Source organism: Clarias gariepinus, chromosome 25 (genome assembly GCF_024256425.1).
Source record: "Clarias gariepinus isolate MV-2021 ecotype Netherlands chromosome 25, CGAR_prim_01v2, whole genome shotgun sequence".
Lineage (NCBI taxonomy): Eukaryota > Metazoa > Chordata > Actinopteri > Siluriformes > Clariidae > Clarias > Clarias gariepinus.
In genome coordinates this window covers 20,648,271-20,719,768 of record NC_071124.1, presented here as the reverse complement: position 1 = coordinate 20,719,768, position 71,498 = coordinate 20,648,271, and the positions used below count along the sequence as shown (strand labels likewise).

General features: G+C 39.0%; 6 protein-coding genes across 8 annotated transcripts; 1 reads left to right on the top strand and 5 right to left on the bottom strand.

Annotated features, from left to right (window-relative positions):
- Window positions 1–938: 938 nt before the first annotated feature.
- On the bottom strand, window positions 939–4,637 carry LOC128512938 (transmembrane domain-containing protein TMIGD3-like). The gene is given in 6 exon segments (XM_053486481.1): window positions 939–1,578; window positions 2,655–2,706; window positions 3,671–3,973; window positions 4,064–4,220; window positions 4,222–4,379; window positions 4,548–4,637. Coding segments are annotated over 6 exon segments (750 nt in total). The 5' UTR covers window positions 4,585–4,637; the 3' UTR covers window positions 939–1,535.
- Window positions 4,638–17,119: 12,482 nt separating this feature from the next.
- LOC128512939 (polymeric immunoglobulin receptor-like) lies at window positions 17,120–20,503 on the bottom strand. The gene is made up of 5 exons (XM_053486482.1): window positions 20,372–20,503; window positions 19,876–20,196; window positions 19,481–19,792; window positions 17,745–17,769; window positions 17,120–17,254 (listed from the first exon to the last, which is right to left on the bottom strand). Exons 1-5 carry the CDS (start codon window positions 20,406–20,408, stop codon window positions 17,212–17,214), a joined length of 738 nt encoding a protein of 245 aa, XP_053342457.1. The 5' UTR covers window positions 20,409–20,503; the 3' UTR covers window positions 17,120–17,211.
- Window positions 20,504–25,077: 4,574 nt separating this feature from the next.
- pigr (polymeric immunoglobulin receptor) lies at window positions 25,078–35,432 on the bottom strand. Of its 3 annotated transcripts, none has more exons than XM_053486470.1 (8): window positions 35,277–35,432; window positions 33,105–33,449; window positions 31,541–31,622; window positions 31,161–31,381; window positions 29,007–29,070; window positions 28,394–28,476; window positions 26,560–26,609; window positions 25,078–26,117 (listed from the first exon to the last, which is right to left on the bottom strand). In XM_053486470.1, exons 1-8 carry the CDS (start codon window positions 35,320–35,322, stop codon window positions 26,067–26,069), a joined length of 942 nt encoding a protein of 313 aa, XP_053342445.1. In that variant the 5' UTR covers window positions 35,323–35,432; the 3' UTR covers window positions 25,078–26,066. The 3 variants fall into 3 exon arrangements, with proteins under 3 accessions (XP_053342445.1, XP_053342446.1, XP_053342447.1); XM_053486472.1 differs by lacking the exon at window positions 25,078–26,117 and adding an exon at window positions 26,139–26,417 and having other exon boundaries at window positions 26,514–26,609; XM_053486471.1 differs by lacking the exon at window positions 26,560–26,609.
- A 787-nt stretch (window positions 35,433–36,219) lies between these two features.
- Window positions 36,220–38,696, bottom strand: LOC128513162 (dolichyl-diphosphooligosaccharide--protein glycosyltransferase subunit dad1-like). The gene is made up of 3 exons (XM_053486825.1): window positions 38,292–38,696; window positions 38,020–38,188; window positions 36,220–36,402 (listed from the first exon to the last, which is right to left on the bottom strand). The coding sequence occupies exons 1-2, from the start codon at window positions 38,500–38,502 to the stop codon at window positions 38,058–38,060; spliced, it is 342 nt and encodes a 113-aa protein (XP_053342800.1). The 5' UTR covers window positions 38,503–38,696; the 3' UTR covers window positions 36,220–36,402; window positions 38,020–38,057.
- Window positions 38,697–38,943: 247 nt separating this feature from the next.
- Window positions 38,944–45,615, top strand: abhd4 (abhydrolase domain containing 4, N-acyl phospholipase B). Its single transcript, XM_053486458.1, has 8 exons — window positions 38,944–39,172; window positions 40,671–40,759; window positions 41,098–41,202; window positions 41,348–41,636; window positions 42,086–42,270; window positions 42,382–42,493; window positions 44,704–44,890; window positions 45,042–45,615. The coding sequence occupies exons 1-8, from the start codon at window positions 39,150–39,152 to the stop codon at window positions 45,129–45,131; spliced, it is 1,080 nt and encodes a 359-aa protein (XP_053342433.1). The 5' UTR covers window positions 38,944–39,149; the 3' UTR covers window positions 45,132–45,615.
- Window positions 45,616–46,033: 418 nt separating this feature from the next.
- Window positions 46,034–70,845, bottom strand: tgm1l1 (transglutaminase 1 like 1). Its single transcript, XM_053486457.1, has 14 exons — window positions 70,628–70,845; window positions 59,348–59,619; window positions 59,060–59,251; window positions 56,884–57,135; window positions 55,123–55,241; window positions 54,103–54,210; window positions 53,521–53,698; window positions 52,624–52,762; window positions 51,655–51,847; window positions 51,365–51,518; window positions 49,250–49,534; window positions 48,749–48,909; window positions 48,532–48,668; window positions 46,034–47,183 (listed from the first exon to the last, which is right to left on the bottom strand). The coding sequence occupies exons 2-14, from the start codon at window positions 59,601–59,603 to the stop codon at window positions 47,036–47,038; spliced, it is 2,322 nt and encodes a 773-aa protein (XP_053342432.1). The 5' UTR covers window positions 59,604–59,619; window positions 70,628–70,845; the 3' UTR covers window positions 46,034–47,035.
- Window positions 70,846–71,498: the final 653 nt, after the last annotated feature.

The following is a 71,498-nucleotide window of genomic DNA, read 5'->3' as shown; positions in this document are numbered from 1 at the left end:
GAAAAAATAGTTCATGCTTTTATCATCTCTAGGTTGGATTATTGTACCGCCTTACTGTCTGGTTGTTCAGCTAGGTGCATAAACAAGCCTCAAGTCAGTTCAGAATGCAGCAGCGAGAGTCCTCACTAAACCAGAAGATACAAGCACATCACCTCTATCTTATCTTTACTTCATTGGCTCCCTGTGAAATTCCGCATTGATTTTAAAATACTTCTTTTAACATATGAAGCATTAAACGGTCTCATACTGGAATAGCCTTCCAAATAGTGTTCCGGACTCACACACAGTCTCAGTGTTTAAGTCTAGGCTAAAAATCTATTTAGTTAGCCAAGCATTTTTGTAGATAGATTTGCCTAAGGTAAAGGAGCAGATCTGGGAACTCGTGGACTTAGAGTATTATTAGATGCTGTCTTCCCCACTCTCATTGATTACTCAGGTTTGTTGATGGTGAGGTGATTGGTTGCTTTACATCTTATGCATGCTTTGCATACCCTCATGCCTGTGATTCCTTCTGGCTCTCCCTTTTAGTTATGCTGTTATAGTTAGTCCTGCCAGAGTCTCCGCTTGCACTGTACACTAAATATACATTTACATTATACATTATGTGACTGTGACCATACCTAACTGTTATCTCTCCTGTTCTCTTTTCCCTCTCCTGTTTTCTCTCTCCCCCTCTCTCTCTTTCCCTCTCTTGAGATAAACATGTTGTTCCTGAGCTGCCAGTGATTCAGACATCTGCCCTCTGAACCTGTCTGACTCATCCTAGTGCCCCGCTTCTGGGTGGAGATCTCGTCACATGGATGCCCAGTGTGTCTGGGGACGGTTTCACTCTACCATGAAGACGGTTCTGGCCTTGACTGATGTTGACAGTTGTTTCTCTGAGAACTTGACTTGGCTGCAGTCGCTCGATAGTTCAGGACTAGAATTTCCTACAAGTCTACCTTAGCCTCCAATAACTACCTGGACCCCATATTAACATCAATTAACATCAACTGTTATGCTGAACTGCCTGCCACCTAACACACAGTATAAATGCAGATCAATTCCTGCTCTCTGTTTCACCCAAATAAGGATGGGTTCCCTGTTGAGTCTGGTTCCTCTCAAGGTTTCTTCCTATTGCCATCTCAGGGAGTTTTTCCTTGACCTCGGCTTGCTCATCAGCGACTATCTGACCATTTTGATTCACACAAATTCACATTTCATACAAACTTAAAAAATTGTTCGGATTATATAAAGCTGCTTTGCGACAATAACAATTGTTTAAAGCGCTATACAAATAAAATTGAATTGAATTGAATTAAATGTAAATGTATTGTAATACATAGATCATCTTAAACATAAGACATTAAAACACACAATTTTATGGTTTAAGAACTCTATTTGAAAAATTTATTTTCACACAACACGAGTTACTATAAGTGTATTTACCGTCAAAAGTTCAAATAAATAAATTCCATTGCAGGTGAATGTCCTTTTTCACAGATTATAAATGCTAATTTATGGTTCAGTTTTATAAATTCTCAATGTCATCAGGATCATGTCCTTTTACTGTCTGCAATGCAGAATGTCACTGGGTTCCTAAAACATAAAACACACCAGGATATATTATCACATTTTATACTGTACATTTCAATCTGAACTGCTAAAATCTATTCTTGTACACTCTTAGATAACTTAACAGCATTTAACTGTTGATTGATTTTCTCTCAGGGAAGCTGAGAATGAACTCTTAAGTTGAGTGAAATCAGTGATGATGATAATTCAATCAATTATCAGTCAAATTAATGATATCTTATGAATTCCCTCTATGGGATGTATTCAGGGATGGCAACTGGAGTTCAAACTCTATGTCTGTATTTGCATAGAGAAAGTTAATTATATTTAGAGATCTTTTGTTAAATCAATTTTTGTTTAATGTAGATGTTAAGTAAAAGTAACCAGTGTGGCTCTGGATGTTGAGCTCAGCTTGTTTTTCTTGAGTAAACTGTCCTGAGAGAAGGGACACTGCTGTGAAGCATGTGAACTAGGCTTTTAATGCCCCCAACATTTTTGTAAAAAAAAAAAAAAGGGGGGGGGGAGGCATTTGGTTATGTGTACAGTAGATGCAAAAAATGGGAAACTTGAGTGTGAGCTTTGAATACACACTAAAATTGGCTCCTGAACTGACAGACAGAGCAACTCATATTTTATCTCATTACACATCTGAGCAGTTCATGATTCGAAGCGAAGGGCCTTCCTTAAGAGCCCAAAAGCTGGGGTTTAAACCTGCGATCTTTTGAGCACTAGGCTAATGCCTTAAATAATAAGCTATCCCTGAACAGGAACGTGCAGATCTCCTGCAACGAACCAGTACAAATCAGCATCTACTCATCTGCATACTAAAGGATCCTTTTCCATCATCCCTACCCCTTCCCCACAAGATGCAGCATGGCCTGCAAGCCTGGTCACCATGAACTAGCAACACATATGCAGCAGTTCACCTGATTGATTAGCAACACATGGACTCAAATACACTCACCCACTCACTTTTTGATGATAGTCTAGTTTATTGAGATGTGACCAGTATGTATATATAAAAGCAAATGTACAGCTTTATTTTGGGCTCTGTGAAATTTCTGGTCAAACTGATATACTATTGCACTCACAGAACTTACTCTGACTTGCTTTTCCTTTCAGCTGGAGCATCGTTTGCCTTATTTGTTGAAGCTGGAACGACACAACAATGTGATTAATTCTTTAGTGTCACCAGAAGCCAGGAGTCTATTTAGTCTATAGCAGGACACACCAGCTCACACTCACACAGTCACTCACACACTACTGGTAATTTGAAAAGCCCTATCTCTACTCTGCATGTCATTTGACTGGAGGAGACCAGAGTACCTGGAGGAAACCTGCCAAGCACTCGGATAACATGCAAGTTTCACACACAGACCAAAGAAGGGACTCAAACCCTTGACTCTGGAGGGGTGAGGCCACACTACTTGACTAAACTCAGTCCTGATGTAATGCCTTACAAACAGTCCACCCATCTACAGTATATTGCTTTTCCTGTATGGGGTTATAGAAACCTTGGAGCCTATCCCAGGGAACTCAGGGTACACCCTGGATAGAAACCATCACAGGGCACAAGCCAACACATGCAAATATTAACTACATGCTATTTGAAATCAGCATATTCTATTTGTCTTTAGAGTACCCTGAGGAATCCCACCAGGCATGGGGAGAACATGTAAACTCCACACACACAGACGTGAGGCAAGATTAATGGTGTCTTAACCACTGTTCTACTACAGTATGCTGCTTTCTTACAGTAAAATAAATACAGTAAAATAAAGTCAACTTACTAGTGAGAGAGTGAGTTATAATTACAATGTTAATTTAAAAAAAAGTAAAAAAATTATTAAATAATGCTTTCTCTTTGGTGTTTTCTTGCATCTCATGTGATTCGTAGAGCACATAAAAAGGTGAGCTTAAGCATTTATTATCCAGCCGTGCTCTCAGGATTGACACACCAATGATGACCTCCTGTATTAAATCAGCCAGGCTCACCAATAAGTCAACGACTGGTTTAGTGTTAATACTCAGTGAACAAAACTATAATTAGAATCTGTTTCTTAGACACTAAAGATGTTAAATGTTGCACTCATAAAATAAGATCAGATTTGTTTACCCGCTGAATTATTAACTTCAATGAGAACAGGAACCTGCAGATCTCCTGCACTGCACCAGTACCAGCCAGCATCACTCTTCTTCAGTCTACTCATATTCACACTGAGGAATCTTCTCCCATCATCACTGAGCTGTATTCTTGAGTCCCAGAATGTTTCTGTTTTAAATGTGATGCAGTGCCTGTCTTTGAATCTGCACCACTGCTTCTGTGTATTCCGATATGCAGTGCTGTAGAGACACTGGACTGTGATGCTGCCTCCTTCTTTACCGATCACGCTGCTCTTATCCACAGACAGATCAGGATCTGAGCACAAATACAGTATATAGTCAATAGTCAATAAAAGCAGTCCTAAAGACACTGATTATTATTTGTAGTTTGTAACCTAATACATACCTTGTTTTACTGTGATATGAAGGTATTCACTAATATCAGTCCCTCTATCAATCTCTACAGCACACCAGTACCATCCAGTGTCTCCTGTATTCAGATTATGTATAGTTACAGTAAAGAGACTCTCAGCTGGGTTATCAGTTACTGTCACTTTTTTCCGTTGTTTGATTGGTATACGCCTGAATTTCACAGGAGTTGAAGTATTTCCCAGAGCACCAGTATTTCTTATGCTGTATATATTTCTTATCATAACCACATGGGATAGTGACAGATGCTCCAGTTTTAACATTAAAATGCCTATACGCCTGACTGGCAACACCTGCACACAGAACAGAAAAAAATGCTATTGTTACTTAATTCAGAGAAAATGATTCCTTAGTTCTGCTACTGATATAACAAATTACTGATGGTTGGCACACATTCTGCACTTTACATTTTGGTGACATTTTAAATATGATTGATTTAAATCCATAAAATATCTACTTACTTGAAGTAAAAAGAATGAAAATAAAAAGGCAGCGCATGGCACTTTTTTTTCAGTGGTGAATTAAAATTAGTTTTTGACGTCCTCTTCTCGGTGTAGTTTGTTCTGTATTTGTAGAATGTCATAAACTTCCTGTTACTTTAAACAACATGACTGTGCGTGTGCGTATGTGCATAAATGTGTGTGTGTGTGTGTGTGTCTTACTTACTGCCTGGTTGAAATGTATTGTAAGTGGAAAATGTAACGTGTCAAATTTATTTTCCTCACAATTATAGAAGCAGGGTGTTACAATTCCATGACACTACAGTAAATAAATGTATTATATTAATATTTATAAGCTACAATTTTAAAAGAACTACAGCTAAAAACACCCTGCAGGAAAAGAAATAGTAATAAATACATTCAAAACCCAATGAAATGAAAAAATTATGTTTATTTTAACTGCTGTCATCTCATATTTAGAAAATACTTTTTCAAGACTGGTGAAAGACTTTCTGTAATTTCCTGTTTCTTACCCACCCTTACATAGACGTGCGGCTTTTACAACCTTTTTACAAGTTTTTACAATTACTGGAGTGAACTGTTTATGCAGTACCTAAGAACGTTAAAATGATCCGCGTCATTGTATAGATCCTTACACTGGTTAATAGGATGCTAACTAAGTACCATCAGTCAAACACTGTTGGGGGGTAGATTAACCCAAATATGTAAGAAACCGTTAGGTGACTCGGCTATACAGCTAGAGTAAGTTCATTCCACAACCTCGGAGATTGAGTGATGTGGTGCGGGTTATGATTACTTTTTATTATAATGGTGTGAATAAAATAGAGGAAATAGAAACAGGATCTTACATAACGCAAACTATATCAAAATCAATGACGTAGTAATACTGAAAAAGTTCTTAATCTAGTGTTGAGATGAGAGGTGTTCAAGTCAAATTGAGACTTGTGAGGGATTATTTATAATTTTCCTTAACATTTGATATGAATATGGCACAATTATTGAGAATGGATTTATGTCAGCATGATCTTTAGAAGTGTCTTTGTTTACTTAGTTTTCACATGATGTGAAATAGTTTGTATTGTTTGCACACGAACATTGCAAATGTTTTAAAGAAGGCTGTACATTATAACCCCAATATTATCATCCCTGCACTGGTTTCCTGTTCAGTTTAGAATTTATTACAAAATAGCATTACTTACGTACAAGCCTCTAAATGGTTTACTGTAGCTCCCTTGTACTCCAGTAGGCTATATGTAAACGCACACTCCCATCTAGTGCCGCTGATATTCTGAACGGCATCTACACTAATTCTTTTCTTTTCCACCTGTTTTTCCTTTCTCTACCCATCCTGAGGCAACTGGAGATTATGCCAGCTCTGGTAGGCAGAGGTCAGCCTGCGAAGATCTTGAAGCATTCAGAGAATGGCCATTGTTCTAAAAGTGCTATATAAATAAAACTGAACTGAATTAAATTGAACAATCATTCATGAACTCTATTCTTGCACATTAGGGAACTCAGCTGAGAGTTATTGCTACATCCCCTGTGCAAGACTGACCTCAGGAGGCCAGTGCAATACAAACATAGCTCTAGTGTACTGTACCTAAAAAACTTTGTACCTTGATGGTATCCTAGCACAAATGAAGTGCTGGGATAACTGTATTAGTGTCGTGGGATAATTCATACCTGTGCTTTGTTATTCAAATTCACAGTAGCATATGCAGTAAAATGCTTACATGACTGTTTGTAACTCAAAAAAGGAGAGATAAAATGGAAATAAAATTAATTGGTATTTTCATTTCATCATTTTATATTCTGCACGATTAAAAGTCCCAGTTTGACTTGATTGCACCTCTTATATTATATTATATCATATCTGATGCCATATGACAGAATCAATATTGATTAAGATATTAAATGCTATATTGTCTATACTTATTGTATAAGTTTTGACCAATAAAATGTTTTACAGTTTAATACAGCTGTTTTTCCTCTACAGGTTGAACCTGACTTACAATCGAGTTTTTTTCCATTCTTAAGTCAAACAAAGTGAGTCCTTTGACAAGAATATACAGTACAATGTAAAGTATGGAGCGATATCCCAGACAATATTCAAAAAGAATTGCAAATTACATTTATAAATTACATTTGCAATTGCGTTTCCCATATGTGGACGCACAAAGTGTGCCATAATTCAAATGAAAAAGAAAAGTCCATTTGCATTTGTATTTCCCATGTCTTACAAGTCATGAACCTGCCATATTTAAATAGCAAAATCAATGACCACGTTTGCTTTTTCACTTTCTCTGCGTCGCGTGTCAAGCCGGCCACAATTCAAATGCAATCGATAATACATTTGCAATTGCATTTCCAACACGTTACACAGAAACCTGTCAATCAGCGTCAGGGGCGGGTCTATACTGTGGGGCGGGATTGTGTGGGGAGTGACGTCACTCGCAGTCGCCGACCATTTGAGCAATGGAGGTGAACTGAGATTATCTCATTTGTTTATCCAGAAATAAACACACAAAAATGACAAATCGCATATTTTTTTACTTTGAAGTGGACATAGAAGCTATTACAAATATTTTTAGATCTTCTCATGTTAACAGCCTGCTGGAGCTAGATCTGTAAGAAACGCTGCTTAGCGGAGCTTTATGACGATGGAGTCACTAAGGGACCGTCTAACAAGTGCATAACCAAGACTCAACCGTCTGTTTACAGAAGAATACACAAGATTACAGAGAAATACGTCACAGGACATTAAACATATTACACTGTTAGGCTACAGTATGGATTATTTGTTTATTCATTTGTTTGTATAATTGATTAATAATTATTTTAATGTACATTTTAAAATAAATAATTACACAGACAATTCTTGTGGCAATAAAACAGATAATTTGTTAAATAAGAGTTAGGGTGTTTTTTTATTAAAATAATAATTGTAAAGATATGTATGAAAATGAATGCACTTTGTTACAGTCAATTATGAGTTGCAAAGATGACAATTAAATCAACAAAATTCAATAACTTTTTTGCAATAGACATTTAGTATTTATAAAATGTAAAACCAACTGTACTATAATGCACTCTATCCTTGCTAATAACTACAACCCTTCCCTTTGCAATGTTAAGTTTAATATTAACTCAGTTAATCTTTTTTATTCATTTTTTGAATTTTTTTTAAAATAAAAATGAAATCTAACTGAAACTGATAGAGTGGATTATAGTACAACTGGTTTTACATGTGTAATCTACATAACGAAAAAGCTATTAAACTTTATTTTTGTAATGTTATGCGCTAAAATGCCTTCATGGATTGCCCCTCCCCCTACATAACCTCTATCAAATATTATATTAGAACATAAATTAATAGGTTTATGATTTACAAATTGCACCAAACGAATTTGATTATAAAATAAGCAATATAAAAAAGACGTGTTGCATTGGGAAAAATGATATAAATTATATATTTTTCCCTATATACTGTATGTATATTTTTATATTGCTTATTTATAATAAAAATCATGTCGTGTAATTTTTCATCATAAACAATATTTATTTAGTGCAAACATTTTTGTATTACATGTCAAACCCCTGCAAAATAAATGTTCCACAAAATAAACATTATATGAGAATTTGTATTACGTGTCTTAATTTTCGTGTATTAATTTGTCACGTGCCTAAGGTTAATTATAATAGTAATAACGTATTTGATGATAATAATAATAATAATATTGTAGCGTTTTTACCGCTAAACAGAACTTGGAGAGACAAGTGAGCTTATTTGCTACCCAATGCAATGGCTGGGAGTACTTTATTTAGCACACAGCCGGTAATGGCATGAGCAGCACCTTCACTCAGGAGCCTACCTCTAATTCAGCGTCAGCCTGAACTAGAGCACATTTCACACGTCACACCCCCCTCACACACAACAGGGCCGAAGCCACTAGCCAAAACACCTTTCCCCAATATGGTGAACACACCGACATCCCCGCAAGGCATGCTGGTTGTCAGCCGCCGCCCCGCCCACGCCACACTGCCCCCACCCGAGCTGTGACCGTCCCTGGTCACCATGAAGAACTTTGTTTCGGAGGCGTGGCGGCGGTCGGCGCTGGGAACGCCGGCGTCCTTTGGCAGGTGAGGGATAAACGCGAACATAGTCCTGAGGCGGTCCGGCCTCCACAGAGTTCGATGTTTCATCGGCGTGCGGCTGGTAAGGCGCAAGACGGTCCCGGTGGAGCAAAACTCGTACCCGCCCCGCCAACCGCACCCGGTAGATGACATCGGAGAGCCAGTGAGACACACGCCCGGCCGGGGGCCCCCTCCTTCTCCTTCCGGAGGAACACACCCACACCTGCTCGCCAGCAGCAAAATCTCGCCCCTGGCTGTGAGTGTCCACGCCCATTCGCTCCAGCTTCTCGGCCCTTCTGCCTGGCGATGAGCGGTTCACAGTTCTGTGAGACCGGCGGAGCGACTGCGGGTGACGCAGTAACGCGGCTGCATGCTGGCTCGGACGGCTGATCACCACATGAGGGCCTGGAGGACTGCACGGGGGGAACGTCCTGCGTCGAGGGTTCTACGTCGCGCCGGCGCTCCACTTGCTCGCAGTACCGGCCACGCGCTTTGCTGCCCGGCCGGCGAGGTAAAGCGCCGGTGTTAGCGCGCAGATTTCCCGCTCGGTCTGCTTTTGGAAGTTCCGCCCCCAGGGTGTGTGCTGCTAACCTGTGCGGCTGTGGTTTGGGTCCAAGCAACCTGGCTACCCCGAAGTTACCACGAAGAGTTCCGCTGGACAAGTTCAGCACCGCACCCCATCTACCCAAAATGTCCAACCCCAAAATGCAGTCCTCCTCGACATTCCCCACAACGAACCCGTGGGAATAAGTCCGTCCACCCACCTGGACTCGCGCTGTGCGACACGCCTTTACGTAGCCCCCAGCAACGGTGCAGATGTTGAAGGCAGGATCAGGCCATCCGCAAACACGCCCGCCTCGCCCCAGTACTCCAGAGCGCAGCAGCGAAACAGTGGAGCCGGTGTCCACGAGCGCCCGCAGTAAGACGCCATCCAGCACACAGTCGATGTAGAGCCCATCGCGGCTTACCACGCGTCCTCCCGGCGCTAGTCTAGCGGCTGCTGGTGTACGCTGTCCCGTGCCTCGGCGCGAAACGTCGGAGAGTTGCTCGTTGCCTAGCCGCGACGGGTAGCCCTGTCCCCGGCTAGGTTCACGAACCGAGCGCCACTGAGCTGCGGGCGGTCGCTCGGCTCTTCCGCCGTGATGTACCGCCGATATGGGCTCAGCGCGCTCGGCCTCACGCAGCAGCAGGCTGCTTTGCCGGCTAACGGCACGCGGAGCTGTCTCTTGCTCTGGCGCTTGCGCAGCGCCAGCCTCCGCCCCGAGATCCAGCGCCGGGATTTTCACCTCGCCGCTCCGCGTTGGTTGCCGTGGTGTGCTCACTTTAGCGCCGTCGGGAAAGCGCTTCTTCTTCGCGAGTAGTCGCTCCGCTACTCGGCGGCCCGCTTGGATTTTCAGAAGGTCCTCCTTTGTGCGCTCGAACCCGTTATTCACCATCCCACTTCTGACACCAATGTAGCGTTTTTACCGCTAAACAGAACTTGGAGAGACAAGTGAGCTTATTTGCTACCCAATGCAATGGCTGGGAGTACTTTATTTAGCACACAGCCGGTAATGGCATGAGCAGCACCTTCACTCAGGAGCCTACCTCTAATTCAGCGTCAGCCTGAACTAGAGCACATTTCACACGTCACACCCCCCTCACACACAACAGGGCCGAAGCCACTAGCCAAAACACCTTTCCCCAATATGGTGAACACACCGACATCCCCGCAAGGCATGCTGGTCGTCAGCCGCCGCCCCGCCCACGCCACAATATGAATTTTTGATTATGATGTCCTAATATATTTTATAGAGATTTTGTGTGTGTGTGTTTGTTTGGGGGGTGCAATCTGTTACAGGGGGCATTTTAGCGCATAAGACAACTTTACTGCTGTTCACCTCCATTCCTCAAACTCCCCCCTCTTGGTCGACTGCGAGTGACGTCACTCCCCACACAATCCCGCCCCACAGTATAGACCCGCCCCAGACGCTGATTGACAGGTTTCTGTGTAACGTGTTGGAAATGCAATTGCAAATGGATTAGCGATTGCATTTGAATTGTGGCCGGCTTGACGCGCGACGCAGAGAAAGTGAAAAAGCAAACGTGGTCATTGATTTTGCTATTTAAATATGGCAGGTTTATGACTTGTAAGACATGGGAAATACAAATGCAAATGGACTTTTCTTTTTCATTTAAAATTTGGCAGTCAGTGTGCGTTCACGAAGGCAGCAAACGATAATGCAGCAAACGATAATGCAAAGTCCACATATGGGAAACGCAATTGCAAATGTAATTTGCAATTCCTTTTGAATATTGTCCGGGATATCGCTCCATAGTAAAGCATACCAATCCACCTTGAATTGAATTTGTCCCCTTCCCCCACACTGCCATCATGTGGCCAAAAAATTTAATTGGGCCTAAGGAAATGAATCTCGTGAAATGTTACAGTGTTGTCTCTGCACCTTTAAATCTCGAGGAGAATCCTATTTTGTCTAAGAAATGTTTTCCCCTATACGTATGGGACTGTGAACTCTCTTGTGTTGAGGATTTTCTGAAATTATCATTATTTACCATCAGAACAGCTTTACCAGACAGCCATTTTCTATCAATCATCGTGCTTCTGGACTGATTCACCGACACCAATGAGGCCGACTTATTTCTTCTGCATTCCCAGATTACTTTCTGTGATCGAACCAGAAGTAGAACTGTGGTCCGTTTGACTGATAATTAATCAGCAGAATTTTGTACCTTGGATGTTGGTAAGTCGGGGATTAATTGTACTCTGCTGAAATATTAACAGAATTGGCAAATTTTACTGTATCTAAAGCTTTAATGTACAGATACTAAAAAGAATTGCCATAATTATATTGTGCAGAACTGCAGAGAAAAGATCACAGCTTGATGCAGATTTTGTCGCTTACAGGACACCTTTCTACAAATTCTCATGTGACGTGACTTCTGCCAAAACTGCCTTCAACAGGAAAAAAAAGCTGAGAGCCACAGTACATGATTTTGGCAAATTCCACAATATCTTCTCCATACTATTCAACCCACCGGCTCCTCCTGCCCCATCCTTTCTGACTGCTGATGACTTTGCCACATTCTATGATGGGAAAATTGCAGCAATCCGCCAGTCCTTTGCTCCCAACCCAACTCCAGGACTTCCCTCCCCTCCTTTATCAGATTTTTCCAACCTGCCATCTGATGAGATTCAGCAGATCATATCGTCATCCAACCCCATTACCTGTTCATTAGACCCAATCCATTCCACAATGCTCCAGGCCATCTTACGAGACCTCCTTTCCTTCACCACAACCATCATCAACTATTCCATATAATCTGGTCATTTTCCTGCTGCTTTTAAAAGGGCAAGGGTTACTCCCATCGTTAAGAAACCATGCCTGTATCCAGCAGAAGTCAGCAACTATCGCCTGGTATCGCTTATCTCTTTTATTTCCAAAATTCCTAAAAGGACTGTTAATAACCAAATGTCTCTTTATCTCTCACAGAACAACCTTAATGATCCCAACCAATCTGGATTCAAAGTGGCACATTCCACAGAGACTGCTCTTCTGTGAGTCACTGAGAAACTCCAAGGTGCTAGATCAACTAAACTATTGTCTGTCCTGGACCTGCCAGCTGCATTTGAATAAACAAGATTTTATTGTCTTTTCTTACAATCCTTGGAATGTGTGGAACAGCGTGGCAATTATTTACTTCTTACCTAGAAAATAGGTCATATGAGGTGACATGGAGGAGATCCACATCTGCCCCATGCAGACTCTCTACTGGTGTCCCACAGGGCTCAGAACTTGGTCCTCTTCTGTTTTCCCTCTATACCTGTCTCTTGGTAAGGTCATATAATCGCATGAATTTTCATCCAGTGAGTGATTTTGCATTCGGGTTTCCAGCCGGATCTTAGCATGTGTGGCAGACATCTCATTCTGGATGGCGGCTCATCAGCTGAAGCTTAATCTGGGTAAAAACAATCTGCTATTCATCCCTGGTGATTTATCCCCCGGTCAAGACCTTGTGCTATCCCTGGACAACAATCAGATCACTCCTTCAGCCACTACCCGAAATCTTGGGGTATCTGTGGACAATCATCTGTCATTTTTCCCACACATCGCTAACCTTACTCTTGTCGATTTCTTGTTTACAACATCAGAAGAATCCACCCATCTCTTTCTTTACAGGCTATTCAGGTGCTTGTTCAGTGCCTTGTTATTTTAAGACTACTACAACTCACTCCTGGCAGGTCAGCCTCTGTCCACCATTCGTCCTCTGCAATTCTGATTCAGAATTCAGCGGCATGTCTCGTTTTCAACCTTTCCAAGTTCTTCCACACCACCTCACTTCTCCGCTACCTGTACTGGCTTCCTGTAGCTGCACATCAAATTTAAAACCCTGATGCTCGCCTACAAAGCTAAAAAGGGCCCAGCACCCACTTACCTCTCTGCTCTAAACACACCACGCACTGCACCATGTTCCCTCTAATCCTCCAGCACTGCTCACCTTGTTTCCAAGATTCCAAGATGGCGCCGGTGAGGTCGGCTGCCGTCACGACTGCTCCGACCAGATTTTCTTTGTTTTTGTTATTTAAGTTAGTTTTTACCGTCTTAAAACCAGTCAAATTACCACCATGGAGTACATTAGTTATGATAGAGACACTCTTGTTTCTATTGGTATACAATGTACTCACAATTCGACGTTTTTAACTCCGGATCCGAGCTGGCCGAGTGAGATCCTGAGGGACAACAAAGGACGCGACGCAAAGCGGCGGCCCCGAGGGAAACGAGCCGGCGTCAGGAACAGGCTGAGAGCCCGTGCACACCGCACACCTCTGCCTAGCATCCTGCTCGCCAACGTCCAGTCACTGGAGAACAAGCTCGATGACCTCAGGGCCAGGATAAAGTTCCAGAGAGACATTCGGGACTGCAATCTCCTCTGCTTCACCGAGACATGGCTGAACCCAGCGGTGCCGGACCACGCCATCCAGCCGGCCGAGTTCTTCTCGGTTCACCGCATGGACAGGACGCGAGACTCGGGGAAGTCAAGGGGAGGCGGTGTGTGTTTAATGGTGAACAGCAGCTGGTGCAACAGCGCGAGCGTTGTTCCTCTCACACGCTCCTGCACACCAAACCTGGAACTACTGTCCATCATGTGTCGTCCTTTTTACCTTCCTCGGGAGTTCACATCGGTCATAATCAGCGCCGTTTATATTCCACCACAAGCGGACACGGACACTGCCTTATGCGAGCTGCATGAGGCACTCACACAACAACAAACACAACACCGGGACGCTGCGCTTATTGTGGCGGGGGACTTTAATAGTGCCAACCTCAAACGCGCAGCGCCAAACTTTTATCAGCATATCACCTGCCCCACCAGGGGCGAAAGGACACTGGATCATTGTTACACTACGGTCAAGGACGGCTACAAGGCACAATCTCGCCCTCCGTTTGGCAAATCCGACCACGCCGCCATCTTCCTCATGCCAAAATACAAACAAAGGCTGAAACAGGAAGTTCCGGTTCAGAGGGAGGTCGCGCGCTGGACGGACCAATCGGTGGCCGCGTTACAGGACGCACTCGATGACGCAGACTGGGACATGTTCAGAAACAGCTCCGATGGTGACGTCAGCGTGTTTACGGAAGCGGTTGTGGGATTCATCGGGAAACTAGCGGATGATACCGTGGAGAAAAAGACTATTAAAACGTTTCCCAACCAGAAGCCGTGGGTGGATAAAACCATCCGCGACGCTCTGAGATCTCGCACCGCTGCCTACAACACGGGACTCGCGTCGGGGGACATGGAACCGTACAAGGCTGCGTCATACAGCGTCCGGAAGGCGGTGAAAGAGGCGAAGCAGCGCTACGGGAGGAAACTAGAGTCACAGCTCCAACAGAGTGACTCTAGGAGCCTGTGGCAGGGATTAAGGACAATAACGGATTATAAAGCACCAACATCCGGTATGATAAACGCAGACGTGTCTCTGGCAGATGAGCTGAACACTTTCTATGCTCGCTTCGAGGCTGCAGCTAAAGACGCTAGCGATGCTAATGCTAGCGATGCTAATGCTAGCGGCGCTAATGGCTGCAGACAGGAAGTCACTGCCAGCACCGGAAGCGCGTTCATCATCACCGAGCATGACGTGAGGAGAGCCTTCAAGAGAGTGAACACCAGGAAAGCAGCAGGACCAGACGGCATCTCAGGCCGTATCCTCAGAGCCTGCGCAGACCAGCTAGCACCTGTGTTCACTGAGATATTCAACATCTCTTTATCTCAGTCGGTGATCCCCACATGCTTCAAAGAGTCCATTATTGTTCCAGTCCCAAAGAAACCTCATCCTGCTTCCCTCAATGATTATCGCCCTGTAGCCCTCACTTCAGTAGTGATGAAGTGCTTTGAACGCCTGGTCAGAGACTTCATCATTTCTTCACTACCAGACACACTGGACCCACTACAGTTTGCATACCGTCCAAACCGTTCCACGGACGATGCAATCTCACATCTCCTCCACACATCTCTCACTCACCTGGACACTCGGAGGGGGAATTATGTGAAAATGCTCTTCATCGACTACAGCTCGGCATTTAATACCATAATTCCCTCCACACTCACCACCAAGCTGGAGCACCTGGGACTCAGCTCATCCATGTGTCAGTGGATCTCCAATTTTCTGACTGGCAGACCACAGGCAGTAAGGATGGGCGGCCATGTCTCAGCCTCCATCACTCTCAGTACTGGAGCCCCCCAGGGTTGTGTTCTGAGCCCCCTGCTGTACTCTCTTTACACCTCTGACTGCGTGGCCACTACCAACTCCACCACCGTCATCAAGTTTGCTGACGACACTGTCGTGGTGGGCCTGATCACCAACAACGATGAGACGGCCTACCTGGAGGAGGTTGGAAATCTGGAGAACTGGTGCCAGAGAAACAATCTCCTCCTGAACGTCAGCAAGACAAAGGAGCTGATAGTGGACTTCAGTACAAAGCAGGAGAGGAACTACCAGACCCCCGTCATCAACAGGAGCCCAGTGGAGAGAGTGGACAGCTTCAGATACCTCGGTGTTCACATCACGCAGGACCTGACATGGTCCTGTCACATCAACACCGTGGTAAAAAAGGCCCGGCAGCGTCTGTACCACCTCAGACGCTTGAGAGACTTTAGACTGCCCTCCAAGGTGCTCAGGAATTTCTACTCCTGCACCATAGAGAGCATCCTGACGGGAAACATCACGACCTGGTTCGGGAACAGCACCATGCAGGACAGACGAGCTCTACAGAGGGTGGTGCGATCAGCTGAGCGCATCATCCGCATCGAGCTCCCTGACCTGCACTCAATCTACACCAAGCGGTGCTGGACCAAGGCCAGGAAGGTCGTGAAGGACCTCAGCCATCCCAACAATGGACTGTTTACTCTGTTGCGGTCTGGGAAGCGATTCCGCTCCCTGAGGGCCAACACAGAGAGACTGAGGAGGAGCTTCTTCCCGCAGGCGATAAGGTCTCTCAACCACACCACTAGGCATAACTAACACAATATTTTCACAATTCTCAAAATCAACCAATCAATCTTTATACATCAATGGACAATATGGACAACTCCACGCACATCACATCTACACTACATGTTCACGTTTACATTCTGGACCATTACACAAAGTCACTTTAATAACTATTGCACAGAGTCACTTTTTCTATGCATACTTGCACAAAATTATAGTTCTATGCATACAATATATTTCTATTTTCATGTTCTATTTTTTTTCTAGTTAAATTTTTATTTAAATTTAAATTTTTTATCATATCTCGTCTATTGATATTTATTACCTATAAGTTTTAATTCTCTTTTTAAGGTCACTGGCGGTCGTGTAAGCATTTCACTACATTTCGTACTGTGTATGACTGTGTATGTGACAAATAAAAATTTGAATTTGGAATTTGAATTTCACCATCTCTCAGGGATTAAGGTAGACATTCATCCAGACTCTTTTCTGTTCTGGCACCTAGGTGTTGAAATGAACTTCCTCTAGATGTCTGTAAAGCGGAGTTTTTGACAATCTTTAAATGACAACTCAAGAGAAATCTGTTTCTTCAATACTTGGACTAATCCCCCCCCCAAAAAAAAAACTTCCCAAATGTGTTTGATTGATGGCACTTATTTGGTAACCTAGTAATCCAGTGTAAGTATCTATCCAGTGATGGAAACTTCAAAGCACTTTCTGTAAGTTGCTCTGGGTAAGAGCGTCTGCCAAATGCCTAAATGTGAGTGTATTGTAATAACTATTTATTACAATACACTCACATTTAGGCATTTGGCAGACGCTCTTACCCATCGATCGTCTTAAACTCAAGACAATAAGAACACACAATTTTATGGTTTGAGAACTCTATTTGAAAAATGTATTTTCATAAAACACAAGTTACTATAAGTGTATTTACTGCAAATAGTCCAAATAAATAAATTCTATTGCAGTTGAATGTTTTTCCCAGACTATAAATGCAAATTTATGTTCCAGTTTTATAAATTCTCAATGTCATCAGGATCATGTCCTTGTACTGTCTGCAATGCAGAATGTCACTGGGTTCCTGAAACATAAAACACACCAGGATATATAAGAGCACATTGTGAAGTGTCACATTTTATACTGTACATTTTAATCTGAACTGCTAAAATCTATTCTTGTACACTTGTATAACTTTACAGTATTTAACTGTAAATTGATTTTCTTTTAGGGGAAATTGAGAATGAACTCTAAGTTCTAAGAATTCTTAACAATTCCTGCAGAATTATTTTCGACTTTATTGCAGATCCAGCAGGTTTTGAAGAATAAAGGACTTTATATAAAGAACATTTTATATATATAGCAGTTTTATATGTATAAATTTCAATTTTTTTCAGATTATTATTTTGATGATGACAATAAAACATTTAATGTTACTTTTGCCTTTTGGCCAACACTGTCTATTCAAAACCACAAAGTCCTAACTGATACTAATCGGTCCAAAACCACAAAGTGGTAACTGATACTAATCTTATATTCTGTTCAGAACTGTGTAATAATATTTTTGTACTCACATGTATTCTGTGGACTCTAGATAATCTATCAAAGTAAAAAAATAAATAAATTAGAAGTCTGTAAAGACCCTGTAATTTGGATTTGGAGGCATCTCAAATACAGGTGCATCTTAACACAGACTGATACATTAATTTCGCTTACGACTAATGGAAACCCAAAATTCAGTACTGTATATTAGAAAAATTGTATATTGTGAAAAAGGTAGGCCTATATATTGAAGACTCAAGGTTTTGCACTCTAATTAACAGCTAATTAATTCAAAACACCTGCAAATGTCTGAGCTTTGAAATGGTCTCTCAGTTTGGTTCAGTAGGCTGGCTGTTCCCAGAGTGCTGTATCCAAGCACATTAATTAAAAGTTGAATAAAAGAAAAAAAAATGTGGGAGAAAAAGGTGCACAGGCACCAGGGATAACCACAGCCTTAAGAGGATTGTGAAACGACGAATATTTAAGAATTTGGTGGCGAATCACAAGGAGTGGACAGCAGCTGGAGTCAGTGCTTTAAGAGCCACCACACACAGATGTTTAGAGGACAGATGGATCGAGGGCTTCGACTGTCGCATTCCTTGTGTCAAGCATTCCTTGAACCAGAGCCAAAGTCAGAGGCTAGGGTAAGAACAAAAATGACTGGATTGTTGACTGGATAAATTTTGCATTTCATTTGGAAATAAGGTCCGAGATTCTGAAGGAATAGAGGCGAGACACAGAATCCAAGTTGCCCGAGGTTCAGTGTAAAGTTTGCACAGTCAGTGGTGGTTTGGGGAGCCGTGTCATCTGCTGGGGCTTCAAGGTCCAAGGTCAGCGCAGCTGTCTACCAGAAGGTTTTAGAGCACTTCATGCTTCCCTCTGCTGACCAGCTTCATGGAGATTCTGACTTGATTTTCTAGCAGGACTTGGTACCTGCCCACAATGTCAAAAGGACTAATACCTGGTTTAGGGACCATGGTATCCCTGTGCTTGGACTATCGGGTTGTATGAAGGCTGCTATCAGAGCAACCTGGCCTTCTATAACACCTCAGCAGTACCACTAACCAATCGCCTCCATGCAACGCTGCATTGCTTCAGTAATTTATGCAAAGGGAGCACTGAACAAAGTATTAAGTGCTGTACATGTTTATACTTTCAGTAGTTCATCATTTTCTGTGTTAAACAATTATAAATATTTTTTGGTCTTGGGTAATATAAAAATTTTCTGAGATACTGGGTCTTGGGGGTTTTATTAGCTTAAGCGATGCTGTAATCATCAAAAACAAAGGTGATAAACATTTGAAATATCTCAGTCTGTGTGTAATAAATCTATATAATATAGGTTTCCCTTTTGGAATTGAATTACTGAAATAAATAATTTTTTGATGATATTCTAATTTATACAGATGTACCAGTATGTGTGGTAAATATAATAAATAATAAATATTATATAAATATATACACACACGGCCAAAGGAATTTATACACACTTCAGGAAACTATAACGCTGTATCCTGAATACACTATATATAAACAGTAATCCAGTATATATATAGGCTATATAAAACATATTGCAGTAAATGTTGTATATTTATACAATAGTCATACAAGTTTTTCTATTCATGTAGTGTGTACACATTTTTTGTCTGACTCCGTGTGTGTGTGTATATATACTGTATAATATACATATATATTTTTCCCTTTACTTTAATATACAAAACCAGACAGCATTTTCAACAGTTCTGCGACTCATGCATGATGATAATACCTGAATAGTCATCATCACCGACACTGATGTGAACAGGAAACTGTAGATCTCCTACACTGCACCAGTACCAGCCAGCATCACTCTTCTTCAGTCCTCTCATCTCCACACTGAAGGATCCTCTCCCATCATCACCGAGCTGCACTGCTGAATTCTGGGATGTTTCAGACCTCTGAAATGTGTTACAGTTCTTGTCTTTGAACCTGCACCACTGCTTCTGTGTATTCTGATATGCAGCGCTGTAGAGACACTGGACTGTGATGCTGCCTCCTTCCTCACCTCTCACTCTGCTCTGCTTCACGGACAGATCAGGATCTGAGCACGAATATAGAGTCAATTAAAGCAGTCCTAAAGACACTGATCAGTACTTGTAGTTTGTAACTTTATTCAGTACATACCTTCTTTTACTGTGATATAAAGGTATTGTTTAACATCTCGCTGTCCTCTTCCACCTATCTCTACAGCACACCAGTACCATCCAGTGTCTCCTGTCTGGAGGTTATTCATAGTCACAGTAAAGAGACTCTGCGTTGGGTTATCAGTCACTGTCACTTTCCCTGTTGTTTGACTGGTATACGCCTGAATTGAGCAGTATTTAAAGTATTTCCCAGAGCACCAGTATTTCTTATGTTGTATATATGTCTTATCATAACCACATGGGATAGTGACAGATGCTCCAGTTTTAACGTTAAAATGCTTCTGTGCCTGACTGGCAACACCTGCACAGAGAATTAAAGAAATGCTATGGTTACTTAATTCACAGAAATTTTTTTCTTATTTCTGCTACTGATAACAAATTACTGACAGTTGGCACACATTCTGTACTTTACTGACAATACAGTATTTTGATGAAATTTTAAATATGATTGATGAATCCAAAAAAAATCTACTTACTTGAAGAAAAAAGAATGAAAATAAAAAGGCAGCTCATGGCAAATTATTTCCAATGTTGAAATAATTTTAGTGTTTCACGTCCTCTCCTCTGGTTCCGTTATTGTTGAATGTCATAAACTTCCTGTTCCCTTAAACAACACCACTGTGTGTGTGTGTGTGTGTGTGTGTGTGTATGCGTATGCATGCATGAACATTTGTGTGCTTGCCTGCATGTGCACGTGTGTGTGTGTGTGTGTGTGAGAGAGAGAGAGAGAGAGAGAGAGAGAGAGACTTCTTGGTCATTACGTTTAATGAAATTAAAAATGTATTCATGTAGGACATACAAAATGAGGACTTTTCATAAATTATTAGAGGTGGGAGGAAACCAAAGAACACAGAGGAAACCCACACTTAAACTTTGGGGGCATGAGAGTCTTCACACAGGTTTTAATCTGAGCTCAGGATCAGTACCATGACCCTGGAGCTGTGACGTTTCAAATTTTATTCACAATTATTGAAACAAGGTGTTAGAACATTAATACATTAATATTTATAAGCTACAATTTTAAGAGACCTACATCTAAATGCCAGACTATTTTCCTATGTTAGCGCATTATTATAGCGCGTTATCCCGTTTTTTTTTTATTTGATGAATGCCAGTACACCTGTGAATTAAATACACAGTACCTAAGAACATTAAAATTACAGACAATGTGGTTAATGTAGCTTGGTTCTTTAAATCTCCAACAAACTCATCACTTTTCCAGAGCAGAATTATAACCAGTAGAAGTGCTTTGAAAGTTGCTATTAGTAAAAACATCCTCTTACATTTACATTTAGGAATTTGGCAGACGCACTTATCCAGAGGAAGTTACAAAAGTACTTTGAAGATTTCATCATTGGACAGATCCTTACACTGATTACTAGGTTACTAACCTACACCTATTGGGTGGATTAACTGTAATATGTAAGAAACAGATATTTGGCACAGCTTTATGGACAGCTAGAGGAAGTTCATTCCACCACCGAGGTGCCAGGAAAGGTCTAGATTCAAGTCTTCCTCGATCTCTGATACTGTACAGTAGATAGTGGGACCAGTCAAGCACTGCTGGAGAATTGGAGAGCCCATAATGCAGTCCGGGGTGATACAGTGGAGTTTACACTGTGCTTTAATTTCACAGTTTATATTTGGATATTAAAAACTCAAAATATTTTTATTATAATTGGTGTGAATAAAATAGAGGAAATAGAAACAGGATCTTACATAACACAAACTTTATCAAAATAAATGAATCAGCAATACTGAAAACGTTCCTAATCCCATAATAAGATGAGAGGTGTTCAAGTCAAACCAAGACTTGTGATGAATGAAGGTGTAAAGTGTTCTGACCACAGCCTACTAACAAAACCTGGGATGGGTAAAAAATAAGTCATTTCACTCTGCACTGTGCACATAATGTATATGTGATAAATAAAGGTTGAACTTGACCTGTTCTTAACCCTTGACATTTGCTAAAGACTTCAAACACAGTACGAGACGATGAGACTTTTTTTTGGCCGCAGTAAAGCACATGAAGCAAATGAAGCAAATGTTCTAAAGAAGGCTGTACATGGGTGGCGTTCCAGGCTGAGGAGGCTCAAATCCCACTGCTAATGTTCCCATGACCATTTAGTGACTGGAATACCTGATTCTTTTAAAATAAAGAGATAAGTTGTCATCAACTGTCAGGAGACACACATCTGTTTGTGGCAACTGTACACACAATCATTCATGACCTTTACTTGCACGTTAAAGGAACTCAGCTGAGAGTTATTGCCACATCCTTGTGCAAGCCTGACCTCAGGAGGCCATTTTTTTTAGACGTGAAGTAGGCAATACAATCATGGATTTAGTGTACTGAGAAAACTTTCCAACTTGATGGTATCCAAGCACAAATGAACACTAATTTGCCACTAATTCAAGTGATTTGCAAACTAATTTGCAAATTTCTAAATATAATTTTCCAGGAGCTATTGAGCAGGAATGCATTGAGCAAGTGACACCAGAGTACTGCAGGCGTCTTTTTTATTATTTTTTTTTTATAAAGATATTTATACTAATGATTGCTGTATAGCAATTTTATTGCATGAAATACATTATTCTAATTGTCATTATTAAAAAAAAATTTGAATGACAATAAAACATTAAATGTTACTTTTGTTTTTTGGCCACCACTGTCAGTCCAATACCACAAAGTGCTAACTGATACTAATCTCAAATTCTGTTCAGAACTGTGTAATAATGTTTTTTAACTATTCATCTATTTTTTGATGCATTCTTTAGAATCTAAAGAAACTATCAGAGTAAAAAAATAAAATTTAATTAAGAGTCTTATTCAGCCACTGGATGCAGTGCCGGTCCTAAGCCCGGAAAAATGGAAAGGGTTGCGTCAGGAAGGGCATTCAGCGTGAAAAAAAACCTGTGCCAAGTTGTAATGCAGACTGGATATTCCGCTGTGGTGACCCCTTGCCTGGGGCAGACAAAAAACCAACAACATTTATAATGTTAATATAGCTAGGAAGTACTTCCACTTATCCATAGTGGTAAATTTCATCATTGTGGAGGGTACAATGCAATATAATATAATATAATATAATATAATATAATATAATATAATATAATATAATATAATATGATAATGTGACGTGTGTTAATTGGTCATTTCTGAGGCTTGTAACTCTAAATGAACTTCTTCTCTACAGCAGAGGTGAGTTTTTGTAGTGGTTGATGGGTTTTGCAAATGCTCTTGACCTTACTGTTCTTGTAAGAAATGTTTCAGAAAGGATGACCTCCATGTCTTAAAATAAAAACTGACTGTTGTTGTTGTAACATAATTACCTGATGCAATATGTGCTATTTCATAGTTTAGAAATCCCCAGTATTGTTGTAGAATGGAAAAAATAAATCAGTAAGAAAAAAAATCATTCTGGAAGTGTGTTTGTATATCAAAATACTCGTATATCAAAGCAAATTCCCTCCAGAAGTAATAATGGAAACTCTGACAATTTCGTTTCACAACTTTTTAACCTGCACTTTACCTTTGAAAAATCATAGCTGTAGTGATTGAGACCAGAGAGAGGAGAGGAGGAGAAAGTGGAGGGGGCTGCTGTGTAGAACGACTTTCACACACACCTCCGTGCAAGCGAGCGCGCACACACACACATACACACCCGTGCAAGCACACACACACTAACAAGAAGTGCATGCGTGCCACATGATACTCGGCACTCATATATCAAGACTTGCTCGTTTATCAGGAACAGATCAGGAACTAAGCACAAGTCATGCATGATTGAAAAGAGACATTTAACATAATGACCAGAATTTGCATTTTACATTTGAATACCTGATGTCACCTTGATGTAAAGCTATTTTTTTAACTCTATTATCCCAGGAGATGATTCATAGTCACAGTGAAAAGACTTTTAGCTGGGTTTTTAATTACTGTCACTTTTCCCTGTGTATTATTTGAATAGGCCTGAATTTTGCAATAACTAAACGTTTAACGATAATTATAGCACCAGTGTTTCTTATACTGAATATATTTTCTATCAAAGTGACATGGGATGACAATAGATACTCCAGTTTCAAGACTTAACTTTTCAAAAGCCTGACTGCTGCCAAAATCTGCATGCAGAACAGAAAAACATAATTGTAACTCAATAATAAGACAATATTTCCTAATTTCTCCTAGTGACATAGCAAATTATTAATAGTTGATACATGAATTTGGAATCTGATGGAAGAATCAATAAAAATCTACTTACTTGAAATTAAAAGAATGAGAATTAAAGGGCAGGACATGGCAAGTTTGCTGTAATGTTAAACTAAATGTTTAGTGGCTAGTCCTGTGTGTGGTCAGTTCTGTACAATCTCAGGCGCTTCCTGTTTGTTTCACAATAACATTGCAGTGTTTGTTTGTGTGTTGTGTATGTGTTTGTGTGTGTGTGTCCGTGTGTGTGTGTGTGAGAGAGAGAGAGAGAGAGAGAGAGAGAGAGGAAGAGAGAGATTTAAGTTCCATGATACATAAAAAACCATACTTGATAGAAATGATGAACTATGGCACAGTGTATACTGTAGCATTGCTACATAAGGACAGGACATCTTCTGCACCTTAATGGAAACGTTTGAGTAGTTTGTGCATGCTTCAAATCTTCTATATATTCTCTGTACTCTAACAATGCTGCCATATACAGTTTAGTGTTTATGTAACTAACTGTAACTTCAACTCAGACTTAGGGGAAAAATAATACATTTAAAAAATTAAAAGCACATAGAAATGTATACAAAAAAAATTACTAAACAAAACTTGTTGAACTCAGAACTGTGTGGTGCACTAAGAGGGGGATTTCATGACACATACAGTACTGTACTGTCAAGGTTTTGAGCCCCTCACATTTCTTTACATTAACTTAAAGATTCAATAAAAAAAAATGGAAACCTCGGCAGCAACCTCATTTCCCCTCTCATCTGTCCCAACCACTCAGAATTCAGCATTGGCAGTATACTATCATCATCTGAATCTGTTTCTTACTGATTCATGTCTTAATTTAGATGTTTTTATGCTTAAATGATTTATATGTCATATCATTTGTATTGATTTTTGCCTTTACTGCTTGCAATTTTGCCTAAAATGCGGGACTGACACAGTGGGAATTCACAGTGATTTGAGGAAAGAAAGATTAAATTCCTTTGTATTGATAGACTTTATTGAAAATTTCCAGCACAATACACAATCAATTTTTACATTAATTATAACCAAATAATTTCACTGCAGATTCTGACTGTAAGGTTTATACAGTATGGAGGGGCTAATCCTATAAAGCTATTATTTCAAGAGTAATATCTAATTCATAGTGCAATATTTGGTATACATGTGTGACTCGTGAGATGGCACAATTTTCTGCAAGATGTTTAACATTTTTCAAATGAGTCTCCAGTGTCAGTGCTTTATATTAAGCAGAAATAATGCTGAAAATGAAAAAAATTATATTTAGGACAGATTTCTTGTAAACAGACAAGCTATGTATTATTACTATGATTATCTTCAGGACAGGGCAAAATATTACTTAGGCTGGTGAGAAAAGATTGTTTAGAGCTACATATTGAAAACAGGAACTTGTTTTGAGCACATTTAACAATGAATTAAACCATAAATGAACAAAAAATGTTGTTTTTAAAAGTAAAAGAAACAATGGTGGCACATATCTGTAGTAAAAAACAATATAATGTTAAGCGATGTGCTGTTATTTGGAAAATAATAAACTTTTGTGAGGTCATAATAATTCATAAAGACACAACATAATCCCACTATTGATTATTTTCATATAACCTCACTGTGCTTCTTTTTATTATTTAAAAAACAGAATTATACATTTACTATAAAGTGATTACAATGAATTATAGTGATTATGTTGGATTTCATACAAAAAATGTCATGAAGAGATACAACTGCTAAGCTCACAATCAGTATTTTTCAATTTTTATTTAATTACATATCATTTATTTAATCATGAGATGAGGTGGTATTTAATCATACGCGCCGAAAAAGCACCAAAAAAGGTTAATTACATCATTTTATTGCTATCATATAAGGATTTTTTACAAAACAACTCCTTTCCACGTTACAACTGAGAAGGTTGTCTTACAACACATGCACATGATGCTCTAATTTGTTCAGGAAGATGACAGAAGAGTTTTCCAGTTTCCACTTTTTCTTAGACACACCTGAGGACAGAATGTCAGTAGCTTTAGTGCTCGCATACAGTAACTTCAAAAATATCTTCTTAAAACACAGCCAAAAGTATGCAGACGAATGCCCATCACGCCCATACTGTGTAGTGGAACACAGTGACTCCCTGATCTAGAGTCGGTCTGCTTCCCGCTTTTGTGTGGATTGCTGGTGTCTGGCAAGAAGGTGGAACTCACAGTGGAATTTACAGTTCATCTCAAAGATGTTCAGTTGGGTTGAAGTCAGGGTCAATTTGTTCCACAACACCCTTGTTTTGTGCACGGGGCAGTGTTATGCTAGAACACATTTGGTCCTTTTAGCGCTTTTAAAGGGACATCTTAAAGCAACAGTATGCAAAGTCATATGGGTGTGATGGTCAGATGTCTACCAACCTTTGGCTGTTTAATATGGAAAAATGTGGCATTATCTGGGACACACCGTGAGTTCTGTTGCAGTTTCATCCAGCATCCTATGATTACATATCTTCACTGTGACAAGAAGAATATGATACCAGATTACTGTACTGTATGTCATTGTTAAAGCCACAATGTGATTAATTTTCCAATTTTGTTTGGTCAGTATGTTTTGAATAAGTATGGTTGATAAGGGTGAAGTGTCTTCAAAACAAGAAGTAGACCTACATCCCTGATGTTTTTTTTTTTTTTTTTTGGTATGATAAAATTCTTTTATTCCTTTTATACCGTAACAGGTACCATTAATAATATTTTACACAGCTTGTTTTTAGGTCACCTGTACAGTATATAGTCACATTTAACATTGTCGTTCTTCTTATTTATATCTTCTTATTCTTCTTATTTTTTCTTATGTTTGATACTAAGTAATCTCCTGACTTCTCAACTGCAATTCTCAGTAAACTACAAACATGTCCAGCTAGTTAGAGTTCTGATAAGACACACCTGTTCCTAATCATTACTCCCCATACTGTATGTAAGCGCTCAAAGTGCAAAGTAAAAGCTGAGACTTGTGCACTGAACTACATAATGGTGTATTTGCCTTCTAATATGTTTTTTTTCCACATCGCCTGACTTCTTTGATTACTTCTTTACTTTTGATTGCTTGGCCATAATAATGATCAATAAACATTTTAGCTGCGCTGCCTCCTGTCCAGCCTTATCTCTTGATTTTAACTTTTAGCTTAAAGAATACGTGTTACAAAATGCCAGCAAAAGAGACTCCAGGCATAAATGTATAGTTTAGTAATCTGTACTTAAAGAAATCAGTTTTTAAAACTCAAATGGTTTAGGGCAATTTCCTTAACTGATTTCTGCAGTAAAGATCAGATTTTTTAAGTGAAACTTGATCTTACGCTCAAGACGTAGCTGTAATAATTGTTTCTGTATAGAGAATATACACTCACTCCTTCACTCACTCACTCCTCATTTATACCACTTTATCCTGTATACAGGGTTGTGGCGGCCCTAAAGCCTATCCCAGGTAACTTAAGGCATGAGGTGGGGTACATCCTGAAAGGGGTGCCAGTCCATCGCAGGGAAAACACGCACATACACGCACTTATTCACACCCTACAGGCAATTTGGGAACGCCAATTAGCCCAATCTGCATGTCTTTGGACTGTGGAACGAAACCGAAGTAGAGCAGAGGAAGCACGGAGAGAACATGCAAACTCCATGCATGAAAGGAATCCAGGCGGGAAACGAACCCGGACCCTGGAGGTTCGACTGTTAAACCAAAGTGCTGACAGGTAGAAAAAAAACAGTATTATATATAGATTTTGTAGGTTCCGATAACAGTAAAATAAAAACTGTTTCTAAAGTTTTTTGTTTTACTTTTAGGAAAAAAAAAATATTTTGTAGTTTCTCATTAGTTTAACAAAAGTTTTTGTTTGTTTGTTTTATTAATTTCAATATAAGCAGAGAAGATTGACACTAATAAGTGAACAATTCTTTATACTGAAGCTGCTGTAACACAAGTGATAAAGAACCTTTATCAAAATTTCAGTAAAGTAAAAGATGAATTTGAAAATAAAAATACTCTATTTGATATGTCATATACGCCAATGGTTGGTGAGAAAGATGCCAATAAATTAGGTAACTCTTTTGCAAGTCTGCTGTAAATAAAACAGACAGGTTGGCCATACAGACGCCTTGCAATGGGAAGAAATTCAAGACAATGTCTTGTCAATGTAAATATAAACATGTATCCCAGGTGATGCATGACGGGTAAATTCCAAGAACATAACCCTAGATTTAAATTTCTAAAACCCTAGATCTAAAATTTTTTAGAAACTTACTAAATTTTATCCATGTTATCACGCCTGCAACCAGCAAGCACACCAGCGCTGCACATGCGAACAGAACCGACAGCCAAATGATGCTGAAATAACACAAACAGGTATAAATATGAGAATTTACAGTACATAAATTCAGCAAAACAAATACCTGCAACAAATTTAGTTTTATCTCTTTACAGCTTAATTTGGGAACACAATTTTATTTCTATTTTATTAAAATGGAGTTTGTCAATTATGAGGATCGTTTAGTCACAGGCTGGGGTGAGGGGCTAAAAGGATATTTATGATGTAGTAGGATAAGTAATCTTACTAAAGTATTGCTAGGGTTATTAAAAAGTTTTGAGATTAGCTCGGTTTACAATCAGTTTTTTTACCATACGTCCTCCCTCAGACACATTTAAACCTGGCAGTAGAATTTGCTATTGACGGTCTGGCCACGCCACTGGAAACGAATTCTCAATGGTCAATTCCGTGAATATTGAAAAAAACCATGAGCATGCATTTTAATGTTAATTATCACTGTCTGAACAATCAGAGTCACGAATACAGCACTCTGGTATAAATAAATAAAGCAATGATAAGCCAGGATTTCTTATTGAGCTGATCTACCCACCTGTTGGAGTATTGAGTTTTAACCTTAGACAGATGCTGTTGTGTTGTTTTTTCATATGTTGCAGCTGTAGGGGAAATGACAACACAGAAAACAATGCTGAAAAAGTGTTTATGGAGATATACGTATATACTGTATGTACTGTATATATACAGTATACTGTGAAACTGCTTTGTGTCAAAATCCATTGTTAAATATATAATTATTAAATTATTATTGTTAAATATATAATTATTATAATTATAATTATTATAAATAATAATAATAAAAATAATAATAATAATAACAATAACACAGTTTTTTGTTTTTAATTTTGTCATGTCTCTGTCCTCTTTTCTGTTATTGATTTGTTATTATATTGTGTTCACCTGTTCTGTGTTTCATTCCAATTAGTTTGTGTTTTTATACTCTGGCATCTTACTGTAACTGTTTTTTTTTTCTTTTTAAAGGTCCTACACATTATATTTTTCATTAAATTTTAATATGATCTTTAGGGTCCTAATGAAAAGTTTGTATTATACATTATACGTTAATTAAAAATTCAAAAGGATTGTGTAAAAAAAACACTACTTTTACCTGGTAAAAACTAGCTCTGTTCTCAGCAACCTGTTTCAGTACATGCTAATTTAAATGCTCATGACCTCTGCTGAGCCACCCAACCCCCCCCCCCCGCCCCCCGTTCTGTGGGGCGTGACACGTCGGGTATAGCGACGGAAGTGTAGTCCAGTGCGGGCAATGCTTTGGACTGCATTACCCACAAAGCATTGCCACACCGCTGTGCTTTGTGGTTAATGCAGTCCAAACTGGAAAACTATGGATTATAGAGCCCGAGCCTTTCTTCAGTCGTTTTTGGTTTGATTTAAGTACGGAACCTACCCGGAAGTTTGTAATATCGCCTGACAACGCAGAAATTAAAAGAATGGACATGCATCGACCTGTTTGTCTTTCTCATCACTGCATGGGCATGAATTAACGGGCTGTTGCGCTGCCGCGAGCAACAACAACAACATAAAGCGGAGAAACTTACCGAGAAAGATACGGACGCGATGTGTTTACTGATGTGTTTACATGACTTCTTAATCTTCGACAGACATCGTTATAAACCATCTAACGTAACAAAGGTAAGCATAATATAGTTTTCCGACTACGTACACAGTTTGCAACTAGACAGTCACCTTAATGCATTGTTTATTATAAACGGGCGATTAGGGATTATATAGAGACGGATGTACATAGAGAAGAAGCCATAACCATGTTCTATTAGAGTATAAGTTAACTTACACTCCGCATTCATCGTGATTATTAGAAAAGGCGATCTGCAAAGACTCATAGTAAAATAAATCACACTCACCGAGTCTGGTGAAGATGAAGCAGGAACACGAAGCGTTAGTACAGATCCATTTTTAGGAGCAGCTTCCTAGTAAAACCTGCTTTATATTGACCCGCGTTTATAAAGCAGTCTGGTGAAAAATGATTATCGCAACCATGAACGCATTTAGGTAAATCAGCGGGGACGTTAGCTTTAAAAACTAAATTCGGCCACTGCGTCCTCAGTGGCTCAGATACCTAACCCTAGGTAGGTACCCTAGGTCACTAACCCTAGGTAGTGAATGACGACTGCTGTGTTCGCTATTACACCCAACAACTGTACACAACACTCGCTTAGGCGTCATTTTGCTCCAGCGGCGAAAAAACAATGGCCGACAGCGTCTTCATTCTTGGGGCGGGTCTTTGCTAAAACACCAGTGTCAATCAACTTGTGTAGGAGCGGCCTCTGTCGGTTTGGCGTCACATCGACAGGCTTTTGCGATTGGCCTGATTTCAGAAGGGGGATGTTACTGTAATAAACGAAAAGAAAACCACTGGGCGGCTCTTTATCATCGTAGAGTGGTTGTGTACGCACTCTCCTAACACACAGTTTAGTCCAAACAGCTTAAAATAGTGCATGTAGTGCTGTATGACCCCTTTAAAATCATCAAATAAAGGGTTTTAATGTCCTAGGCAATAATTTCTTTATATCTCTTTAAAAAAGTAAATAGTTAACATTTTTCTATTTAGTATATACTGTATAATTTCCAAGAATCAGATATGCAGTTATTTATTAACTTACTGTATAGAAAAAAAACTTTTTTTATTTTCCATAGAGAAATGACATACTTGTTGGTCTTGGTGTGACTAACACATTAACAGATTCCTGGTGTTCGCCCGCTCCGCACAAGTACCATCCTGCGTCCCGCATCTCCAGCTGCCTCATCGTCACGGTAACTGTGTCTTTCTTGTCGTCGCTGATGAGCAGAGATTCGCTGCTGAACGTCCCATTGGTTGTGACCTTGCAGGAATCTAAATGGCCACTCCTGCACCACCTCTTCTCGCTCTCTCTAAAGGAAGACAACAACAACAAGGACACTTTGAAAATGTACAGTATTGCTGTTCTGCGTAATAACTGTGGTGTGTTAATGTACCAAATGTTCATTTGTTTGGGTTAAAATTGAATAGTATAATACTAATAATAGCAAAAGCAGTATTTACTGTCGTACCTGTGTTTCTCACTGTAGAGGAACTGTACCGTCACACTGCCACCCTCCTCACCTCTCACTTCATTGTTTGCTACTGAAATACCTAAAATACAAATTACCAACAACGAAAAAATAACAAGAATGTTATATTGTCATTTTAAGGTGTAAAAAAATAATTGTAAACTGTATAAGCCACTGGAAGAGCCGTTTATAACTGTTATTTCAGTTATTGTTGAAACCAGTGTCAGAATGTTGTCACCAAAAATCCTACTGTTTTCACTATCACTATTGGTAAAAGTCATATATTTTAACTGGGTATTTAAAAACATCATGAAAGGCAAAGCTTGTAATTCGCTAAATGACTGTCTACGTTCTCTTGGAAAGAAAAAAAAATTGTTACAGCCTCCAGATAAAAAAACTTCCCCAAGAACTACATCTGTTGTCATGAATTTGTGTGGTTGTTCTGCCACATATGGGCCTTATTTATCAACCTTTTACTAAAGTTGTGGGCAGATGTTTATGCAAGATAAACTAAACTACAGTTTTTGGCTTAGTGTTGGCTTACTTTCTGTTTATTACAAAATGTTTTTGATGTTAGTCCCGACTGAGTGACTACGTGGTTTTAAAAGGGACTCCAAAACTCTTCTACAATGGCATTTGCTCAATGCAGTAACCATGATTTTTTAAAAGAGTATTTTTAACACGACAGTATATTACATGAATAAGAGTATAGAAATATTTTCCACAACTGAGTTTACACGATACCAAATGTACCATTTAGCAATCCTATCCAGTTCCTATAGAAATATATTACATGGAGCAATGTCATTTAAATCTGTACTTTGCAATACAAACAGAAATAAAGTCAGAGCTGCTGTTATAGAAAGCTATTTAACCGTTTTCCAACCAAGGCCGGCTCAAGTCAAACCGAGATTTGCACAATTCAACTTTTTTTACTATGGCTAAGAATCTCTTCATTGCGCTGTGCTTAAATGTCTTGAAGTCTTTGTCTATGCCTTTTTTCAAGGAGAAATTTCTTTACAAATGTTTTAAAGAAGGCCGTACGTCCGTGAATGACGATCCCAGCTGAGGTGGCTTGGAGACCACTGCAGTCGTTCCTGTGAGTGGAACGCCTTATCCTTGAAAATCAATAGATAACTTGTTTTCAACTTGTGGAAGAGATTATTTTATTTGTCTGCTGGAACTGTACACACGATAGTTCACTAACACGACTTGCACATTACAGGAACTCAGCTTGGGGTTATTGCCACAAGCCCCATACAGTCCTGATCTCAATCCAAGCCATTTCCACATATTTGGGCCATTAAAGGAGTTCCTGGGAGGCCTGCGTTTCAGACGAGATGCTGGCAGTCTGATCAAGGCTGCAGTTTACTGAGAAAACTTTCTCCCTTGATGGTATGCAGGCTCTAGTGAAACTCTGGGATAAGTGCATTAGTGTAGCAGGGGATTATATAGAGAAATAAATGGGCTTTTTACTCTTATAACTGTGTTCTGCCTAATAAAAAATCCAGTTTTGACTTGAACGCCCCTCTTATATTAATGTATATCAGCTGTCCCCACTAACCTTGTATAACACTGATATAAAGTGACGCAGTCCTGTCCTTGCTCCATATTCCTCCTATTTCCACCCCGCACCAGTACCAGCCCGAGTCTTTCTCCTTCAGTTCACGCATGGTCACAGTGAACATGAGCTGTGTCGGGTCATCGGCGATCGATATTTTAGCTTTTGAGTCTGGAGCATATTCCGACTTGTCTGTGCGAGCCAGAGTGCTGCAGAAGTCCTTTATGGAGCCCTGGCACCAGTACTTCACATTAGGAGTGTACTCAGGGTTATAATAGCAGGGAATAGTTAGCGATTGACCCTCGAACACTTTCTGGTCTCCACCTGTGGTCACAGTACACAGGAGACCTAGAGCCAAAGACACAAAGGGGAAAGGTATTGAAAAGTATTAGCGAGTGTTAAAATCTCCCTTAGTTAAAGGTTAAAGTGTGTCATGGGTGAAGAGGAGGATGCAACTGCAGGTTGAGCAAATTTTTATAATAATTTAAAAAAAAAAAAAAAAAAAAGGATTTAAACCCAGTAAAAAGAACAGAATATAATAAGGCTTGATATAGCAGGGAAGATAAACAACACAGAGCTAATAGATCACAGTGAGTGTAAGAACTGAGCCTCCTTAAATACTGTGTTTAAATACAGTGCATTCTGGGAGTTGTATTTATTCAATGCTTTTGGAACATGCAGGACAGAGTTGAGAAAAGTCAGAGTGGACGATTCTTTATTAAAACAAACTTCAGTATTCAAGAGTATACAATCAACATTTTTATCCATTTTTTCTATGTTTATTCAATTCTCGACAAACCTAGATTTTGGCTGCTGGATAGATATTCTGTATCCTTGTTGGAATTAATGCTAAGACAGCATTTGTTTTTTATTTATTTATTTATTTTAAACTGAACGTCACATTGGTGTGGTGGTTAGCACTGTTGCCTTGACCCTCCAGGTTCTGGGTTCAATTCCCACCTCGGGTCTGTGTGCCTGAAGTTGGCATGTTCTCCCTGTGATTGATGGGTTTCCTCCAGGTACTCTGGTTTCCTCCCACAGTCCAATAACTTGCAGATTAGGCTAATTAGCGTTCCCAAATTGCCCGTGAATGTGTGTGTGCCCTGTGATGGATTGGCACCCCACCCAGGGTGAACCCCGCCTCGTGTCCTACAGTAAGTCTCCTGAGATTGGCTCCAGACCCCCCACAACCCTGAATTCAGGATAAAGCGGTATAGACAGTGAGTGAGTAAGTAAGTATCAGAGCAGCTCACGACATTTGTGCCTTTCAGCAAGCAATTTATGGGGTGGAATGTATTTCTTGTTTCCCTATATTTCTATGGTGATTTGCTAAAAGAGATGATTTAATCATTAAGAATAATTCATGTCAGTGTTATTTTTATAATCTGGAAGTTACGTCAAGTTAGTAAGTTCCTTATGTGATCCTACAAGGTCAACAGATCCTGTCCCGTCTGAAAAGGCTTGTTATGTGAACAGTGAGTTAGAAGGTTACCTTTTATTTCCTCCAAAAAAAAAAGCCTGGAAATAGACTCATTGTGCTTATCTCAAACACCCTTCCTGAATTAAATCTTTTGAAAGCATTTTTCTACACACAAATCAGAGTTCATTGCTCTACGTGGAAAAATAGATGATTGCACTCAAGTTGCTCAACTCAATGTTTTATTTGTTGTTTTTAATCTATTTTCAGGAGAAATGGTCTGATGAAAGGTCAAGGTTGTCAAATATGCAGTGATATAAAAAAGATACACTGCAAAAACATGAAATATCTTCAGTATATGCAAAATAATTTAGTATTTCTTATTATGAGATTGTTATAAATCAAATCTAAGATCATTGCACTTTACTCCAGCTCAAGTTTTAAATTGGTTTATTCTATCAGTGGTTTATCTATCGATTTTGCTTCTTTTTACAAATAAATGCTTAAATAGGTTTAATAGTTAAATGCTGCTGCTAAAATAACAATAAGAAAAATGAATGATAGAAAAAAAACTGAAAAACTGCAAGATTCCTGGAAAATGAATCATTTTGCTAAACAACACCAAAGCAATTTTTTTTCTGAAGCTCTGCCTTTTTTTCCCCCCAACTTGAAGGTTTCACCATAAGCACACACCAGTTCAGCTTCCTAAATTCCAACAAAACATCTCCTCCAAGTGTTTACCAAAACCAAACTCCTACCGTGAAGTTGAGAAAGTAGAGCAACAAGAAAAAGCAGACGAGACATCCTCGGTTGGTTACTGGACGTCCACTTTGAACGAGGCCTCCTCTCCCATGGACAGCTGTTATAAGAAGCACACACTCAGTTTCGTTTCCCTTCTGCCTGAATCCTGTGCCAGATTTGTGGAACTCTTTAACTGTTTGTGTTCTAGGTCACAATCCTACCTCCTTTTACACTACAGTACTTTTTGTGGCCTTTCCAATTGATTATATATACACAGTATTTATATGCAGTCCGGTCAGTAAATATTTGTACAGCTGTCTACCAAAGGTCATCAGTAGTTAAAATTAAATAATAAATAGGATCTTCAGCTTTAATCATGCAAATCGTACATACTGTAAATGTAGTCCCCTGTTTTAAGGAATCAAAATTAAATATATAGTTGACTGCCCAGCTATTCCATGGTGACTTGCGTGTTATTGCTTTATTTACTTCACTTACAGAACAGGTAAGCAGATAAAAAATCTGGAAATTATTTGCAGTGCAATATTAAGGGTTAAAGGGATAGCTAGAAAATTTAGGTGCATAGAAATATATGTAAAAAAAAAAAAAAATTAGTTAGATTTTTCTGCTCTGCAGGAAATGACTAGAGATATAGCTATAAATCGTGATTGTTTTGTTCTGCAATAAACATACTGTCACACTAACTCCAAAATCGATTTTTTTAAAACCTATTTTTAAATGTATAATAGAGATAAACCAATGATTGATCTGCCAATGCTTTTCCTTGTGAAAAAATCATTTACAACAGAGGATCAAAACACCCCTCAGGAGGTAGGTGTATATGTGGCAAAGTTACCAGTTAAGTGAAAAACTCATCATAGTAAATACAGAGGGTTTAGCACACAACCTTCTAAGTAATGAATTTAACAGCTCAATGCAAACCATGAGTCATGTTTTTTTATAATTTCTTTATTCCTCATCTCATCACTGTAACAGGTTTCAAAAAGGTAGAAAACTTTATACCTGAGACATACAAGCACAAAACAGTAAAAACATTAAATATCAAAATGTGCATTTTCATGCCATGATCTGTGATCAAAGGCAGCTGTTGGTCAGTGAGGCCTCCATATTTCATCTCCACACCTAGAACACAAACAGACCCGGGTTAGCTAGATTACTTAATATACATATATATTTGCTTTTTTAATAGCAATAAATGATCACATACAAGAGCAGAAAAAAAATTAAAAGGTGAAAATACAAGGTGATGAGAACAGGAAAAAATACTAATAAATGGATTGATTCTTGTTTTAGAGAACTCCTGTTTAGAGACAGTCAGCAGAACATCTTGTTCTTTATACTGTACGTTATTAGCATTGCAAATTATTTGGCTTCCAGGCTTTTGTTTTATTCTGCACATATACTGCATAGAAGGAGGTATTTCCCTGCAAAACTTATAGCTTATTTATTTTTTTTTTAATGGGCTTAGTAACTTGATGGGACTTAATGGGCTTAGTAACACTGCACAAAATCATCAATTAATGATCACTGGGCTTTCCAGGAAAGACTTGCATACAAATTACTAAAAATAGATGGACAGAATCTGACACATTGCAACCTATCTGCATTGGTTGAGGTAACAAGACTTGCATGCAGCACAATATTAATATATCACCCCGTTTCTATTTTACCCTGTTTCCTTGGATCATACCCCGTGTGGACTTCCATGTTATGTTGCAAGTGACATAATGGGGCAGGGGTAGCTCATTGGTTTAGGTGTTGGATGACTGATTGGAAAGTCCCAGGTTCAAACTCCAGCACCACTAAACTGCCACTTGGGCCCTTAAGCTGTTCATATGTGTAATAAGATGAATGAAGCTATGGATAAGGAGGTGTCTGCCAAATGCCATAAATGTAATGGACTGTTTGAAATCCGACTGAAAAACATCTTTAAAAATCCGATTTACTGTTTAAACTACATGAAGGCAAATCTTATTACAATCTAAATAAGTCAAATTGCTTTCATGTAGTTTGGCAGTCTGAATAAGACCGAATAGTCCACAGGGGTGAGGCCATATCTGACTAAAATCTCCCTGAAGAGAGAACCACTCTCTCTTTACTCATAAAACAACACATTTTTGGTTAAACACACCAAGATTTCCCCACTAAAATTCAACACAATGCAATGGCTTCACATGGGTAGGAGGGATGGATCATGTCTGACTCCACCCAGTGTTTTTTGGATTGGCTTCGCACAAGAAGGAGGGGCTAGGTAAGGTCTGACTCCACTTCCTGTACTTTTGGCTCAACTTTTTCATGTAGGATGGGTTAGATCAAATCTATGTCCACCCACTGTATTTTTGTCTCAGCTTTGCTCCAGGTAGGAGGGGCTGGATTAGATCTAACCCCACCTCCTCGCCTTTTTAAACAGACCACACCCAAGTCTGAAGAACTAGTTTAGATTTGTGAGGCTGGAACAGTTCCAACTCCACCTCCTTGTCTTTGTGTTCTGTAGTTAGGAATATATTTTTCTATGGCCTATCAGGTGTGGCTCATGCAATGCTGGAATATAAACCTGCAGAGCTGGATTGGATGCCCCAAGCAAATAGATGGTTAACACACACACAGGCACACAAAACACAATTCCTACAGTCAGTAAGTAAATAGCTGCAACATGTGCCTATATAATAGGAGTTATATTTCTTAAAAACATAAAAGACAACTTGGAATTAGCAAGTACAGCATTGACAGACGGTATACCTGCAATATTTAGCAACAGGTGAGAAGGTGGGTTTTATTCAGCCAATATAATTGACAACCACGAGATGGAGGATGGTGTGTGCAAACAGGAAGTCAGCAAAAGCCCTTTCCGGGGAAACAGTCACGAAATGATATTTATTCCGAGGATTGACCTGGATGCGCAGACACACTGAGGAAATATAATAGTATAAGCAATAACCCATCACTTCATTAAGTTGAATTGATCGAATTGGATATTTATAATTAATTTACTAATGATTCAGGGAACTTACCTGCAAGAGTAAACGACGCGACACAGGAAATGAAGCCTGACAGAAAGCTGTTAAACGGGAAGGTACCCACCAGCAAGCAATACAGGAACGCAAATGCTCCTGTCAGTACCATGTAGAGCAAATACGCATCTATTACTTTGATTTTACTCGGCGTTCCGCTCGAGTATTCTTCCAAAAACCGCCTCAAAACCGAAAACACCGAAATACTCATTGTTTCTGGGTCTCTAAACACTCGCTTCAAACTTACTCCAGGTAAAGCGTCAGGTAAATGAGTGGCTGTGTTCCAAATCACAGCGTAAGTCCTATGATTATGCACTTCTTAGAGCGTGGCATACAAGCTTCAACGCTGTACGTCGCGCACTATCTAGTACAAAACATTTAAGACGCAGCCCGGTGTTTCAGCCAATGACACTTTAAAGCGAAGCGTTAACGTAGAATGCGTTACAAGAAACGTGTTCCCCGCGGAAACGTTTATTAAAATCATAGTTCCGCGATATGTTGTAGAAAGTTCGAGTAATTGTAGTAATATATATTTTTTAAAGCCTACTTTATTATTTTGACACAAATCACTTTATATTGATATGTATTTTTTTAGTCATGTAATTAATTCATTCATAAAATTCTGCATTAAAAACAAAGACAACAATAGGACTCCTATAGTCAGCTGAGTGTTAAATGTCCCGGTTACGTAACAAGAACGAGTGAAGTTATGAGAGGACCGCGATAACGCTTTGTTCCTGTCATTCTCAGCAAGGGAATTATATAAGGATATATATATAAAGAGAGAGAGACTAACAAGACTATCGTTTATTATTTTGGTAATGTTCCTAAGCAATAATTGGACCTCTGACATCCAGAATGCAAGACGAGAATGAATTAGAGTAAGTAACTAACATGTTGTGTCTTAGGTACTGGATGTTGTTGTTGTTGTTTTTGTTGTGGTCGTTGTTTGCATTGAAACGTATTTCATAAACAGACTTCAACCCTTTAGCTATAACCAGATGAAACAGAAATACTGCTTATTCTTTTACATTTGGCAGTCTAAGGTCTTTACTATGGATCTTTAGTGCTGAGTCATGCTACACTCAGCTTCAGTCTAATTACCTAAAGCCATGTCCAGAACAGAAACACTAAATATGTTGGATCATAATAATGATGATGTCTCTGAAAATTTAGACCCAGGAAAATTGTATATAAGTACATAATAATGTTTAACAGAAAGTGACTTCTAATTTTCTCTTTAATGTTAGATTTATACTTTACACAATTAAGATGCGTGTATATATATTTATTTATATATACAGTATATATAAACTGTAAAGTTGCGAATAAATATTTGCGGGACGTAAGATGAGTAATAGAAGACATTATGATGAACTTTGGAATTTCTGTCTGTCTGTCTGTCTGTTTGTTTGTGCACGCTCCGAGTAAAAATTTCTGAACATATTTTAATGTTTTTTCCCAGGTGTATTTGGACAAGCATGAGGGAACATATTGACTTTGTTCCATTAGTATCGTAATGTTCCCTAGTAAAATATTTTTTTTTAAGTATTTTAAAATGATTACTTAATCTAAAAATTCAACAGATGGCGCTGTACATTTTTTTAATATGCGTTTAGGTGTGTGCAATTGAAATCTACAGTACTTAATAAATCTGATCTCACACCTTTCTTCGGGTTACTTTACAGTAACACATAAAAATTTTAGTTAATTCTGTTTTTCACATTTTACTCTTTCTCTATCCGAGACTAAATGCCTGGATTTATCACTTTCGCAAAGATTATCTGAAGGCAATAAAAGATTTTACAAGCCACCACTACAGATCATGCAGAGGTCATGTGTTTCACAGAAACATTTAGTAAAGAAATGCTTTGCAGGCGGAATCTGAATACATCCTTTAAAGCTGAACACTTAAATTTTCCTAATGATATCAAAGGAACACATGTTTAAAGTTATTTAGTTAGCAGGTCGATCAGTTTTTAACTTTTGCACAGTAATAGAGAAGTACAGTACTGCGAAAAAGTATTTCCCCTCAGTTCATCAAACAAAATTTAATATGACAACTGAAATAATCAAGAAAAAAAGAAAATTATATGTACTGTATATAAAAAGAATTATAATTAAAATATAGGTGAATGAGAATTAGCATTAGTGGATAGACTAGAAGATGAATGAATAAATAAATGTTACTCCCACCAACAAACTCGCCACATATGAAGCTTTGTTAGTTTTGCCGTGAAAGTATCTTTGGCACAGCCTGACTAGGTGACGTGTGTATAAATGAGGCAGAGCATGACTCAGGACTTTTACCTTTTTCATTACTGACACGTGCTCTATTTATTGCCTAATCCACATTCCCTCTGTTTTTTCTTTCTTCAGGCCAAACTCTGGAAATTGGTCCTGGTGGCCGTCCTGGCGTCCAACATCCATGTCTTTGCTAAAGAGTGCAGAAGCTAAAATTCTTGCCTGTATGTGCTCAAAAAAATTAATTTTACATGACTGTTGTATGATGTTAGGGACTTGGTACTGCTTTTAATACAAGGGGCATTTAAGTCAAACAAGGACTTTTGATTGCGCAGAATAACAATAAAATTTAAACCATCTCTTCCACAAATTGGTGCCACAAATTCGGCTAAGAGTCTCATTACCATACTGTGTTTGAAGTCTTCTGTAAATGTAGATAATTTTTACACCTTTATTCATCACAAATCCCGGTTTGACTTGAACACCCTTGTCCATCCTTGACTTAATCACTTCACACTGGTATTGGCTTGTTCATTCTTTTCCTCTTATCATCTTTATTAAGGTGTTAAAAATGAAGTGTGGTCCCGATTTATCACGTTGCCGAATCAAAACAAAATTTGGACCCTGATGGTGAGCAACAAGACATCACGCCAACGTTCAGACCAAGGTAGAACTCTCGAGTAGTAAGTTTAATATGTACTGTAGTATGGTATAGCTTTGTGATGCAGTCCAACACGTACAAAGGCAATAGACTGAGTTGGGTTAACCTGTTATACCTTTTCTAAAACACATTGCTTATGTTTTGTGATTAGCTTCTCGGATTCCTCTTGTGATGGTCCATGGCTTTGGAGGGGGAGTCGGGCTCTGGGTCCGAAATCTGGACGCACTAAGCCACTCACGTCCTGTGTATGCCTTCGATCTGCTTGGTTTCGGGCGCAGCTCTCGTCCTGCTTTCTCCGACGACGCCACGTTAGCCGAAGAGCAGTTCGTCGACTCCATTGAACAGTGGAGACAGAGCCTGGGACTGGAGCGCATGATCCTATTGGGCCACAGCCTTGGAGGTTACCTAGCAACGTCATATTCTATCCAGTATCCTGAGAGGTACTATAATAATAATAAGTATTATTATTATTATTATCATTATTATTATAATCAGAACAAAACAACACATTATTTTCTGTCATCACACATCCATTTTCTAATGCAAAAGTTTATCTTGATTAAGGACGTTTTTAGGTACCTGATTTTCATACATTCTTATAATCTTTTGAAATATTCCCTTTAACAGATGTACAGTAACAACTTAGGTTAATATATAAGCAAGTTGTAATCAATAAAACTCTCAATCATATAATTCGATAGTTTACTTAGTCATGTAGATGCAGATTTTTTCCCTTTTCTCATTAAATAAGCACATTTAAACATGTTTAAATTAAATTTACTTTGCACATATCTATTTGCAATTCAAACATTTTTATTTACTTTCAAATTTTAAACAGCCTTCTAGGTATCTATAAATAACACATATATCTTGTGTCCTTGTTCCGTAGAGTCGACCACCTCATTCTAGTGGATCCCTGGGGCTTCCCAGAGAAACCACAGCATCAGCAAGAAGATTCATCAAGTCAGGTTTCGGAGGTCAAGAGACCGGTACCGCCCCGCTGGGTGAAAGCAGTCGCATCCGTCCTAAGTTACTTCAACCCTCTGGCTGTCATCAGAGTAGCAGGACCATTGGGTGAGACTCAGCCAGAGTAACATGCAAATAAAAGCTTGATGTTTTTTTTTACTGGTTTAAACGCATCAGATGTTTCTCAGTTAATGATGTTCTCTCTTTTTTTCTCTTTAGGTCCAGAGCTGGTAAATAGATTCCGACCTGATTTCAAGCGCAAGTTTGAGGATCTTTTTGATGATAACACTATTACGGAGTATCTCTATCACTGTAACGCACAAACACCCAGGTAACCAGAAACCATTGTGCTGTTCTCTTTTTAATGCAATATTTAAAGAATCCACTAGAGGGCAGTATGTTTGAAGCATTTTACAGCAGGTGATGAGTCAGATGAGATTTTCATAGCCCAACGATATGTTTTGAGTTATTCTACAAAATGATAAATTCTCGGAATCTTTATGAGACAGCACACCATCGAGAGCATTTGATTTTATAAATGAATCTGATGACTTTATAGAAAAAGTGTTTTGGACTGTTATTTGGTCAGAATATTTACATCCAATTAATTCACATAATCAGGCTATCAGAAGCCTCCAGGTGTACATGAACCTGATTTTCTTTGTCGCTTCATTTGTGATGAATCTTTAAAAACATAATAGCATCACTGTATTTTAGATTAAGTGGTTAAAATATTTTATACCTCAGCAATATTGAACACTCTAATGTGATTGGTCACAAAGGGTTGTTTTATTTAATAGCGGCTGCTTTTCAGCAGCAAGAATTTTGGAAAATAGTACATTGTGGCTTAGAAAACATTATTCATGATTTCTAAAATCTTGACCAATTCCCTGTGCCCCAATACAAATTTTTGTATTAAGTAACATGTTGTACTGCCACAGGAGCCAGAAAATCATTTAGTATTTTTGGGAAAAGATTTTTGTACATTTGTTCCTTAAAACAACTGATGAAGTAAAACTTATTTAGGCTCGTGCCCCCCTCTAGAACCACTGGTGCTTTAAACAACTCAGCCACAGCACTACGGCTTTTTTGGGCAAAGGTATTTTTAAAAAATAATAATAATAAGTTTTTCCCTCTTTCCCTTTCCCAAATAAAAAAAAACAATGATCTGTCTCTACATGAAAACGAAAAACACTGTCAAACCACCAGGTGGTGATATAAACCTAAACTCTAAAGCCATGTTGGTCTTTTGCTTGAAAAGAGATCACACTGAGTAGGTGGCACTCTAAAATCATGCATCCAGCACATGCTCTTACAAGCCAAACATGCTTTACATATGCACATTTTAACACTGAACATTTATCAGTTTCTCAATATCTTTATTCTGGAAAAGGTTTTCCAGAAGATCCAATTTAAGTAACCTAACACGTCACAACTTTTGGTTTGCATTAGGATTGAAAGCACATCCTGCCTTCCATAACATTCTTTAAAAAAATGTGTTTACATGTGGACAAGGCCTGAGGAGAAAAAAACACTTTTGAGAAAAGCTTGAAAGTTAATCAACTTAGTAGCAGAACTCCTGCTTCACAATATGCCATTGTAGATTATTTTTCTATAACAGAACCATTTTATTTACATATTCATCAACCAAATGATGCAATTAATGTATTGGTTTATCTTTTGATTTAGATATTACTCGTCAAATGGTCGGAAGCAATCAATTCACGTTTGTTGCCTCATTAGAATCTGTTTCTTTTTTGTGATTGTGGTTGAAAATTGTATATACTGTGTTGCTTTCTTCTAAATGTTAGGTTTGATCCTAAGACAGACACAATTGTATTTCCTTCCACTTACTGTACATTCAGAGAACAAACCCAGATATCCGATTTAAAAAAAAAATACATGAGGGGTGTTCAAGTAGTTCCTGGGAGGCTGGCGTTTCAGACGTGAAGCAGGTATCCTGGTCATGACTCTGACCTACTGAGAAAATGTTCTACCTTGATGGTATTCAAGCACTAGTAAAACACTAGGATAAGTGCTTTAGTGAAGCAGGGGATTAAACAGAGAAATAAATATAGTTTTTATTCTGTGTTCTGTTATTCTGCGCAATCCAAAGTCCTGCTTTGACTAGAATGTGTCTCGTACACAGGATAAATAACCTGATTACTGATCTTTAATCTATAACATCATGAAATCCAGCTTTAAATTTCTTAGTATGTTGTTTACATGATGACTTTAGTTATCTGTTAAATGCCATAGTCAGATAATACCATCACATTATCAGTGTGCATGTAAACACACTTATTGACAGAATGACTGGTTAATGGGTTACTGCTTAAATAAATAAATTAAAATATCATGGAAAAGTTTATTTATTCTAGTAATTTAATGCAGAAAGTAAAACTCATTACTATATATAGATTCATTACACACAGACTGATTTTAAGTGTTTATTTCTTTTCATTTTGATGATTATGGCCTACAATCTCAATCTAACTCTGTGTACGTCTGCCTCTGTCATCCACTCTTTCTGTTTCACAGTGGTGAGGTGGGATTTAGAGCCATGTCTGGGTCCCTTGGCTGGGCAAAGAAGCCAATGATACATCGAGTGAACCTGCTGCCATCCGCGATGCCTGTCACCATGGTGTACGGTGAACGTTCCTGGGTGGACAGTTCCACCGGCACCCATGTTGCCCAAATCAGAGGCCAGAGCCCCACGCAGGTGGTGGTGAGTCACACAAAATATTCACTTCATCCAACTACAGTATGACCAGAAACGACCACTTGTTAGTACTAAAATAATCCTAATTAACTAATCCTGAAATGTCAAGGCTACTATTTGAGATATTTGGTTTGGCCTAATTTTTTTTTCCTTACAGATGATTGATGATGCCTCTCATCACGTGTACTCAGACCAGCCCGAGGAGTTCAACCAAGTGGTAGAGGACATCTGCAGTACTGTTCGCTGAATGCTGTGCTGAATGCTGTCACAATGAAATGATGGACAATGTGTGCGTGTGGAAGTGTTTCTTAAATTTTGTATCTGTCAGAATGAGGTTTTTTAATCTCAAGCTTTGATTAGCTCCATGTTTGGGAGGCCTTGATTTGTACAACTCTGACTACTGATTTGCAAAGCATAAAATCCCAGCTTCAATGTGTTGTGTGCTTACGATTACTTTTGATAATAAAATACCTCAAGCTTATTCCAGATGATAATGTTGCTAACTATGAATAATGATGATAGTGCCATATTTGTCTTCTTATTTGTAACATTAGAAGACAACTAAATTACTAAATCTATATAAGAAACATTTTACCAAATGTTTGGTTATGTTTGTATTTATTTAGAGACAGTATCTTATAAAAATAATGTTTAATAATCCTTAATTATATTTTATTTTATGTTATAACATGCAATGGGAAAAAATACAGTTTGTGGGTTTTACCAACCTATTCGGCTTGTGTTTATTTGTTGTGCCTTTATTGTCCATAAAAGGGCCACAAGTAAGTCCAAAGTAGCTCTACTGTTCAAAACAGACTCCTGAATATTGAGTCATTTGGGACTCATAATCACATCCCTTTTTTAGAATAGCTTTTCAGGCACTTATAGCACTCACTTAAGCTTTCTGTGAAATCCATCTAGATTATTACTCCTAAAAATTTATTTTAAAGTAGCAGAATTTTTTTGTTTTTAGCAGGACATCAGAAAGTGTCATTCCTATAAATGTCCTTTTACAATAACAAACACTTTCTCTAATCAATGTTTTTCTTCGCTAAAAAACACTTTTACTTAAATTAATTATAAGGCTGAGAAAACCTGCTGTTCCTATGCTGTTATAGACAGAGAATCGACACACTCTGACCAATTAGAATCAAGAATGCAACAGTTTTAGTAAGTCAATTTATTAACAATAAAATACATTTCTTTGAATACAAATTGATAAATAAAGTAGAAGCTACATTAATTAAATTCACCCATATGTTGGTTAGTTTTTTAAGTAATAAAGGCCATATAAATATTTTTTTTGTTATTTTACTTGTAAACACTGTTTAATGAAAAGATGGTAACTACTCATTGATGTTATGTTATATAATATTATAAAGCAATATCGTACCTGCGGTCATTCTGTATCGCTGGATACAAGGCCACGGCCAGTACAGTACAACCTCGGGTGTGATACTGCTTTTATATAACAGTTATGCAAGCATCATTTATTATCAACACATTATGATTTGTTTGTTTATTAACACATATGCTTCCGCGACTGGCAAAACTGGACAACTGACAGTGTAATTAAAAGCTCACCCATTGTGCGAACGACAGAGTAATTAATGATTGTAGAACATCAGGGACACTTATGGATAAATAAAGGTAACCATCACGGTGGTGTTACCGTCCGTTATCAAATTATTCAGTCAGATTGCTCGGTCTGAACCAACTGTTGTACAAATAATGTTAAAAAGATATAAATCTCCCTCTCTTCTGCATCTAAAATATGTTTCTTCAAACTAAAATATTAATGTCTTTACAATGTTGCCATTAAATTATTTTTAAGCATGGATCTCTAAAGAACAATAATACATTCCTAAAAGTTCTTCATAATATTTAGAATAAAATAGGTCAGATTGTTAATCTGAAATGAATTCTATGTCCAGCAGCAGCAGCAGCACAACCTCATTAATACTAATCTAATATGGCTCAAAATGAAGAAACAACTACAATCCGGTCTTAGAACTGATGAAGTGTTAGGCTCATGTGTTTAAAGAATTTAGATCTGTTCTTTGTTTACAGTACAAACTCACATGGAGACTACAGTATATGTTGGTTTTTTTTTTTTCAGTGTACAAAAATCATCAGCTGAGGATTAAGCGTTCACTGGCTCTCGTGTACGACGATGTCGGTGACGCCGTGCACCTGTGAGAGCTGTTTACAGTCCAGAGACGCCACCAGCTTCCTCGTCCCGGCGACCGAGGGGATAAAGTGCTCCGTCACCCTCACCGTGGCATGCTTACTCACATCACTGAGAAAACCAAAAATAATATATTATTAAAATGATATATTACATACCATATATATATAATATGATATATATATATATATATATAATCATCATTATTATTATTGTTGTTATTTCGTATTATTATAGAATGTTGATAATGTAATAATTCAATGTGGTGTAAAATTATGTTAATAGAAGTCATGCACTTTTGATAAAAACTATTCGACCTATGCATACAAAGTATAATAATTCCATAATATTCTAATTCTTGCTTATTGTGATGCAATGAAAATATATATGTTGTATGGTCAAAAGCATGTGGACAGATGATCAGTGGCACTGATTTAGGCAAACATACCATATATGGATGTGACTGATCATGTGTCCACATGATTAGTCACAACCATATGTGTTTGCTCAGACATCTACACTGCCTGGCCTAAAAATAAAAAAAGGTTGCATACCTAAGTTCTCATTCTGTCACCTTTAGCTTTGATTACAGAACACAATGGGGTGTTCAGTTCATGTGTTAAAATAATTCCTCATGCTCCTAGAACCACTCTTTCACAATCTGAGTCCTGCAATATGGCCATGCTATTGGGATGAAAAACCCCATGGATGTGATAACCTGGTCATTGAGTACATTCAGGTCATCTCGGGGGCCAGGGGTAGCTCAGTGGTTTAGGCTTTGGACTATGGTTCGGAAGATCCCAGGTTCAAACCCCACAACCACCAAGTTGCCACTGTTGGGCCCTTGAGCAAGGCCCTTAACCCTCAACTGCTCAGATGTGTAATGAGATAAAAAGTCGCTCTGGATAAGAGCGTCTGCCAAATGACGTCTTCTTGAAATGTCTTCATTTTATTGTCATATATAACATGGCTGAGTCTAGACCTGACCAAGTGAAGAACCCCAGATTACGACACTGCATCCAGTGGTTTGTACAATAGCCACTATACTTCTTATGTGCTTCCCTCCTTACAGAGATGCACTCATCGCTCTGGAATAGGGTTAATCCGAACTCATCCGACCACGTGACCTTTTTCCATTGCTCCAATCTTGATGCTCCCTATAGCAAACTAAAGCCCTTTTTTTCTAATAAGTCTTACTAATGAGTGGTTTTCTTATGGACGCACAACTGTTTTGTCCCAATCCTATGAACATTGTCTATGAATAGAAATGGTCTTACCAAGCACCAAGCATTTACATGATCTCCGCAAAATTATGAAATTTTCTTCCAACCATATTCAGGGCTATCTCTTCAGGTTTTGATAATGTGTTGAAGGATTTTAACCCAGCCATTTTCATTTGCTTAATCTGCTTAGTTGTTTTCTTTGCTTGGTGCACCCCATTTATTATTCCATTTCTTACCCCACTTTGATGGGATGGAGGTTCCTAAGTCCGAGACCTTCCACCCTCAGGACTACATTGCGCAGGGTGCACGGTAACGGGTTGGTGAAAGTCAGCTTGGCTGTTGCCTCCTTTCCTACATAGGTCTCTCCGATTGGCTGGAAAAATAGAACTCAATGTATATAAAAGCCCCAAATGCCAAAATGTGGTTAATATTTCTATTTCTTTTTTTTCTTACCTCAATGAGGATGTCTGGTGTGCGCAGCCTGAAGCTAGTCTGAGATGCCAGCACCTGCATGGTTTCATTAACACGACCTGACAGCGTCAGCATCAGCGCCGCCTGGTCCACCAGCTGGTTCTGATATTGATGGTAAGGCAACACCCAGTTTATCACTTTCTCTGGTGGAAAAAAGAAACAAATTCATCAGAATCTAATTGGTCAGGTGATGATGGTAGCAACAGTACATTATATTTGCTTCCACTGTATATTACATTCCTGTTCCTACAGTGATAGCTAGCAGTAGCTCATTTCCATAGACACTAAAATATTATGAAACATAACTTCTTGCACTTGATACCATGCCAAAGCACACATGTGCATGCCCGCTGTTGATTATTTTCTCGAAATATTTCACTTACTCTAACATGCCTGATTTATGACCGCAGAAAAGAACGATGATGTCCAAGCCTTCTCTAGGTTACGATTTTTATTTTTTTTTTTTTGATATGTCCAGCTTACCTTCATTTGGCAAGAGATCCACAGAAATTTTCTCGCTCTTCACCGTGTCCTTCAGCACGCCCGTGTAGTACATCACAGCCACCTGACTATGCAGCGTGGTCTTGCGTGGTTTCTCGCTTTGGTTCTTCAAAACGATCTTGAGGTTCGCATCACTACCCATGCGCGGCCCCTCACCTTCCACTCGAACATCCATGCACACGTCGTCCGTCCCTGTCGAAGCGTATACGTTCGGCTTGGTGCCGTAGCGACAGGCAGTCTCTACTGCGATACGTTCTTCTTCCGAGCCTAGAAAAGAAGATGGAAATGTTAAACTGACTAGTGATGTGTCTTTACCTTGTGAGCTCACGAATGTTTTTTTCTTAGGTGAACTCTGATAAGAATAAGTTCAATCTGATATATAGATGATCTTCTTTAAACTCTTGTGTTCGAAAATACCTGGGATGGTTCTTTACCACAGTTAGAATTCAGGCAATTTCTATTATTTTCCATTATTATGACTTTTTTTGGGAGTATGCAAAAAAACACAAAACTAACACCACTGCCATGTAAACGGAATAACATTGATTATCAATAAAACACCAGTAAACTGGTGGCAGGATCATGGGCACCCAGTGCTCATCTTTACCTGTGAGGCCAGCCTGTTTGGTCTGATCCCACAGAAAAGCCAATGTACCACAAGTTGCTGTAAAAAGGTTAATGTTGGCCATGATGGAAAGGTATCAGAACGCCCAGTGCAAAACAGCTTGCTCTGTATGGGGTTTAGCAAGCTAAGAGTTCAAAAAGGTTGTTGATCCGGCCTTCGAATTTCCTAGATCTCAATCTGATCAAGCATCCATGCAATGTGCCCATGGAGGACCGAAATTACAACTTGAGGGGTCAGAGCTGTTTTGGTAGCAAATGGGGAACCAAATGGCATTAACATACTGTATTCTCTAATAACCTGTCTTCCCAGACTTTGCCTTTATATCTGTTTCTAAGCTCTTTCTAATGATCTCAGTTTCAATATGCACAACATATTATGTGACTAGCTGTAAGCACCATATTAAAGGTTTTCAGTTTTCAGAATTTTTAAATGTTGTTCAAGTTTGTGCCAAAAAATATATCAGATCTTATACATAAACCCGTCACAAGTACATTCATAGGATCAGATGGGTTCACCAGTCATTCCACATCTGCCAACATCCTCTTCTCATAAAATGAGACATCACCTGGATCAGTGCAACACTGAATAGTAAATCCACAGCTGAGTAATGAGTAGTATGGTCGACCTTTTGCTACAGTTTTGGCAGGAGATGAAGAGAGATGAACCTCAAGGCATAAGTGCTGAAAGAACATGACGACACAAGTGAGGAATCATGTTGCCCTGACAAAACTGTCCCATCAACACAAACACAAACGGCATCTCTAAAGGTTTCCAAGATTACTCTGCTGTTTCTGCCCTTGCTTACATTATCGTGTGTGATGTGGCCGAAAGTCATTACACCATTAAGCTTCTTCATAACTCTAGCTGAACTTTTAAATAGCAAGGGCCTGCAAGTCATATTAGGATGAGATTTCTTATGAATGAAAGCATGAAACGGTACGATAATAAGACGCATTTTAATGGTGCGCTTTAAAGAAGGCTGTGAATGATGGTCCTAGCCGAGGTGGCCTTCGCTCCAGTGAACTATCAGCAACTGGAACGCCTGATCCGGAAAAATCAATGGATAACTTGTTGGATTACACTACTTGCACACTACAGAAAGTTGGTTGGGAGTTATTGCCACATGTCATTATCCAAGATATTTTTGGGCCATTAATGGAATTTCTGGGAGGCCAGAGTTTCAAACATGAAGCCTGATCATGACTCTGCCGTACTAAGAGGACTTTCTACCTGGATGGTATCCAAGCACTAGTGAAACCCAGGGATAAGTGCATTAGAGTAGCAGGAGATCATTAAAAGTCCCGGATTTGACTTGAATATCTCTCATACAGTATGTGCACTAATAAATCGAGCTCTTAATGCAACAATGCTGGCATGAAAAGTGTTAAGGGTTCTTAACGGCTGTTTTTAGTCCTGTTATATAAGCAGAATTTGATCAATTGTGTAAAGTGTGTTTGTCTGTGTAATCTTACCTTCAGGATGTTTGTACAGGTGTGTGATGTCGTTGCGCTGGTCTGAACCAACAGCCTTGGTGCTGATACAGCGTCCCACAACATTCTTTTCAATGTGGATCTTGGAGAACGTGCCATCCATTTCTCTCTGCCAGTAGATCTTATCGCTGTTCACCTAACATGACATGCAGGTAATATAATCAGCTAATATTTTCATTGGATTAGTTGACTTGGCTTCATTGGTATACCATTGCAATTCATAGACGTAGGTTTCAGGTGGTCAAAATATAACTTTGACCTTTCAGACTCACCTCGGCGAAGACAAAAGGTGTGTCATGCTTCAAGTAGACCTGACCCGTGCGGATTGCGGTAATGGAGGCGGGGCCACAGCGGAACGTCCCTTGACTGGTTTCCTGGGGGGTCGAGTCAACAGCCTGCCAACCCCCCATACCGGGCGGCAAATCAGGCCGAGCCATCCAGCAATCATTCCACACGTGGAAGTTCCTGGAAAGAGAAAGGAAGTAGCAAATAGACAGGCGCTAGGGTTAATCAAGGGTTTTTTAGGTGGTTTTCCCAGTAGTCTATTTAATGAGAAGGATTATAATAAATAAAGCCAGAGCTAGAGGAAGATTTCCGAGGTTGTGTTATAATATTTCCAGTTAACAGTGTCGCAAATTTCATCACATAAAAAATTATATCCAAAATTTTACAATAATCATATCAGATTATTTTAATACCATTTAAAATTTTAAGTGTTTTGGCCAAAACAAAGCAGAAACAGCATTCAAATTCATGATTGTGTGTTAGGTGGGGGAGCAAGCCCTAGCACTGTCATGCTTCCCTGCTGTTAAACCCTCGATCTGCGTCCTTAAATGCCACAACTGCAGAGCTGCTGTATCATAGTTCACCCGCACTCTGACCCCAGCTTCCTAACAAACTGGCATATGCATGAGAAGAATTTCACTGTGCTGTAAAGTATACGGGACATATATATATATATACATATACATATACATAATATACTTCTATTTATACGAAGTCACTCTCCAAGCATACATACAGTAAGCAGGCAATCTACTAAAGAGCCATGATTGTGTCCAATTCAACCACTAATTAAAGAAAGGCTTTGGTAAAGTTTAGTATGTTTGTTCTTCATATACTGTGTACAGTATATTTCTATATGAGGTAAGGGTCAACATCCTGTCTGCACAATTACAATCAAGGACACAGCACATCTAAGTGATTTCGCGGATAATGTCTGCGTGAATAATCAAACTCACCACACAGAATCGTAGTTAAGGGAATTAATCGGTTCCAGGTTTTCATCAAGATACACATCAGTGGTCAAGGAGACATCGGTGTCATGAGCAGACTGGAAATTTGTTACACTACGAGAAGGAATACCAAGACACCTTAAAACTGAAAGAGAGAAAAAGTGAAGTAGGTAAGACAAGTGACCTGAGTTACTACTGTATGTATGGCATTCCAGGATAACCGGATACCAATAAATAAATAAAATTGCCCAATTTTTGTCTGCTATTTCACAAAACAAGGTCATTTTATTTACTTTTCCATGTAGCTAAGATTATTTTTAAGGAGGAAGTCTGTTCCTAGCTGGAATAGTGGCTAGAGTTCAGCGTTTTTACCCCCAAGATCTGGGTTTGATTCCTGGTGGTTGTACAAGTTTGTGGATTCTCAGGATAACTTGACGAAGGGTACGCCAGATAGGGCATCAGGCATAAAACCTGTGCCAAATAAAATGTTCAAACCTGGTATATATAATTAATTATTCTAATTTTTTTTTGTTTTTTCATTTGTTTTTTTTTTAAATTCCCCCAAAAAAGCCCTTTGATAACAATAAACTATCAAATTTCACGATGTGAATGTTTTTCCCAGGGTAGCAAATGTTAATTAGAGAATGATTTACTGTAACTCAGATGCTGTTGAATTGGTAGGGCTTTAGGTGGCGTGAGAAACACAAGGAGAGACACAAACATGCACACAACATGAGTCAGGGCCACTGTGGCGAGGACTGCCAGGAATGCGGTCAGGGTATTTTGGGACAGACTGACAGCAGAATGTTCTGTCGGGGACGTTCTCCTATTGGCCAGTGGTAACTATGAATATCTCAGCAGGGCAGTGAGACACACTGTTGAGCCCCCAGCATACACACCCACCTGTGGTCGTGACCCCAGAGAACACCCAGCACTGGCCGTATTTGACAGGAGTTCCTTCTTCACTCTGATACTTCTTGAGAATGTCCACGCTGCCGCTCCATGCCGTAGGAGGCGTCCCACCCAGATAGTTCCCAGACCAGTTTCCCTCCAGAACTCCGAGGTCATCCGGGGAATTGATCTGGAGCACAGAGATGAAAAGGTTTCTTTAAATAGCATCTCCATGCCAGGAGTAAAATCCAGTAAGGGGTAAACTAAAAATAACCTGGTGAATGATTGCTATCTGAAAAAAGACTCATTATATTATATTGTATTTAATATTTCATATCAGATTATTTGTTGTTAGAGGAATAAGTCAGATTATTTTGGATTGCGCAAAACAGACAGAACTGTGGTAAGAAGTAAGGCTGGATCTGATCTCCTTCTAGGCCAAACTGTAGATTAATTACGCCTTAATATATAGAGTACAAACAATAGACTAAGTAAATTCAAACCCCCAAATTTAGTGTGGGTGTGTGTGTGTGTTGGGGGTGGGGTTGGTTTGACTTATCGTTACCATATTCAGGAAGTGTGACATTCACTCACCATGGCGGATATGACTCGCACCACGTTCACTGGATCCCCGCGACCTGATGGAGAAATTTCACTCTTCTCCAGCACATACAAACAGGCGTCCAGGATCCCTTCTTGAAACTAAAAAAAAACACAGAGAGAGAAATGAAAATGTTGCTCAGTATTATAGCTAATAAATATGAAAGCTAAACAGTCAAAGTTAACAGATAAATGAAAAATGAAATATTTCTGTTTTTTTCCAGAAAAGAAATAAATACAGGACACACATCTACACAAGATCCACTATTTGTCCATTTCCAATTTTCCGCTACTTGGTGTCATTCATTTCATAAATGCATTGATCTGCTTTATTATTTTTATTCTATCCTTTGTTTCTCCTTTTTTTTTTTTTACTTTTATATTTTTGCTTTCTTTCTTTCAGGAGTGGCTTCACGGTTAGATTAAACTCATACATTAAATATTCCGTATATAGTACTGTTCCTTCCTATTCCACATAGTAGTCCTTAATGTCTTATAAGGGCTTATAGAAAAAAAAAAAATATATATATATATATATATATATATATATATATATATATATATATATATATATATTTGGTTTATTCATGGACGAACAGTCTTTAAGAACTTTGCGTTGTTCAAAACTGTGCTTGGAGTTCTGTAAACGTCTTATAAATGTCGTCGCTAAACTTAGCTAGTTAGCTAAGGAGCTACAGTAACAACTATAAGTTTATCAATTCTCTGATGTTCTATCTTGTTATTAATTTCTTTATATTATTTAGAAAACATGGTTAAAAAACAAATCAATAAATAAGACGACTTTAGTTACGATTGTGAGGAACAAAAAGTTGGAAGTAGCAATACATTTGAATGATCCTCACTGCTGTTCTGCTGTTTTACTTAACATGAGCTAATCTGACTAAATAGGTCATTAAAAAGAAGAATTTCGGAAAAGATTTTTCATTTAATTTCATAGGTGTTTAAATGACTTAAAAGCACTCTGTGAGTTTTTTTTCTGTCTCCTCACTGCACCTGTCCAAAGTTCCAGGTGCGAGCGCCGATCTGCTTCTCGGTCCCGTAGTAGATTTTCCCAGTGTCATTCAAAACATACTCCGTTTTCTCAGCATCGTTATCCATATACACTGTATCACCTGAAGAACAGAAACCACATAGAGAAGTTATTTTTTTTACAGTCTCGAGGACACATAATCCCTGGATAATAAGAAACACTCTCATTGTGTGGCATTATCAGAGCGAGGAGGGGTGCTGTACTTTCCGGCGTTTCTTGGTTTACACACACACACACACACACAGACTACACTGAGCAGGACGCTGGCTGCTTTCTTTCTTTAATGACACATGGGCATGAGGAATTTAAAAGGAGGGCAGTGGAGTTGTAGCGGAAAACAGAACAAAAATAAGATAAGCGAGTGTGTACAGTATGAGGCTATATCAGATATAAAAAAAAGAATGAATGAAAAATATGGCTACAATAAGGAAGCGAATAAATAAAACATAAAGCAACTCGTAAAGGAAATCCTATTTTAGTGACGGAACAGGAATAAGAAAGTGATATTGTGGGGAATGACACGACAGGAAAAGAGGGAAGCGGGAAAGAAAGTTATACAAAGAGAAAGTTGTAAATAGGAGAGGAGAAAACTGTAGGGAAAAAAAAAACCCTGAAAAGAGCACATGTTTGCTTACTTATTTAACATCTCTGGTATTCGGCATGAAAGTTAAAAGAGAAAGAGAGAGAGAGAGAGAGAGGAACAGATGGAGGGATGGAGGGAGGGAGAGTATTAAAACCTGATAAACCACACTGGCCCAGGCCTGACTTTTGCTTCAGACAAGCAAAGAGGATTTTAATAGTAAGGTAAAGATGCAAAACAAATTGCAAAAGCCACCTGAAATGCCTTAAAGGCAAAATCAGGAAAAGTAGCACACTCTAAGCCAAATGTAATGCACACACAGCTCTAACAGCAGTTATGGCTATAAAGCAAAGTTTATTAATGCTTATGTTATGAATGTACTCTTTGGAATGAATTGTTTTTACAGTAACAGCTAAATCACGGACGCTCCATGTCAACCATATAAGCTGATTTAAAATCCACTATATGGACAAAAGTACAGTATTTGACCAAACCGGCCAAATAAATATACTTCAATATGGGGCTGTTCCTGCTTTTGCAGCTATAACAGCTTCCACTCTTCTACCACAAGATTTTGGAGTGTTTCTGTAGGAATTCCTGCCCATTTATTCTGTAGAGCATTTGTGAGGTCAGACACTGATGTTGAATGAGAAGGTGTGGCTCGCAATCTCCATTCCAGTTTATCCCAAAGGTGCTCGATGAGGTTGAGGTCAGGGCTCTGTGCTCAGGCCAGTCAAGTTCTTCCACACTGAACTCATTAAACCATGTTTTTATAGTTCATGCTTTGTTCCATTCAAATAAAATAGAGAGGGGGCCCAAAACTGTTGCTACAAAGTTGAAAGCATAGCATTGTCCATGACGTATCTGGTTCCTGAGATATGGCCAATGCAAGTTTGTCTACAAGGAGGGCCTCAAAGAAAAGTAATAAAACCTTTTTGTAGAATATTTAAATGAGGATTCCATGACATAGTTTTGAGCTTTGATTTCCTTGCTCCTTGTTCATCAAAGAATCAGGAAGATAAGATATTTATTGATGATTTTTTTATTATTATATATTTCACCTACTGCACTTTACTGGTTATTGCACAAAACTAACCTGTGCGACTTTATGTGATGGGCCACACTATATCTATGCAGATCTCACCTTCACACCAGGGGTTGAAGAGCATGTAGACGTCTTTCTCGGGGTCATGTGTGTTAACAGACTCGCTTCCTGTACGCTGGGTGCTGACTGTGAGCTTGTATTTTCCAATGATGGCATTAGAGGGCGAGTTGATTGACAGCTTGATGCTATTGGCATTCTGTTCCACAACCTTGGCTTCCCAGCACAGGTCCTTCAGCTCCTCCACGAGCGGAATGAGGATGTGCGTGCCCTTGGACACCAGTGGCTGTGGACCTTTTAAAGACAAAAGTTCAGAGAAGAGAAGAACATGTTTCATTAACTTGTTTTGGGGTTACAGAGGGTTACTTGGGCTTACAACAACTCTACGACTTTAGGGCTTATTATAGAGCAAAAACACAGCCTGTCTGTTCATGAACCTGAAGCATAGATAAGTTAAATGCCAAGTTTGATCCATTTTCTCAAGCTTGACTTGGTTTTCAAGCTGGTGTTGAAAATCATGTGTGAGATAGTAGTAGCCCAAATATTTGAGTTGTTGCAACACTTCCAAATGCCAGGGAGACATAGTAATGTGTGCCTGTTACTTTTAAACTGTAAGAATTTATGTGTTCATTCTGTGTCATTATTTCACACCATAACAGTGAGTTGTTGTCACAGGTCCTCCACCCTTCCTCTCTTTATCTCCCACCCTCACGCAGGAAAACTATTTTTAGGTTCCCACCTAAGCTGTAAATACTGACATATTAGTTCACTTCCTTTCATTTTTGTTTAATTTTTACTTTGAATCTCCGGGTCATTTTTACTCCGGTTCCTCCCACAGTCCAAAGACATGCAGTCTAATCAGTGTTCCCTAATTGCCTGTAGTGTGTGAATGACTGTGTAATAGGTGTGCCTTGCGATGGCTTGGCACCCTGTCCAGGACGTATCCCTGGATCCTCGTGCCCTGGGTCTCCTGGCATAGGCTGCAAGGCTCCTATGACACTGTATACAGGATAAAGCGGTATAGACAATGAGCCTCATTCAGTGGTAGAATTTGCGCCTGCCATATGGTAGATCCAGGCTCAGTTCCCAGCCAATGCACCACACTCAGACACCCTTTTTTTAAATAAAGAGGTTGCATCGGGAAATAAAATCTGTGGCAAATCAAATAAGTGGAAGTAAAATCTCTATGTGGTAACCCCTTAAGTGGAAGACAAAAGAACAACAAGTTCTGAACCTCTGCACTTCTAAAATGTGTCTACTGTCCTGAGATTAGAGCCAGAGGTTATTCATTCATTCATTTTTCTTATCTCTTATCATGTATAAAGTCCCTGGGGGTGTGCAAGTTATTCCCTGGACCTCATGGCATAGGCAGGGGACACCCTGGAGGTGCGAATTTGGTGCAAACCCATCACAGGGCATAAACACACAGTCTCAAATCAAATCAATTCGGTGATTTGGTAGCACACAAAGACTTTGAAGTGTTTATAGTGTTTGAACTGTAACCTTTGGACTGAGGTATAAGGAGCCTTTAATGTACTGTAGGTTTTGTGTAAGTTCAAAGGTGATAACTGTAGTAAGCCCATAAATCTACTACCTATTTCACCGGCAGTGTGAAATACAGTATAATAATCAAATAATAAAAAAGTTTTTCAATCATTTTCTCCATTAGCTAACTCAAGCCTATTCTCAAATTATAAGCCTCTATTTAAACCTCCTTCTGAATTGTCTTTTGTTTTTAAATGCCTTAAATTATGACACTGTCCCTCTATATTTATTTCTTTGTTTTTAATCTTCTTTTATTACCCAGTGTTATCTCTGTTTTCAATGTTATCTTGTTTTACTGTTTAATTTATTCTTGTTTGATCCGGAAGGCGACCTTGGGTGACCAGAAAGGCACCTATATAAATAAAATGCATTATTATTATGATAATTATTATTCTGTGATATCCCAACCTGGGCTCGGATGTAGCATGGTCAAATCAACCGACTGAGAAAGGCTCAGTTTTACTTTTTTATGCGTTTATTGTGGCGGTTACACGCAAAAATTTGCCTTGTTATGCATACAGTACAAATAACTTGTAGGTGAACTTCCTGTTGAGTCATACTGTATATTGGCTTCTGGTCATATAGCTACTCCCAGTATGTCAGAAGTCAGACAATCGGCAAGGTAGTGTGACAACAATATCCGTCATGGAAGCATCTAACACCTCGTACTGACCGGTCTTCAGCTCCAGATACAGCTTGTCCGTGTTGATATTGAAAGAGCGGGAGAGGTCGAGCATGATATGAAAGGTCTGGCCTCGCCGGATGATGAGCTCATTGCCGTGATATTGTTCGGTGTGGTGCTCCTTACGATTCTGGCTGGTCTTTGAGCTAAGCAGGTCTACGGAGCGTATGACCAAAGACAGATCTGAAAAGGAAAGATAGGACACAAAAGAAATTAAAGAGTGGAATCAAAATATTTGATCCTATTGTATTCACTGATGCTTTTTAGGAAAGAACTTACCATCTGGCTCTTCTGTGTGAGGTTCAGCAGGCTCAGGGCATGGAACTACATGTTCTTCCTTCACCATCGTGACCATTTCATCTGCAACATCATAAGAGGTGCTCGTTCTGCGGTGACAACAAGGGCTAACTTTCCGTAACCACCGTCGACCGAATCCCTCCTGCCTCGTTTCCACCACCTTCTCAGGGATTGCTTGTCCATTGCTGGTGACGGCACCATGGAAGCGGCCAACGGCTGAACTGTTTCTGACTGACATCCTGGATCCTGATGTTCTAAAGGAGAATATAGAGATTACTTAGTGTTTTCTCATGTAAACTAACCTATTATTAATAACGTTATTATTTTTAATAGAGAAGATCAAAAGATTCAGCATGAAAGGAATATATGTAATACTGGTTTATCTAAAGTTAATAATCTCTTCCTCATTATCCAAATCACTTATCCTATACAGGGTGACATACATGCCAGGGGACTCAGAGCACGAAACAGGGTACACCCTGGATGGGGTGCTGGTCTATCGCTCACTATAGGGAATTTGGAAAATCCAATTAGTCTGAGAGTGGGGAAGGAAGCCAGAGTTCGCTGAGGAAACCAAACAAGCAATTGGAGAACATGCAACCTGCTTACACGCAGACCAAACCCTTGACCCTGGAGATGTGAGGCCCCAATGCTAACCATTGTGCCATAACAGAGGCATTTCACACTGTTTATTCATCTATTCATTCACTCATCTTTATCAACCACTGTATGCTCAGTGTTAAACCACATGCTGGTTTATTACAAGGCTTCGTAACAAACGAATCTGCAAAAGCATTCACATCTAAGGGTAATTGGTAGACTGTGGGTGGTCTTATAGACTTTTTGGGTGTTGTGAGGACACAAGAGAACCTCAAGGAGACCAATGACTCAGGCAGAAATTTTCCAAAGACAGTAATGTTGATGCATAGACTAATTCCCAAAGGAGGAAATCCAAAGGATAAAAAGTTTCTCTCGTCATGCCAAATGAGCTTAGTGTGTGCATGTGAATGAGTGAAATGGCAAAACAAACCCTTTAGGGTTTCAGCTTCACCAAATCACAATGCCTGCACTATTATTACCCCACTCGCTCTTTCTGGAAGAGCTGTAAACCTGATTTCATGCACCGACTCCTATCAGCATGTCATTGTTTTTGTACTAAATTAACAAGCAAAACCTTGTACAGCCTTAAATTGCTTCTGGGTTTGTCTCCAAATGATCTATTGGTATCTGGTTCCCACATGGGGCGACATTTCACAGTAAAAGTCAAAGCCCGACTTTACGGGCAGACAATCACGAAGGAATCACAAAGGGTTAACTGTGTGTTAATGTGAAACATGTGTGTGGCTCCAAGCTCCCACCCAAATCGCCTTTCCTTAGATTAGTTAGATTTTTTCCCTCTCCGCCGCATCCCATCATCTGGACAGCTTTATCAGTGTTCTTGTGGGCTTTTTTTTTTCCGCAACATTCATCATGCTGCATAGTGTCCCTAAACACAGCCCTCCCAACACACAACACACTCTGACACATAAACAATCTCCTAAAGTTTAAATGCGCTACGGCTACACACACAGTACACATGCTTCAGTCGGTAATGTTTAAACCTGCCGTGATATCACCAGGTTCACACATGTAACGCATGCATCCATATTTCCTTTTTTTTATGAGTACAAATTTTTACTTTTGTGTGTGTGTGTGTGTGTGTGTGTGTGTGTGTGTGCTCTATGTGGACTGTGGAATCCAGATCAAAATGCCTTTGACTCCCTATGCTGCCCCTCCTGTGACCATGACCGCACTCACCCAAACATGCACTGCTTTATGGGGGAAAGGGTTGAGGGAGGGTGTATGAGAATGAGTTTTAGGAACTCTATGCACTTTCTTTTTAACTGATTTCTTTGTAGCTTTAACCTAGAATTCCTATCCCCTGCTTTCTTTTGATGCATGATTCCTCTTTCAGATGAGCTGCACTCTGTTGTAAAAATGCACAATTATGTGTTTGGCTTCAAATGCTCACTGAAGCCATTATACTTCTTCCAAGTTGTCACTGAGTTTTAAAATATTCCAGTTAAATGATGTGGTTTATATATTATAAACCATTTAGAGAAATTGGACTAATTCTTACTTATCTCAGCAGGATATTATAGATTTGTATGTAAGAAATTTTCATCATAAAAACTGTTCACAAATCTGCTCTATGCTTTTTTGCTACTGAACCTCATTACACACTTACTGTAGCACTATTTAATGATATAGTATACAACTGTATAGAAATAAAAAATATATACAGTGTATTGAAATGACTTGAGTGGCATGGTGACTTAGTAGTTAGCAGTGCCGCCTTGGACCTCCAGGGGTCCGGGTCCGATTTCCGGCCAAGTTCTATTCCCACCTCTGTGTGCATGGAGTTTGCATGTTCTACAGTATATGTGCTTGGTGGGTTTCCTCCGGGTATTCCGGTTTCCTCCCACAGTCTAAAGACATGCAGATCAGGCTAATTGTCATTCCCAAATTGCCCATAGTGTATGAATGTACACTGTGCGATTGAGTGTGTGTGAGTGTGTGTGAGTGTGTTTATGTCTGTGTGCCCTGGATTGGCACACTGTCCAAGGTGTACCGCGTCTTGTGCCCTACTGTAGGTTTCCTGGTATGGCTTTAGGCCCCTGACCCTGACCCAGAATAAAGCAGTACAGACGATTAAGATTAAGTGAAGTGGCTGGTGTGTAAAAATTTTAGCAGTCAAACTGGTTGATTTCAGTTAAGAATTTAACCAATTAAAAATGTTTTGCACGATATTTCTCCACAGCTCACAAATCTACCAAATCTTTCACAACAAGAGGGCGCACTTGTAGTTCTCCCAATGTGCAGTATTGAACATTGTATTTTATGGGTCTTGTTTGTAAAAGGGTCCAAAACACAAGAGCTGTATGGGTTTTTATTATTATTATTGTTGTTGTTGTTGTTGTTGTTGTTGTTTGTTTAAACTATTTGTGCTTCATTCAGTTTTCACACAATAAATTTATTGGAATTGTGCCACAAAAATTACTTTAATAAACTTAAACTCAGAGAAAAAAAAGTTTAGTTTTTTTACCATAGTAAATAATTAGTTATCAATGGTTAACCTTCTTAACTTTTAAAGACTTTAACACATAAAAAAAAAAAGTGTCAAAATTTGTATCCTGAGTCAGTAATGCTTTGCTACTGCACTCAAAACCTATTGATGAAACACTAGCTTATTTAATACATTTCCTGCTAACAAGTTTAAGTTATTCTTTAAGCTTTTGGTCACACCAGTTTCAAGCTGGTCAGAGACTTTATCATCTCATCATTACCCCATACACTGGACCCATTACAGTTTACATACCGTATTGGGTCCAGTGTATGGGGTAATGATGAGATAATGAAGTCTCTGAACATACACTGGACCATATACACTGGACCCACCACAGGTTACATACTGTACAAATCAATCGACCTGCGATTAAATCACACACACACATCCTACACATCACCAAACAACCTAGACAACAAAAGCGAAAGATTATGTTAAAATACACTAATTATCTAAAACACTATCACCACCATTCTAAATAACCTGAAACTCAGCCTACCTCTGTCAGTTTGTCTCCAATTACCTGACTGACAAACCACAAGCAGTATTAATGAGCAAACATGTCTCACCCTACTGTACATCACCCCTAGCACTGGAGTTCCACAGGGCTGTATCCTGAGCCTCCTTTTATTAAGTACAACCCATGTACAACTCTTAATGAGAATATACAACTCATGAAGCTGAAGACACTGCCATGGTCGGCTTGATCTCAACAATGACAACAATGAGAATGCACCCCTTCAGGAGATTAAAAGTCTGAAAAACTGGTACCAGGAGAACAACCTTCTCCTGAACTGCAGCAAGACAAAGAACCTGATAGATCACTTCAACACAAAGCACTTTCATGAGAGAAGCCCTTATTATGAAAGAGCCCGAGTTGTGGAGTGGACAGTTTATGGTACCTTGGTGTTCAACACCATGATGAAAAAGGTCTTTTAAGGAACTTTTATACCTGCACCATAGGGAGCATACTGACAGGGAGCATTGAGCCTGGTTTGAGAACAGCACCAAGCAGTAGAGATGGGCTCAATCGGCTGAGCTCCCTGACCTGCACTCTATCTACAGCAAGCAATGATGGACCAAGGCCGGTAACATAGGGAAGAACCCCAGTCACCCCAACAAAGGCCTCTTTTCTCTGTTGTTGTCAGGGAAGTGCTTCCACTCCATAGAGACCAAAACAAAATCAATGAGGAGGAGCTTCTTCCCAGAGGCCATTTGACCCTCAACCAGAACATACTGTAAGTAGTAGTAAAATTGATTGACTTTCTTTTTCTTCGCATAATACACACACTACATGCTAACATGCCAGAATCATGATGTAGCACATTCCTCACATGAGCCACATTTCTCGCCTGTAGCACATTTCTCGTCAGTTGCAAATTTCTAGTTTGCTCACTGCTCAATTGCACATAAGAAAACCATCTTGCACATTAAGCCATGGACAATCACACTGCTGCTGACATATGCACACTATATTTTTTATTTCTATACCTTTATATTTTTAGACTTTATACCTCACACTGTTCCTATGTAATTATATTTATTTTTTTATATTAATTCTATTTTATTTCATAATTCCTAGTTTAACTCATACATGAAAACGGAAAGGAAGTTTGTAGAAATAGCTAAAAGGTTAGCGCTAAAAATAAGCTGATCAGCTTTAATGTAATCAGTGACATTATTATTTTAGGCTGAAGGTTTCAGCTTGTGGCCCATGTACACATCTGCCTGACTTTCTGTACGGCAGAACTCACTGCCTAACTTATCAATACAAAGAAATAAAGTATTATAATGTTGAGTATTTTAGTACATAACTGCTCATAACTTCACCTCAAAAGTACTGCCAAGGGTTCATTAGATTCTGTCTAGCCAGTTTTGCGTGATGCTGTGACAAAATTTGGCTGGACAGACATACAGACAGACAGACAGACAGAAGATTTCCAGACCCGAGACTGGTTTTGGGGTCCTCCAATGTATGAAACATAAAAATATAATTGGAAGAGTGAGTTCTGACCAATGTACAGACAAAACATTTCCTTTATTTTTGAAGATTCTTTTATTAGTTTATATAACCTTCTCAGAACCTATGGCTTACTGAATATTCTGTTAACATTTTCTAGTCCCCTTTTTAAAAAGTATTTAATTAGTAGTTAAATAGTGTGAATAAAAACCTCTTAAACTGGCTAGCTATTTATATTTAGCTAATCAAATGACCACAGCTTAGTGAAACACTTGCAAATACTGCCAAATGTTTAGATCGAGCCAACCCATTGACAGCACCAGCTGTCCTACTTAATTCTAAGCTTGATCTTGATATACAGCAAAATGTTCCTCATGCGCATGAGAGACCAGTGCAGTCACCACACAGCTGGATCAATCTGAACTGGTCAGTTTTTACATGCCTATTCTGTATTCAGACTAAGTGTCTGGGAAAGCCATGGCTAAACAGTTGCCCAGAGCTAAAGTGTCTGACTTGTCCCTATGAGACAGTCCTATACATCTAAGACATTCATCATCTGTGACAAAGAAGCAGAACTTCTATACAGAGTGAAAAAATATGTGTATGGGGTAAAAAAGAAAGAAAGAACCTATTCTTACTATTGTTTGAACCAGACCAAGTCCATCAATCCTGGTAAAGTTCTAAACTGCTATGTCTTTTTGCAGACTCCAAGTCCCTTTCAGTCTGTTTGTGCTTTTCTGTCGCCAGCTGGTAGTAAAACACTTACAACCCATTAATGGCACAAACAATATCCATGATCTCTGTGATCCATAATCCAGTGGCTTTAGGGGTTAAATATCTGTGCCTGGTTCTCGACTGATCATCTGTCACAGATCTAAAGGAGGGCCAGCTGTTGGACTGAAGCCATTGGGAAAGCTGCCTGCAGCTGCTGGAGCGTGAGATGTAGGTCCCAGGACAACCACCTCAAGACCTAACTTACTGGACTTATTCAGGCCAGATCAAATGGTCTTGTTGAAAACAGAAATAAAACCCCATTCAACATGTTAAATAATACAACAAATGCCAATGTGCTGGGATAGCAATACAGATTTCTGGCCTTAGGTGCCCAAGTTTCGTTTGCGCGCTCAACATATTCTCCGCGCACGTGCAACATTTCGATTCTGTGCGCGCTCGAAAAAACAGCCAATCAGAAGTAGTGTGTGGAAGTCTGTGATTGGCTATTTTTGTGGCAGTGTTGCAACGTTGGACAATGTTGAGCGCGCACAGAGAATAAAATGTTGCATGTGTTGCAGAGTGCTTTGTCTGCTCTCAAAATGTCAAACCGCGCGATCAGAATTGTTGCAGGAATATAACGCCATAAGTATCACCTATGCCCATGGGACCAATGGCGAGCAGGCTGATCCCACAGAAAACCTAATGCAGCACAAATTACAAAAAAGCACAATGCTAGCCATGATAGATAAGCACCAGAACACCCAGTGCCCCACAGCCCACCATGCACGGGGATCACCAGGCAAAGATTCAAACCCACTAACCTGGGACCCAAATTACCTAGATCTCAAGACAATCACCCATGGGATGTACCAGAGAAAAACGTCTGATCCATGGAGGCCCCACCCTTTAACCCACAGCACCCAAATAATCCGCTGCCAACGTCCTGGTGCCAGACACCACAGCACACTCGCAAAGGTCTTGTGGAGTCATGCCCAGACAGAACAAAGGGAACTTAACACAATAATGGCCATAATGTTTTGGGTTGTAATGTTTTTCCTGATCAGTTTATGCTCCCATGCAATGTTGTAATTCTTTTTTCTATGGGTAGTGTACGTGCATGTCATATGATGTCATAAGTTCAGCATGTACTGCATGAAGTCATCAACCAACAGAATGGTTTATTGTAATCACTCCCAGATTTTACCACCTCTGACGCCTCACACTTAATTTTATAATGCAACATATGATGTGAATAAACCTTAGGTTTTGGTAAACAGTAGCTATTGTCTGTTCCTGCAATTTTATTCCCATAAGTCCAGTGATTCATTTGATGAATCAGGCTGTAACTCTCGTCTGGGAAATTCACAGAAAGAACATTTCATCACTCAAACAACGTAAGGCTTAATGTTACATTTATTACGCATGTGTGATGGGTTACATCAAAAGAAAATGATTTGATTTGATTTACACAAGTTTGGAAGTTTTGAGTGTTCACCTGCAAACTCCATGCACAGAGGTGGGAATCAAACCCAGACAGGAATCGAACCCAGCCCCTGGAGGTGCAAGGCGACAGTGCTAACCACTAAACCATCATCTCTAGATAATAGAGCTAATGTAGTTTACTTACACCACTCTAAAGCACATTCATTACAGAACCAGTTAAAACTAAAGCTGACCAGCTGATCACCAGTCATGGCCAATCATGCCGAAAAACAGCCATTTCCAGTCACTGGGCGATCAATCAGTGCATCTCTAATATTAAACCTTTAAATAAGCCATTCTCCAAAAATAAACAGGATTCAAACTTATTAACATTTTATCTTTCCCATTTTCTCTTTTTTTTCTGTGCAGCTGTGCTAACCTGCCAGGCAATCTTTTATCAAGTAGACGCCTCTGTGTTTTATATTATTACAAAAAATGAACACAAGTTTAAACTATTCATAATGCACAGAACAAAACTGTCTATTATGTTTCTTTACACTGTCTAAATTAAATGTAAAACAAACTTCCTCCCATTTTCCAAGATCAAAAAGTATTTAGTTACAATAATTTCTTCATACAGTACGTAAAACTGTAATTTTTCATCACAAAAAAAATCTTAATTATAATTTCATGAGACTTGAACTCATCAGACCATAAACACTGATCCCTAATCACTGAAGCCCTAAACATCATGCTTTAAACAATCAGTTCTTGCCCTTGACCTCACTATCTGTATCTTCATTCTATTTGTTCATGTACTGCACTTTCCTCCCCTCCGTCGCCTCCTCATCCTTCCTCCTTTGCTTCTCTGACTTTTTTTCCTTGCCTCTTTTCCTATTCTTTGTATGTTGCTGTTGGCTGAGCTTTTTTTCTCGTATTGGAATGTGAAAGGGCATGGGCTGGGTGTACAGATAAGTCTGACATATTCCAGACAAGAAAACACCCTATAAAAACACCCCACTTCTCAAACCCACTCACCTCTATGCTTTGTATAGCCGTGAATGTTACTGCAAAGCATTTGGAGAATTTATATTGCAATTTGATTTGACTACAGAATTGAATGTTTGTCACAGGCAGTAACCATCTGAGTTCTCTTATCAGTCATGTGTGGAGCAATGACAGATGTCTAGGCACATGGAAAAGTTGTAAATGTGTTGCCTAGACAGTTGACAAAGATAGGAACAATCAAAATATCTCATGAACCAGACTCCTCATTTGAGGTAAATCTGGAAACATGAGTATTTTTTCTTACATTTAATTAGATATTGCTCTTTTTATTTCACATCCAATATGTTATCAAACCTACACAATGAAAGATGTAATAGAACCAGACTCAACACCACTCAACTTCTTTCTTTGAGCTGATCTGAAGTCAATAGTCTATCAGAATCTCCCCAGAACAATCGTTGCAATAAAGGAGAAAATCATCTCTGCATGTAAAATCAGGACTGATAAATATGGTAAATAAAGAAATGTTAGACGTCCTTGCATTCATCATACACACAAGTTCAGCGAAGTCAGATGCTGTCAACTTAAGAATCCATCCATTCATGCATCAATCCATTATCCCACATCAGTGGTCCTGTGTATGTCATGGTCATGAAGAGGGACTGGAGTCTATACTGTAACAGAGAGCTCAGGGCAGAACATGGGGTGGACCCTGGATAGGGTGTCAATGCATCACACTCACACACTACAGGCTATTTGCAAACACAAACAATCCTGCATGTCTTTAGACTGTGTGAGAAAACCCTAAGTACGCAGGTATTCCAACCCCTAACCCCACCCAATTTGAGTATTTGCTGTAATTTACCCTTTTAAATACCTTTTAGCATATGACTTTAGGCCACACTATGTCCTATTTGTCATGAAGGCTTAAAAAAAAAAAAAAAAACAGCACCAAGAATTTAAAAAAGGCAGACACAAAAGTGTGAACAACACCTAGTAATTTGTCAAAATAGTTAAATGGGCTCTTAAATTTAACTTAAGCAATCATGCAAACTTAATCTAACTACTAAGAGCTTTCTCCTTGTAAATATGTTTTAAACAAAAGTTGCCAAACAGAGGTGTAGGGAACTTTTTAAACAATTACACATAACTGAAGTGAGTTATCTGTGACCCTGAGCTTTTAGACGGGCCTCAGCCTTAGCGTGCAACCTGACACAGATGGCAAAACAACGAGAGCCAATTTATAATAGTATTACTCATGAAAAATTCTGTACCCCTAAGGGTGCCACTGCGGCAATAGGAAAAGTTACAGTTTGGTGATATTTTCATATTAGGATTATATTAATGTCTTAAGTGGTAATTTAACACCGAGAGATTAGGTATTGGGAAGGGCCTTTAGTGGCAAATTTAAATATGGGCAACATGGGCAGCCATCCAGGGCGGCATCTTGCCAGGGGTGGCAGAGAGCATGTGGTGGAAAAAAATCTAATAAAAATGAAGAATAATGATAGCATTTACTTGATTGGTTTATTTCTTGTTAATTTTAATGTTTCCTTTGTTTCCCACAGGCATTAACAAGCCTTGATTGCCCACGATCCTGTCACCACTGGGTTACTGGGTTAATATTATAATTGAATCGATGTTAATGTGTTGGGTGGCACGGTGGTGTAGTGGTGTAGCTGTCTCTGTGTGCATGGAGTTTGCATGGGTTTCCTCCGGGTAATCTGGTTTCCAAAGACATGTAGGTTAGGTTTACTGGCATTCTAAAATTGCCTGTAGTGTGTGAACGAGTGTGAGTGAGTGTATGTGTGTGTGCACTGCAGTGGATTGGCACCCTGTGTACCCCGCCACGTGCCCTAAGCCTCATGTGATAGGCTCCAGACCCCGCGACTCTGAATAAAGGATGAAGCGGTAAAGAAGATGAGTGAGAGTGAGAGTTAGCGAGTTAATGTGTTGATTATATTTAATGTTAATGTTCTAGCTGGAATGTTAATCTTGACTGTTAATTGGAGGTGGGTCATATCCTGAAGCTCTTCACATTAAAAAAAAAGAAATAGCTTTAAAATCGTTTGATGTCCCATTTAGAAAAACAAAGAGGAAAGAAAAGAACAAAAGTGAAAAAGATAAGGATATGCAGCAACGTTATCTCTTATACAATATAACATATAACAATATCTCTTATAATAACATAGAGTAGTATAAGACTACTAAGATTGGCATACCTGGAAGGGGAATTCTATGAAAGAGGATTTTAAAAAACGTACAATTACAAACATATGTGACTTCTGAAGATAAAAAATTCAGAATTCTGAAGAAAAAAGTCAACATGTGAATTCTGCCTTACTTCATCAGAGAATTTGTACAGTAGAATAAAAAGAATAAAGAATAAAGTAACACATGGGTGTTACTGATGTTCAGCTGGACACGGATTTCTACATTTACTAGCATCCTCATGTGGAAGGAATTTTTAAAGCCTAAATATTATACATACTTTATATCTTACTATAAAATAAGGAGGTCAATAGGTTTCCACTTTCCCAAAACAAAGTTTTGGCACCCAAAAACTAAAAACAGCAAAAGCTGAACAGATAAGAACAGCAATTTAGAGTTGATGCATTATTCATTGAGCTAATTCAGAAATGTGGGTTTACAATTCAGCAATTGCTGTCTCTATGATACAATCACACATGATATAGTTCTCTATTTTCAACATCATAAAAACAGGACAGGCAATGGTAACATTATTTTACTGAATGACTTTGATGAATGTTTAGATAATAAAAGAGATAACATCATGACATGGAAAGTGAAAGTCATGATATAAAGGTTCATATTAAAAGTCTGTGTAACTGTTATTAATTATAACGGCTAAGAATATTTGCTCCATTTAACATTCTGTTAAAAAGTATTTTGAAAGAATGTTTACTATTTGAAACAATGTTTATTATTACTTGTGCTATATAAATGTTTACAACCAGCCTTGTTTGAGATCAAAGCGAAAAATATTTAAAGCCATAAATAGATACACATAAAAGAAGAAGTGAAACGTTACCCCTTCTGCAGCTCTTCCTCTCGCGCACGGGTTTCTCCTCCTGGTCTTACCGTTAGTTTATAAAACTGTTGGTAAAAGTTAGTAGCATGTGAGACTATACACTCTGAACTACACTCTTGTCTCTCCAACGCACTTAAATCCCACACGCATGAATGCTACCGTACACACGCCCATTTCACGATATGACGAGTAGAGCCCACCACCACGAGGCGCGTGCGTGTGTGCGCGTGTGTGTGTTTGCGCGCGCGTATGAGGGTGGGTGTGGATGTTTCAGTAGTGTTGGGAGTGGTGGACTGTGCACATGAATGCCTTCTGGACAGTTACATTTTGTTTCTTTTTTTCTTTTCTTTCATTCTTTCTTTTTCTTTCTTGCACAGCAAAGATAAAGTGTAAAACTCACAGCTCAACCACAAGCACAGGATGCATGTCAGTTCAGCTGTAGACATAAAAGCAAGAATCTTCAACTCTATAGCTTTTCACTTTATAAACACAGATCTTCTAAATGATTGTATATTCATTTTCTATAATAGCAATTTTGTTTAGGGAAAAAAAAACTAATTAATCCTTCAAAAACAAAGCATAATTTGTACATTTGAAGAAGTGCAATAGTTCAGTATCTGAGGATCATGTTATACCACATGGTACTAGATAACCAGTATAGTGTTATAACCTGTTAGCTTAAATCTTTTTTCTATTTATTTTTTATTATTCTTATATTATAACTTTATTCTACTTTCATTATATTTCTTTTTTAATTACTGAATCACTTGTGCATTTTTGCACAAAAAAACAATGCACTTATACTGTTGGGATGTGAACAAATAGCAAATAAAATCTCTTGAATCTTGAACCGTCAAGGAAAATCTTGCTC

Bases quoted from the DNA above. Each gene is read 5' to 3' on its own strand.
- abhd4 (XM_053486458.1), top strand. From the start codon at position 39,150: ATGCAAGACGAGAATGAATTAGA. The intron at 40,760-41,097 runs GTATGTGCTCAA...ATCTTTATTAAG, and splicing joins AGAAGCTAAAATTCTTGCCT to GTGTTAAAAATGAAGTGTGG. The intron at 42,271-42,381 runs GTGAGACTCAGC...TTTTCTCTTTAG, and splicing joins CAGAGTAGCAGGACCATTGG to GTCCAGAGCTGGTAAATAGA.
- LOC128513162 (XM_053486825.1), bottom strand. From the start codon at position 38,502: ATGAGTATTTCGGTGTTTTCGGTTTTGAGGCGGTTTTTGGAAGAATAC. The intron at 38,189-38,291 runs GTAAGTTCCCTG...ATATTTCCTCAG, and splicing joins CGCGTCGTTTACTCTTGCAG to TGTGTCTGCGCATCCAGGTC.
- LOC128512939 (XM_053486482.1), bottom strand. From the start codon at position 20,408: ATGAGCTGCCTTTTTATTTTCATTCTTTTTTCTTCAA. The intron at 20,197-20,371 runs GTAAGTAGATTT...TTCTCTGTGCAG, and splicing joins TTTCATTCTTTTTTCTTCAA to GTGTTGCCAGTCAGGCACAG. The intron at 19,793-19,875 runs GTATGTACTGAA...ATTCGTGCTCAG, and splicing joins TTATATCACAGTAAAAGAAG to ATCCTGATCTGTCCGTGAAG.
- pigr (XM_053486470.1), bottom strand. From the start codon at position 35,322: ATGTCTCGTCTGCTTTTTCTTGTTGCTCTACTTTCTCAACTTCACG. The intron at 28,477-29,006 runs GTGGGTAGATCA...GTGTTATTTCAG, and splicing joins AAAACTCAATACTCCAACAG to CATCATTTGGCTGTCGGTTC. The intron at 26,118-26,559 runs GTGTGTCCCAGA...TTCTGTCCTCAG, and splicing joins AAACTGCAACAGAACTCACG to GTGTGTCTAAGAAAAAGTGG.
- tgm1l1 (XM_053486457.1), bottom strand. From the start codon at position 59,603: ATGTCAGTCAGAAACAGTTCAGCCGTTGGCCGCTTCCATGGTGCCGTC. The intron at 51,519-51,654 runs GTGAGTCTGAAA...ATGTCATGTTAG, and splicing joins CACCTTTTGTCTTCGCCGAG to GTGAACAGCGATAAGATCTA. The intron at 47,184-48,531 runs GTAAGAAATGGA...TGGTTTTCTCAG, and splicing joins CTCCATCCCATCAAAGTGGG to TGATGTGAGTAAGCATGCCA.